General features: G+C 41.4%; 4 protein-coding genes and 1 long non-coding RNA gene across 8 annotated transcripts in view; 1 reads left to right on the forward strand and 4 right to left on the reverse strand.

Annotated features, from left to right (window-relative positions):
• The window catches only part of aspm (assembly factor for spindle microtubules), a 19,326-nt gene extending 3,867 nt beyond the window's left edge, over positions 1–15,459 (forward strand). For both annotated transcript variants that reach the window (XM_062555521.1, XM_062555522.1), the window contains exons 7-30: positions 365–601; positions 710–777; positions 913–1,054; positions 1,253–1,383; positions 1,578–1,753; positions 1,965–2,110; positions 2,470–2,555; positions 2,719–2,931; positions 3,043–3,247; positions 3,595–3,743; positions 4,951–5,079; positions 5,200–5,394; positions 5,491–9,339; positions 9,464–9,613; positions 9,709–9,875; positions 9,973–10,132; positions 10,695–10,904; positions 11,308–11,457; positions 11,940–12,131; positions 12,710–12,902; positions 13,028–13,182; positions 13,399–13,575; positions 14,737–14,909; positions 15,016–15,459. In XM_062555521.1, coding sequence (XP_062411505.1) covers positions 365–601; positions 710–777; positions 913–1,054; positions 1,253–1,383; positions 1,578–1,753; positions 1,965–2,110; positions 2,470–2,555; positions 2,719–2,931; positions 3,043–3,247; positions 3,595–3,743; positions 4,951–5,079; positions 5,200–5,394; positions 5,491–9,339; positions 9,464–9,613; positions 9,709–9,875; positions 9,973–10,132; positions 10,695–10,904; positions 11,308–11,457; positions 11,940–12,131; positions 12,710–12,902; positions 13,028–13,182; positions 13,399–13,575; positions 14,737–14,909; positions 15,016–15,112 — 7,550 coding nt within the window. In that variant the 3' untranslated portion in view covers positions 15,113–15,459. The remainder of the gene's footprint in view (positions 1–364; positions 602–709; positions 778–912; positions 1,055–1,252; positions 1,384–1,577; positions 1,754–1,964; positions 2,111–2,469; positions 2,556–2,718; positions 2,932–3,042; positions 3,248–3,594; positions 3,744–4,950; positions 5,080–5,199; positions 5,395–5,490; positions 9,340–9,463; positions 9,614–9,708; positions 9,876–9,972; positions 10,133–10,694; positions 10,905–11,307; positions 11,458–11,939; positions 12,132–12,709; positions 12,903–13,027; positions 13,183–13,398; positions 13,576–14,736; positions 14,910–15,015) is intronic.
• On the reverse strand, positions 11,198–13,470 carry LOC134101751 (uncharacterized). The gene is made up of 3 exons (XR_009941446.1): positions 13,391–13,470; positions 11,976–12,188; positions 11,198–11,412 (listed from the first exon to the last, which is right to left on the reverse strand). It is a non-coding gene; the product is annotated as an uncharacterized LOC134101751 (long non-coding RNA).
• A 760-nt stretch (positions 15,460–16,219) lies between the features above and the next one.
• On the reverse strand, positions 16,220–21,201 carry LOC134101750 (complement factor H-like). Of its 2 annotated transcripts, XM_062555526.1 has the most exons (9): positions 20,888–21,025; positions 20,570–20,752; positions 20,345–20,450; positions 20,024–20,100; positions 19,594–19,782; positions 17,519–17,710; positions 17,218–17,406; positions 16,669–16,878; positions 16,220–16,570 (listed from the first exon to the last, which is right to left on the reverse strand). In XM_062555526.1, exons 1-9 carry the CDS (start codon positions 20,976–20,978, stop codon positions 16,368–16,370), a joined length of 1,440 nt encoding a protein of 479 aa, XP_062411510.1. In that variant the 5' UTR covers positions 20,979–21,025; the 3' UTR covers positions 16,220–16,367. The 2 variants fall into 2 exon arrangements, with proteins under 2 accessions (XP_062411510.1, XP_062411511.1); XM_062555527.1 differs by lacking the exon at positions 17,218–17,406 and having other exon boundaries at positions 20,888–21,201.
• A 5,070-nt stretch (positions 21,202–26,271) lies between these two features.
• Positions 26,272–53,447, reverse strand: LOC134101749 (coagulation factor XIII B chain-like). Of its 2 annotated transcripts, XM_062555524.1 has the most exons (18): positions 53,356–53,447; positions 51,672–51,848; positions 51,299–51,475; positions 51,014–51,119; positions 50,392–50,468; positions 49,912–50,094; positions 48,590–48,760; positions 48,074–48,265; positions 47,744–47,938; positions 47,207–47,377; positions 43,919–44,092; positions 43,624–43,806; positions 40,037–40,204; positions 39,723–39,914; positions 38,818–38,985; positions 38,506–38,700; positions 29,614–29,811; positions 26,272–27,756 (listed from the first exon to the last, which is right to left on the reverse strand). In XM_062555524.1, exons 2-18 carry the CDS (start codon positions 51,736–51,738, stop codon positions 27,566–27,568), a joined length of 2,808 nt encoding a protein of 935 aa, XP_062411508.1. In that variant the 5' UTR covers positions 51,739–51,848; positions 53,356–53,447; the 3' UTR covers positions 26,272–27,565. The 2 variants fall into 2 exon arrangements, with proteins under 2 accessions (XP_062411508.1, XP_062411509.1); XM_062555525.1 differs by lacking the exons at positions 39,723–39,914; positions 40,037–40,204; positions 53,356–53,447 and having other exon boundaries at positions 51,672–51,892.
• Positions 53,448–62,716: 9,269 nt separating this feature from the next.
• Positions 62,717–71,595, reverse strand: part of LOC134101916 (carboxypeptidase N subunit 2-like) — a 9,938-nt gene continuing 1,059 nt past the window's right edge. The window contains exons 2-5 of the mRNA XM_062555809.1: positions 70,040–71,475; positions 67,457–67,576; positions 65,797–65,864; positions 62,717–62,780 (exon numbers count right to left, since the gene is read on the reverse strand). Of these exons, the coding sequence (XP_062411793.1) occupies positions 62,718–62,780; positions 65,797–65,864; positions 67,457–67,576; positions 70,040–71,471 (1,683 nt within the window). The 5' untranslated portion in view covers positions 71,472–71,475 and the 3' untranslated portion in view covers position 62,717. The remainder of the gene's footprint in view (positions 62,781–65,796; positions 65,865–67,456; positions 67,577–70,039; positions 71,476–71,595) is intronic.

Here is a 71,595-nt window from a genome sequence, read left to right on the forward strand (position 1 = left end):
TCCATTCAAACATAAGATGTGAAAAAATATGCACTGTTTTCCTGTACGCTACAGGTTTGGTGAGCTACAGTATAACCTTAAAGTGGTATGAAAGCTTTTTTTCAACAGAGGAACTTGACATACCTTAAAGTCAGCATGTGTGTACCTGTAATTTGTCTGGATTGATTTGCATGGATTTTTAGTCTGATAGCCTATACATAATAGTAATCTATATGTGGTTGTGACATTATGAGTCATGTCACATCAATGTGTGCCAGCGATCATGCAGTCACACGAGTACCAAACCCTACATACTCCAGACCCTAACTGATCTGTTTGGTGTGTTTGTGATGGTTCATTTTCCTGTATGGTTTTGTGTGTGTAGTGAATGCTCTGTCACTGGCAACGGGGGATAGCAAGTTTGCCGTTCCGAAAGCCCCAACTAAAGAGGAGATGTCGCTGAGGACCTACACAGCCCGTCGGCGTTTGAACCGCCTGCGTCGCTCCGCGTGCCAGCTGTTCTCCTCTGAGGCTGTGGTGAAGGCCATCCAGAGGCTGGAGATCGAGGTGGAAGCCAAACGACTGCTCATCCGCAAGGACCGACACCTGTGGAAGGACATTGGTGTGTGGGAAAATTCACACCTCATTGTACAAAGTCCTCTACAGTGCCTCAGTGTTGTTGGTGTATGAGCTTGTTAACTGTACATGTAATTTTTATTTTGTATTTCAGGAGAGCGGCAAAAAGTTCTGAACTGGCTTTTGTCCTATAATCCTCTCTGGCTGCGAATTGGACTGGAGGTACTGCGGATTTCTGGAATTCGGATGTTCCCATTTATTGATGATCTACAGAAAACATTATGTATTGTCTCTCAAAGCATCAAAGTCATTGGACAAGAGTAGTTGATCACCATGTACGTTTACCATTTTCCCCAGACCATTTATGGCGAGCTGATTTCATTGGAGAGTAACGATGACGTCATGGGGTTGGCCATGTTCATTCTTAGACGTTTGCTGTGGAACCCTGACATCGCTGCAGAATACAGACACCATAAAGTCCCACATCTGTACAGAGATGGTAATGTTTACCAGCACTTAGCACTACGTAATCAAAATGTAACCAATATCACAAGATTTCAACCACTGTAAAGAACCTGGAAGCCACATGTGGTTGTACCAAATGTGGATGATGCAAGTATCAAAAATACGCTGAATAGAACAACAGCTTTGTGCATCTTGCAGATTTAAGCAACAGGTCATGTGCTTCTTTCAATAGGTCACGAGGAGGCCTTGTCGCGCTTCACCTTGAAGAAACTCCTCTTGCTGGTCTGCTTCCTGGACAAGGCCAAAGAGTCGAGGCTGATCGAACATGACCCCTGTCTGTTTTGCATGGATGCTGAATTCAAGGTGAGGTTGTTTTTGTGTAACTGTGCTATTGATGGGTGCTGTGGTGCAAGCGGTCATTTTACGATCCCACCCCACCTCTCTCCCCCTCCTGCTGCTTGTCACTCTTCACAGTGCTATTTGAAAGGCAAAAGGTCCTGTTTTTTTTATGCTAATGGTGATGTTTTTCTGTGTCTGTGTGTGTCTGTTTCTTATAGACCAGTAAGGGTCTCTTGCTGGCTTTCTCTCGAGATTTCCTCAGTGGTGAAGGGATTTTGTCTCGACATCTCGGGCACTTGGGATTAGCAGTGTCCCATGCCCAGACCCCTCTGGATGAGTTTGACTTCGCTGTGAGAAACTTGGCCACAGACCTTCGATGTGGAATTCGTTTGGTGTAAGTTGTTTTGTTCTATGACTAGTCTCACTACCAAATGTCGAAGACTGCTTGTTTTAGGAGCTTTATGCCTTTTGAAATCTGTTTACTGAGAGGTGCATGCTTATATTGTTGTTAAATGTTGTTGGTTGGAATAGTTATAAGGACTGGTTTCAGAATAGAATTGTTGGCTTGCTGGTTCCGTAAATCAGTTTTCATCTCTCCACATCAGCCGCGTCATGGAGCTCTTCATCCAGGACTGGAGTTTGTCCAAGAGGCTTAGGATGCCAGCCATCTGCCGCCTCCAGAAAGTCCACAATGTAGACCTGGCCTTTCAGGTGCTGAGAGAGAAAGGGGTGGACTTGAAAGATGAGCGAGGTAAGTGACCACATTATAGATGTGTTTTGTAGTTGTTGTTGTTGTTGTTGTTCTTCTTTTTTAACATAAGGTTCTTTTTTAACATAAGGTTTCCAAAATCACATAACCACATAACCTCATGACATGAGCAAATGCAATTTTATTATTATTATATTGTCAACACATAGGGATTGCATGCACGCACACACACAGGCATGCACATACAAGCATACACAAAAGTTGCCAAAGGAGGAGATGGAGACAAATTGACCAACATGATTTATTTTCGTGGAGAGGATAATACAGGACTGAGCAGTGGTACCTCTAGTTTTATGCTTGTTTGTGTTTGGGGTTTAATGTGGTGGTGTATTGTCATGCAGGCACAGCTATTGAGTCCAGAGACATTGTGGATGGACACAGAGAGAAGACTCTGAATCTTTTGTGGAAAATCATCTTTGCATTCCAGGTATGCTTTGCTTTCATGTGTCTAGCGTCTGTTTCATTGAGTTATGTTGCATTGAAGAAGCAGTTCTCTGCACAAGACACCATAAAGCTATGGGCATGTCAATCAATTAAATTTGCCATGTCAATCAATTAAATCTTGTGCATTTTTACACTCTTCTGTTAAGGTGGAGGTATTGCTAGATGAAGAACAGCTGAAGGAGGAAATCAGTTTCCTCAGGAGGACATGGCGAACGAAACGGAAGCTGAATTCCCTTCGAACAGACAAAAGCGTCCCACTGAAGGCCATGAGGTCCCAGCCCGAGATGAAACAAAGCAGTGTGAAAATCACACTGCTCATGGACTGGGTGAATGCTGTCTGTGAGTTCTACAATTTAAAGGTAAGCCATCTTACTTTCTTCTTTCCCAAGGCATTAGTGTGTGATCTTTAATCCATATTTCTCAGTGACTTGCGTTGCCCTCTTATTATTTTTTATTTTTCCATTCTCAAGGCTGAGAACTTCACAGTAGCCTTCTCAGATGGCCGGATTCTCTGCCATCTGGTCCACCACTACCACCCCGGCCAGCTGCCCTTGGAGAAGGTTCGGCAGGAGACCACTCAGACCATAGAGTGTGGCCACCGCGGCAGAGTGGAGCTCAATAACTCCAGCAGTGACTCGGACACCTCAATCAATGCTGACCCTGTGGCACCAAATGGTAAGAGTGAATGAGAAAGTGTACGGTAGTTCTGCAGGTGCGGTCCAGTGTTTCTGCACAATGCGGATTAAGCAACTTTTGTAATGTACACATTATGCGCGGACAGTCCATGCAGCATTTACATGGCATACAATCTATTAGTGTGTTGGTGGTGGTTCATCAGTAACAGTAGATTTACATGTATTAGTTGTATGTTTACTGTCTACTGTTTGGCACCTGCAAACCAAATAAGTGTATTTACTTCTTTACAAATCTTGGATGATTGCATCAGCAGCATCAGTATATTTTATAGTATACTTGTATTGTGGTAATTTGTTCATAATGTTTTACCTTTGTTCTTTTCTTAGGCCTAGAATCTTTTTCTGTTGACTTCAAAGAGCTGCTTGAGAATGAGAAGAGTAATTTCATGTTGGTGAACTTTGCTGTGTCATACCTTGGAGGAGTTCCAGCCATGATCAACCCCACTGACATGTCAAACACCATCCCGAATGAGAAGGTAAAACGGCAACAATGTTACCATAACAACAGTCTAGGCGTGAGAACAAGATAGACGTTTTTAGCCAACGTCACAACGGCTCTGCGCAAAAGTGTTCTAAAACTCTGCAACTAAGATTTGACATGTTGAATGTTTAGCGACGGCTTGAAACTGCTTGCAACTTTTGATTCACACCGCCGCAACTGCTCTCTGCAACCGTCTCAGACCGTTGCGAATCTTCGGTTTGAACTGGCCTTTAGAAAGTCGAATAGTTGAATTTATAGACGGGCATAACACCTTTCCTGTACATGTGCAGCCTATTTGTTGTAATGTAGCATATTATATTGACACATTTCATGGCTTTGGATAGCCATATAGGAGATGATAACTTTCTCTTTAGCAAACGCAACCTTCATGAATTATATATTTTAAATAATTTTCAAAGGGCAAATTTCAGTGTCGTACGGTTTTGTAATGAATGTATTTATAGTATGATGCGTTCTCTCTACGAAAATAAAGTCTGTTGCGCTTAAAGCGCTCTAGTTTCCCGCCTTCCTTGATGACAGCTTCTAGCTGTCAAAATTAACAAGGTTCAGCTGGACGTCACTGTGGCTCGAGATCACTAATGATCTCTTTTGGACGTATGATGCACCTTCATGTCGTAAATTCTAGGGGCGAGGCCATTAAAACGAGCATAATATAGGGGCGTGATATTTAAATCACGCTTGTTTCCAGCCGCCACATTTATCAACACACGTTTATTCTTACGCTGGAATTGGAGTGATACGAAAGTTTGATGAATCACAAGTGAACCCCCGTCGTAAGATGATTTCTGCGCTCAGATATACACTGGTTTCTACGCTCTGTTGATAAATGAGGGCCAATATGGGTACACAGGGAATTTTTCTGCAAAGCTCTTGGAGTCTGCTGGAAAAATTGGGAGATAAGAATCAAAATTGTTAAACAAATTAAATGATGAAGAAGCACAATAAAATGTCATACAAATACATACAATACAATTCACTCCAGGTAATAAGACATGGAGTTGCATACTATAAAACCACCGTCATCAAACATTGACTGTGACATCCAGGAGCTAGTTTGACCAATTATGACACAGGCCTGACAGTCCCTTATTGTCTGAGTCATGAATGTACCTGTACATATTTTCTGGTGAAAGTTTTATTTTTTATTCATCACATCAAATTGATTTGTTTCCTTATTTCAGGTCGTTACATGCTTCCTGTCGTTCCTTTGCACTCGTCTCTTGGACCTAAGAAATGAGACCAGAGCGGCCAGGGTCATCCAGGGAGCATGGAGGAAGTACAGACTGAAGAAAGATCTTGAGCTGTACCAGGTAAGCTCTTTCCCTCCAACAAAAGTTGCTAGCTAATGTTTAGGTTATCTTTCTGTGTTGCTTATGGTAATCATGGAAGTATTCATTTAGTCCCCCCACTAATTTTTGTTCTTTGCTTAGTCGAGGAACGTGGCAGCCGCTAAGATCCAGGCTGTGGTGAGGAGGTTCCTTCTGAGGCGGCACGCAGAGAAGCATGCTGTGGCAGCCTTAGCTATCCAGAGTGCCTGGAGGCGCTATGCTGCACGCCAGGCTTTAAAACGCATGAGGTCGGCTCATCTTCTTGCCTGCCATAACCATGCGGCAACCATCATACAAGTGAGTTGTCTTCTGTGGCATTATCAATGTTTGTTGATGTGGTTCAAAATGTTGTTGAAAATGAAAAGTAAGACATTTTTGTTATTTTTGTCATAGAAAATCTATAAAGGCTGGCGAACCCGAGAATTCCTGAGGAGGACTCGCGCTGCCAATGTGATCCAAGCCTGGTACCGCATGCATATATGTAGAAAAGAATACCACAAGCTCAAATGTGCAACAGTAAGCATTCAGTCATGGTTCAGAGGTTGCTCCCAGAGGTGTCGATTCCTGACCTTGAAGCTACAGCAGTCCTCTGCCATTAGCATTCAGAGTGCCTATCGAGGATACCTCATCCGGAGGCAGGTTGCAAAGATGAGGGGAGCGGCTCTCTTGATCCAGAGATGGTTCCGGGCCAGCCGTCAACGTGACCAAGAGAGGCTCCGTTACCTGAAGATGAAGCAGGCAGCTGTAACCTTGCAAGCATCTTACAGAGGTTTACAGACTCGCAAAGAGCTGGAAAGAAGACACCAGGCAGCACTGACGATCCAAACAGCCTTCCGGATGGCTGTGGCCCAGAGAGCTTTTCAGACCTTGAAGAGAGCCGCTGTGGTTGTGCAGTGCAGGTACCGGGCCAAAGTTCTGGGTGAGCAGGTCAGGAGGAAGCACTTGGAACTCAAACACGCTGCTGTGACACTTCAGGCCATCTGGCGTGGACGAGCACACAGGAAGAGGATGGAAGACCTTCACAGGTGCGCCACACTGATTCAAGCGCAGTATCGTTGCCACAGGGCTCAGTCTCGTTTTAGGGCCCAAAAAACAGCAGCTCTTGTCATCCAACGACAGTATAGAGCAATGCTTTCTGCCAGGCAGGTGAGGACCGAATATCTCCAGTTGAGACGAGCTGCAGTTGTGTTGCAGGCTGTGTATCGTGGCATGCAGGTCAGGCAAGAGTTGAGATCAAAGAACCATGCAGCCACAGTGATCCAAGCTTATGTGCGAGCTTTTGCATGCCGCCAGCGATATCTGGCACTGCGAATGGCAACAAGCGTAATTCAGCAACACTATCGCGCACAATTACTGGGTCGAGCTGAACGGGAGCGTTACCAGCAGGTTCAGAGAGCAACTGTGAAGCTCCAAGCAAACTTCCGAGGACTCGTGGTTAGACGGCGTCTGCAAAAGGAACGCCAGGCAGCTATGCTCATTCAAGCATGTTTCAGAGCTCATAAGGCGCGAGTAGCTTACCTCGCAGCAAAATGTGCAGCCACCATTATCCAGCAGCGCTACCGGGCAGTTGTCGTTGCCCGACGAGCACGGAAAGACTTTTTGGAGGGCAGAGCAGCAGCCTTGACACTGCAGTCAGCATTCAGGGGCATGCAGGCCCGTAGTAGTGTCAGGAAAATGCGCAAAGCTGCAACAGTCATTCAAGCCCACCTCAGAGGGCATTTTGAGTTTGTCAGATATCAGAGATCCCGTTGGGCAGCACAGTTAATTCAGCAGAGATTCAGAGCACACCTGGCCAGGAAAACTGCCATGCTTGAGTACTCTACCCTGAAATCTGCAGCTGTATGCATTCAAGCCCATTACCGTGGCGCAATAGTGAGGAAACATCTAGGAAAAATGCTAAATGCTGCCACAGTCATTCAAAGGACATTCAGAACATACAAACAGCGGAAGGAGTACCTTGTTCTCAGAGAGACCGCCATCAAAATCCAGAGACTGTTCAGGGCCACGCTGATGGCACGGCAAGAGCAGAGGCAGTTTTATTTGTTGCGAGATGCAGCCATCACCGTCCAGTCCACGTACCGAGGTATGAAGGTGAGGAAAGAGATGCAAAAGCAACAAAGGGCTGTTACAGTGATCCAGGCGTTCTACAGAATGTACAGGACAAGAGTGCGATTCCAAGCCATGAGACTGGCTTCAGTTGTCATACAGAGGCAATACAGGCACCATCTGAGAGGAAAACAAGTCAGGGAAGACTATCTGAAGCTTCGTCAGAGTGCTACCACTGTTCAAGCTATTTTTAGAGGCAATCGGACAAGGCGCGAGATCCAAAGGATGCATTCAGCAGCTCGCATTATCCAGTCCCAGTTCAGGATGCATTGTTGCCGAACATGCTATGTGAAGCTCTTGTGGGCCACCAGGGTTTTACAAGAGAAATTCAAGGCCAACAGATTACGGAACTCTTACACCCAGCAGTACAAGGCCAAGAAAAAGGCTGCTCTGACAATCCAGTCTGCTTTCCGTGGACACCAATCCAGGCAGGAGATGAAGAAAAGGCACAAAATGGCTACTCTAATTCAGAGGAAGTACTTAACTTTTAGGGAGAAGAAACACTTCCTTGCACTTAAGGCTGCTGCAGTGTTCTGTCAAAGACTCTATCGATCTCAGCATATGGCAGTGCAGTGTCGGCAAGAGTACCTCGACAAGAGAAATGCCTGTGTCACTATTCAGGCATGTTACAGAGGCATGAAGGTTCGACAGCACTTGCAGCAAGAACAAAGAGCAGCAGTGGTCATACAGGCCCACATTAGAAAACACCTCTGCAGATCATACTACATGCGTCTGTTGAGGGCAGTGCAGGTTATTCAGGACCAATATAGGGCCAAGCTAGAGATGAGGAGAGATTTAGAGGACTATGGAAAAAAGAAACGGGCTGCCGTAATGCTCCAGGCAGCCTTCCGCGGCATGAAAGCCAGGCAGCGTTTGCAGCAGATGCACCAGGCTGCGAGGATTCTGCAGAGCCATTTGCGAGGCTGCCGTGAGCGCAGACATTACTTGGCCCTCCAGGCTTCCGTCCTCACGGTCCAGCGGCGATATCGTGCCATGAAAGCAGGCAGAGAGGAAAGGCAGCGCTACCTGGGCCTGCAGCATGCAGTGGTCACTCTACAGGCGGCTTTCAGAGGGCACAAGGCTAGGTTGGAGATTCTTCGATACCACCAGGCAGCCATGGTCATCCAGGCAAGTTTCAGGAGACACCGGGAGCAAGTGAAGTTCCAGGCCATGAGGTTATCCGCCATAATCATCCAGAGGCATTACAGGGCCTACACCATGGGTCGAGGCATTCGAAGAGAGTACATTAAGTTGAAGGAGTCTGCCATAATCATCCAGTCAGCTTTCCGAGGTTATTGTGCCAGGCGACGGGCTGCAGAAATGCACCGGGCGGCCATAGTTATCCAGTCTCACTTCAGGAGGCACAGGCAGTGGTTGTCCTTCAGGAAACAGTGCTGGGCTGCCGTTGTGCTTCAACAAAGATTCAGGGCTCTGCAGCTCAGAAATGAGCAGTTGCACAATTACCAACATCTGAGATCAACAGCCATTTGCCTTCAAGCAGCATATAGAGGTAAGAAGGCAAGGGAGCAGGCAAAGCGCATGAAGGCAGCCAGGACCATCCAGTCCTTCCTCAAGATGAGCGTGAAGAGACGCCATTACATTAAGGTGAAGGCTGCCTCCGTGACTATTCAGTCTGCCTTCAGGGCTCGACTCGCTCAACGTCGGTACTCAGAAATGCGTGCCGCGGCCACAGTGATCCAGGCGTGGTACCGGTCGTGCCGGCAGGTCCAGAAGGAGCGAGCCAGCTTCAAAACCGTACGGCAAGCGGCGCTGACTCTGCAGTCCGCCTTCCGCAGCATGCAGGCGAGGAGGAGCGCCAAGCGGGAACGCGCTGCCGTCAAGATCCAAGCAGTGGTGCGCATGGCCGTGCAGCGCAGGAGGCTCCTGCTGATGCGAGGCAGCGCCGTCAGGCTGCAGGCGGGCGTCCGGATGTACCTGGCCAGACGGAGTTACCTCAGGCAGCGCAGCGCAGCCCTCGTCCTGCAGCAGCGCTACAGAGCTCAGAAAGCCCAGAGGGAGCAGAGGCAGCGTTACCTGCATGCTCTCAGAAGTCTGACCATCCTGCAGGCACACCTGCGTAGGGCTGTAGAACAGAGGAGGTTCCAGAGACTCAAGAAGAGCGCCCTCACAATCCAGGTAAGGGCACTGTATTTTTGTTCAATGATTACAGGATTGTGCTAAAGTGATTTGGAAATGGGAACACAGTCTGAAATACTTAATATGTGTATTTATGTATGTGTGACCCACCCCATCTCACTAGGCTGCTTTCCGAGGAACGATTGTGAGACGACAGTTGAAACATCAGAAGGCTGCAGCTGCAGTTATCCAGAAACATTACAGAGCTCATCTCCACTCTCAGAGAGAGAGGGCTGGCTTCCTGAAAAAGAGGACATCTGCTCTTTTAATTCAGGTATTTTCACAGAAAGATGTTGGCTAAAGTTGCTGTCTTTAGCCTCTTGCAAACATTGTGTGACTTGGTTTCTTTTTCCGAATGTTTATCTGCAGAGAGCATTCCGACAATACCAGCTCAGAAAGTATGCCGAACAGGAGCAGGCCGCAGTCAAGATTCAGGCATGGTTTAGAGGAAGCCTGGCCAGACAACATGTCATCGCCCGACGAGCTGCTGTTGCAACCATCCACAGGTGTCTGCAGGCCAGGCTACAGCGTAGAAGGTAATGCAGATTCCAGTTCCCTCAGACCATTTGCCTACATCTTCAGAATCTTCAGCAGGACTTATACAGTTTTTCCATCTTTGATGGGTTGGTCCAGGTTCCTGATGTTGCAGCAGAGCACTCGCCTCATTCAACAGATATGGAGAGAAACACTGGCTACAAGGCTGCAGCACCAAAACTATTTGAACATGAAAGCTTCGGCGATTGCCATCCAAGCCTTGTGGAGAGGCCACAGAGCCAGACAATATATTCACAAGGTACCTAGTGTTTTCTCAGAGAACTAGTCATTTGTTATTTACATGGAAGAGCATATATCAGAAATCTATAAATTAGGATTAATGAAGATTACATAATAAACTGGTTCAAAGAGGAGAATGTGTACCCTAAATCAAACCAAATACAAATGACTCTTGGATGCAGTGGTTTATAACTAATTTGGCATGTTGCTAGGCATAAATTAAGAGTTATTTTCCAAAATGCTCTATTCTTCATTTTAAGGTATTTGCATTAAGCGGAAAGACCAGTGTGAGGTTTAATGTATGTGGTCACTGTCATAACAGCATACATACAGAATGTTATGTTTTAGTTTAATGTTCGCAAGCACAACAAATGCTTATTTAATGGAACTAGTTATTTTAATTAAAAACCTTCTCATTACCACAGTGTGATCGCTGACAAACAAAATGTTTGGGCTATATCCTGAATATTGTTATTATTAATGTTATTAATAATTATTATTATGTTGTTATTAGAAAGAAACAAATAAGATCTTGACCATGTGGGTATTTATTGTGTTACTAACTATGCAATGGTCTGCAGGAGCGGAGGGCAGCCACATTGATCCAAGCCCGCTTCAGAGGCCATGCCCAGAGGCAGGACTTCAGGCGTCTCAAAGAGGCAGCCCTGAGGGTCCAGAGGCGCTTCCGAGCAGCGCGCCAGGAGCGACTGGAGAAAGAGAACGAAAGGCGCAGGAACGCAGCCACCACCACTCTGCAGGCTTACTGCCGTGGCTGGCTCACCAGGAGAAGGGTACAGTTAGAACTTCTTTATTTAAGTCATTCTAATCTATCCAATGACCCACCATAATTTACCGACTACCGCGGTAAAACTAATTTCTTCAGCTGTGAGGTTAATACATGGGGACAGTTAATATGGTGTTAATTTTATTCATTTATTTATTTATTTATTTATTTATTTATTGTATTTAACAATGTGGCTAATACACAGGAAATTGCTGTAGTTGCATTACCTTACTGATGATTGGAGAGACATAGTTGGGTGTGAAGTCTAACTGATGACTGTAAACAAATGCCAGTGAATAAATACACTTCATCCTGTGTCAGAACTACTGTATGTTCTTTAGTAGGTTGTTAGTGATTTGACAGATTCATGTTTCATTTTTCATGGTTTAATTGACTGATTGCTTCCCTAGATGATGGAAGCAGAGAATGCCCAAAGAAGACTACGCTTTTCTGCTGCAGTTTACCACCATCTCTGTGCCGTGAAGATTCAGAGGGCATTCCGTGTCCATCAGGCTCTGAAAGCAGCGAGAAAACAGATGCATTCAGTTATCTGCATCCAGGTGTGTACACTAGACTGTTTGCACTCTAGCAGCAGTTTTTGCCAAGTAGTGAGTGTTTGGTGCAAATAGTGGAATAAGGGAGAGTCAGAAGGCTGATTAGAGGAGTGTGAAAGAGGTGTAGGAAAGTTGGTGAGTAATGTGCGACAAGGAATGTGAATGAGATTTGATAGATTAGCCCCACTCTGAGATGAGCGGTGAGCAAGGAGGTAAGAACATAGGTTATGAATTAAAACCTCAATAGTAGATATATGACTATGGTCACATTCATTCACATCTTTTAACTGGTAGTGATAAGGGGGCACAAGTGGAGTGAGTCATAAGCCAAAGGCTATACAATTGATCAAATTTGACAGTAATTCTTATCATTAACTGTCTTGTCTGATGGTTGATTCCATCAGTGCTCAAGTCTCTCTGTCTCTCCCTCTATCTCGCTCTCTCGCTCGCTCGCGCTTTATCATTCAATCCCTCTCTTGTGTTTCCAGCGGTGGATGAAGACCAAGCTGCAGCGGAAGCGATACCTGGAGGAGCGTCTGCAGGTAGTCGTAGCCCAGAGGGCGGCCAGGGCGTGGTTGGCCAGACGCCATCGGGCAGCCACGGTCATCCAGCGCTCTGTGCGCAACATGCTGCTTAGCCGTCGACAGGAGAAGCTGCAGCGCGGCATCATCAGGGCTCAGGTAAGCCAGCGGCAGCACTCCTTGCACAGGAAGCCAATGAGCTCGTTTAATGGTCGCCTTGATGGATGGATAGACAGTTTTTGGTTATCAACTTTTTATTCTAAAATTTGTATAGGGAGAGTAGGGTTGGGGATCATTTCAAATTGTATCGATTCCAGTTCTGATTTCGCTTATTGATTATAGTTCCTTATTTGATTCTAGAATGTCAAAGAATAAAATCTATTTTATCAGTTTATTTATATCAATGAGTGGTCTATACTGTTAACCATAACGGAACATTCAAAATTGGTCCTCAGACACAGGTGTTGAAATACTAAAGCCTTAATAATTCATCATATAATTCATTTAAATGACTGCGAGGCCTTGATGTTTCAGTCTCAAAGACAAACTTGTGTGTCTTGCCCTTGTTCGCAACATTAGTGGCTATTGTGTTCTACGTGTTCTACTTCAGTTCCGGTACCTCCTGATCCATTCTACTCGATTCTAACACTTACCAATCCTAGGGGAGAGGGGACCTAGTATTATGTTGTTGCACACCCAATCTGCAAATTGATTGTCTGTTTGCCATTTCCCTACAGGCTTTATGGAGAGGTCATTGCTCCCGAAAGCTGAATGACACCCGCAAAATTGTTGCCATACGCCATCGCCTTCGGAAAATCAACCAAGAAGCAAAGGAGGAGGATTGCCTCCGCAATAAGACCACAATGGCCATTGGTTATCTCCTGGGTTGCCACAACTTTGGCTACATTATTTTAGCCTTGAAGTATTTGGGTGAGACTTTCTGTTGAACTTCAAGGTTCCCAGCATTTCTATTAAGTGGTGTCATTGTAAGCTAGGAATACCCTCCCGTTTTAAGGACTAACAGTAACCATTTGTGTTTCCTAATTTGTCTGCAGAGACCGCGACCAGACTTTCGCCCGAGTGTTGTGAACACCTGGTGAAGAGCGGAGCGACAGAGAAAATTGTCACCCTCATTAGGAGCTGCAACAGGAGCCTCCCCTCCATGGAGACCATCAGTTTGTCTATCCAAGTGCTCCTCAACCTCTCCAAGGTAGGCCAGTTTTAATCCGCCTCCCTGAACACGGCCTCTTGTGATAATAGCTCTTCGTCCTCCTACAGAACAGTTTGGTGCTTGATGATGATCATCATTACAACAAGAACAACAAAACAAATGCATTTGTTTTACTGCTCTAATTAGTTTGTAATGCTCTTGAGGTGTGATTGTGTGAAGGATGATTATGTGTGTTCAAAAACATTACCCCAACAGTACAACCGGACGATAGAGGCAGTGTTTGCAGTCGAGCATGCTGTGGACATGCTCCTGGATCTCCTCCAGATCTACCGGGAAAAGGCAGGGGATAAAATGGGTGACAAAGGAGGGAGCATCTTCACCAAGGCCTGTTTCCTGCTGATTCTACTTGTACAAGACCGCCACAGGGCAGCGGTAAGAGGAGCCAGTACAGAGACAAAGATATTAAAGTTGTTTAGTTTGTTGTTTCATTTCGATGGTATTATGACTAGTTGCTTAGTATAAACCAGTGTTGTAGTACTCGAGTCCAGGACTCGGACTCGAGTCCGAGTCTTTAGCTAAATTTAGAGACTCGTGACTTGACTTGGACTTGAGCACTGAATGACCCGGACTTGGACTCGGACTCGTACATTTAGACTATCCGGACTCGGAAATTGAGACATAGACTCAACTTTTTTTTTTAATGTCATTAGGTTATAATTGTAATGTCATCAGCAGCCACATAGTCTGTCCTGAGACATTGCGGTGCGCAAATAATTATTACCTCCGCCAAGGAGGTTACATTTGCATCAGGGTTTGTTTGTCTGTTTGCCTGTTTGTCTGAAATGACCCAAGGCATTACGATTCCATTTAGTGTACAGTGGTTGCACAATACCAATACGCTTTTAGACAACTCTTAGCCATAACTCGGACTCGACTTGACCAATAAGGACTCGACTTCAATCAATAGTGACTCGACTCGGACTTGACTCGGATGAGTAGTGGACTCGACTCGGACTTGACTCTGATTTTTTTTTTAAATGACTTGGACTCGGACTTAAACACTGGAGACTCAAACCTGGACTTGGACTCGATTCATAGTGACTTGAATACAACACTGGTATAAACTTGTACAAACGTTCATCTTTTTAAAAGAAGCCACGTTCTTCTACAACTGTGCTGCTCTGGCACCGCCTTAGTAGTTCTTCTTTTGTCTGGAGCATTCTGGGAAGGTTTGGAAAGACTTCTAATAAAATATAGAATTAGAATATGAGCTGTGTGCCCAGGTTATACCAAGTAATTTCACGAAAGCCTGTCTCCTTGGTGACCATACTTTGTGAGTCCTCAAGTTAATATCTGCCAGGAAAGATCAGGCAATTTTTAGGACAGAAACCTGTCCCCAACAAGGTTAACAGGGTGAGGTCACAGAGCTGTAGTTTTTGCACTCCTGGGCATTTTTTGCACTCTCCTACTGATTTTGCGGTTTTCTTTTTGAATACTTTGAATTAGTCCTCTAGCTGGTTTATCATAATGTGAACTAAAAGGCTGTTAGCAAGCATTATCACTAATTATATCACCTTTTCAACATTTTGTTAGGAGGTGAGAAACATCCCCAAGGCTATGGATCGCCTTCGCAGCATCTACCGTCTTACAATGCGTAAATGTAAGAAGGACACAGAGAGAATGGTGGTCAGACAAAAAATGAATGGGTCCCTCAATGGCAGTCTTCTTGTCCCAGCCACCCCTCGCAAGTCTAAGATGCCACCAAGGTACAGTACACACACACACACACACACACACACACACACACACACACACACACACACACATATTGAGAAATGGTGTGTATCTGACTCAAATTATTCGCATTTACAGGTTTGTCCCAGAGTGGGTACTCAGGAAAGACAAGCTGGGAGACATCATTGATCCTCTTTGTGCCATCCAAATGCTAGCCTCTGCATTAAGTTTGTAAATAATTTAGCCATGCAATGCTCAGTGCTAATTTTCACCAAATGGTCATATCTGTATGTTTGTGTGTATAGACAGCCCTTTTTATGTGCCTGTGCCTGACTTTTTAAAATTATTTTAAATGGTCATTGCTTTTATTATACAGACTGGCTTTTACTTTCCACTGTTACAATCTTAACCTTTGTTAAATGCAGTGAGAAAACATGGACTTGCTAAGCTGATTTTTCAGAAATGGGAGTTTCATCACTTGCAAAACATAAAACATCACTAGTTTCCTCACTTTACTTTGTAAATATTATCCATGTGCTTTGAACAAGAGTGAATAAATTCTTTTTTCCCTTTTCTAGTAAATTGTATGAATCTATTTATTCTTAAAATACAATTGGTTACACTAAATACTGTAGGGCACGGTTTTGGGGAAAATATCTAATTGTACATTTTCTGACACAGTATATAATGCGATTTGAATCCTTTTTTTTTTGTGAAGCTTCAGTTCTATATTCCAAACGTTCACTTCAAGCAGTGGAGATAAAACAACTTAAAATGCTGAGTAGCGGGGCGTTCCTGTACCTTTACCTGGGTAGTGGGCCTGTACCTGTAATGGAAACTAGCCTCATGTTTAAGGCAGTAACTTAAGTGAATGGACATGTCTCCAGTTTCAACACAGGAACAACCTGCATACTAGACTTACTGATGAGTGAATTATGTTATTGCTTTACTGACAGTCCATCCATGCCTTCATGCTAATAAAATGGTGTCTTCTGATCTACAACTATGATCTGTAACTATGATCTGTACAAAATGGGGGGCAGAAATAGTTTTTCAAGTGAAATACTGATTTAGTTGTATCCACACATACAGCACATTACAGTGCTTTTTGTTGTTGTTGTTGTTGTTGTTGTAAGTGTCACACTCACTGATCTATAAAGAATACCTTTATAGATCAGTGGTCACACTTCAAGACATTAGGATTACCTCGTAGAGTGCTCTAGGATCTTTGCCACTATGACAGAGCCACAGTCTCATCAGGCTTAAGGACCAAATGGGCGTAAATAGTGTTAAAAGTAAAGATTTACATCCAGATGTGTATAGACAGCTGCCCAACAAGATCTTGTTTGAAACCACTTTAATTCAATGACATCATAAGGAGTATACAATAGAATACAATGAAGTTAACAAAATAAGGTCAACTATATTATCAATATATTTTTACATTTGTCTACAGACCGTTTGACATAACCCACAATATTTATATTTGTTCAATAGTTGTATTTGTAACATATAGGAAGATCCATGTGACCGTTGTTACAGTATTGTCCAAATTGTGCTTTCCTGTTCATTGTGCCTGGTTTGCACATAAATGTTACATGGTCATCATGTTTAACATACCGTAGATCACCTCTAGGATATTGAAACTGAATGTTCCTCTTATCCATATCTTCTGATGTTACTGTGCAGGGTCCTAAAGGAAACGAAAAATGAAACACATCAACACACTTTCAAAGCAAATCCCTGGTGATTGGTGTAAAGCACAGGCAAAAGGCAAATCAATGTACTTACTTAGACATTTCATTGATTCATTCTCCCATTTCCCTTCATTACATCGCATCCACGAAGGATACCAGGTCCTACCCTTCAAAATGTAGTAATATGGGCACTGGAACTTCACCCAGTCATCATGACTGTACACTGTTTTCAATCCTTGAACTATAGATCCAAATGCGACTGGAGGTGGTGGACCACATGAACCATTAGGCAATGGTGGTTTTTCTACAGAGCAACACAAAGGTGGGACAGGTTGGAAGGCATACAGTAGGCTATCAAGTACAGCACATATAGCCTATATTTTAGCCATTTTGAATTTAATGTTTATTGAAATCTATGTTCACTCTTTAAAAATGTTATTGAATTACTGAATATTGCTTAACCAAACCAACCTTAACAGAAATAGATCTTAACAGAGTTGTACTTTGTTTCTAAGCATCTATAGTATTAGCCTATGAGAAACCATCCAACTATAATGTGACTATTTGTAAAGAATGCTCATTTTAACACTAATAAACCTGACACTGACAGTGAGGTAAAATGTGGAGAACAAATGACTCCTACCACATCTGGGAAACATGTTGCTCCACCGACCATTATCCAAACAGGTCACCTCTCTCGCCCCATGCAGGACCATGGCTGAATGGGTGCATCTGAAATCTAGTTTTGTTCCGTACACAACAGGACTGTTTCCTGTGGGTAGGCCTCTCACATGGACATTGGTATGGATTTCTTCACGTGCACAAGTAATCACTAAGATGTAGAGAATAAATTGGTTCACGGGAGTTTATTTTTTTTATTTCATTTTTTTTCCCTTTGATAGTTTTTTGATAGTTGTTTTCAATAAGACGGTTGTTGGCATTACCTTCACATTTGGGAAACGGGGCACTCCATTCCCCGGTGGATGTGCAAGTTACCTCCCTCGTTCCCTTTATGGTCATCCCATCTTGAGCACATGTGAAGTACAGGGTCGTCCCATATTTGACAGGTCCACCATTAGCTGGAAGTCCTCTTACGTTGACACTGGAGTATGTCCTCTCCAACTCACAGGTGACAACTGAGGGAAACAAACAGCATGAAGCAGGCATGCACTGTTCTGTTGTGGCTTGTCCAGTGTTCAGAGTTGCTTGATTATTATGACCATAGGGGGGACACATTTTCTGTGAATATCTCAAGAACCATAGGGCCTAGGAGAACCACATGTTCAACCCATCCCATAACCACTCATTTGATGTATGCGTAGTTAAAAATGAAAAAGCAAACATGAGGTTTTGAAATTGCAGGTATCTCTGGCTGACATGGTCAAAACTGCATGAAATTTGAAGTCACAAACACATACATAAACACATATGCACAGTCATACACACACAGTAGACATGTGCATATGCATGCATGCACACACACACACACACACACAGGTACATACGGAGCCCGGGAAGGGTCGGGTGTGTGAATATTTTTGAGTGCACTTTTGCGTTCCCTCGCAATACTTTTTGCGTTCCCTCGCAATAACTTGTATGTGTTCCTGTCAACTTGGGCTCCATACATTAGCCCACCATACAGGTTTACATGGACTGCAGTTCATCTCATGGATAATCTGGACATTATTAAGTTTTACTTTAACCTGGGGCTCACATACAGCAATATACTGGCGGATTTGTTTCGGCGCAGCATGACAGTTGACAGCGCATTAACCTGACATAGCCTTGGCTAGCCACTGTACGGAGCCCAATGTTAACTTTTTTTTACGTCTCAGAACATAGTTTGAGATTTCAGGGGAGACTTATATTTGGCTGCTCCAGGGCCGAGGTACTTGAATTGACTCGGGTTAACTACCTCTCTCCTTCACAACAGCAGCAGGTTAATAACTTGCACAGTGGTTTGGATCAGAGGATTTATTTCGTGATCTTCATAATATAGCCTACATTCGCATCGCTCAGGTCCCTGTAACATGCCTCTCTCTCCCACTCCAATCTCATACACACACACCCTCGCTCCCTCTCTACCCCACCCACTCCGCAAACAGAACCTGCAGCTTAAAGGGCATACATACAAGTTATTGCGAGGGAACGCAAAAAGTATTGCGAGGGAACGCAAAAAGTATTGCGAGGGAACGCAAAAGTGCACTCAAAAATATTCACACACCTGACCCTTCCCGGGCTCCCTAGGCACACGCACAGATGCTTGATTTGCTGCCACTTGCTCTGCCATCCCCCCTCAGACCACGATGGAAATAGGACATAAGCCCCTGGGATTCATTGTGTTATCCTGATCGTATTCGTTTTTCTTAATGTATGGTGCAAAAGCTGTATCATATTCTATAACAAAAAGAGGGTCAAATAGAGTCAGTCAATCAATCAATCAATCAATCAATCAATCAATCAGACTCGCGTGCACAGACCCACTCGCACGCATGCACAGGCACGTGCAGACACACATATACACATACACACATACACATACACATACACATACACATACACATACACATACACGCACACACACAAGCACACGCACACATACACCATTATCCCCACCCACACACTCACACGTGAATACACACACAAACACATAAAACACACACACACATTCACACACACACACACACACACACACACACACTATTACCCCGACACACTCACTAGCGAACACACACACACACACACACAGAAGTTCACATACATAAAAGCAAACGCACACATGTGCACACTCATTTACACCTATACACCTGTTTCAGTACAGCATGCACACAACCACCTGTGGCAAGTGACAATCTAAAACATTTGCATCTAATCTAATACGAGCAAGGAAATACTGGAACAATTACAGGTTCAAAATCCCAATGCAAAGTTGACACTCCTTGTAAAATGAATCAGTTATTGTACATAGACATTGACTAAACAGGGTGATCATAAGCCATCTAACACCTCCATTCCATACCTTCACATCGAGGAAAGGGATGATTCCACTGTCCAGCTGATGTGCAGGTGACCTCTTGTTCTCCTCTTATGACCATTCCTGAATCCGCACACTCAAACTGTAACTTATGGCCATATGTGATGGGGGTGTCATCCTCGGGAAGTCCTCTTACAATCAAACTTGGGTTGTCCTCAGACAAACAGGCAACCGCTACAAATAATTCAAATGGAAATAAACAACATAGAGATTTGCGTAGCCTAATTATAGACACAAATTGTGAATTTCACTTTATCCTCAATAAAGGATATCAAAGGTGCACTCAAACTTTGTTTGATTGGCTGTTAAACTCAACTACTGTTCAACTACTGGTTATGCTTTTACTTTTTGTATTCAGTTTGTGGTCAAGTAAATCAAGCATCCGTCTAATGGTTAAATCTAATCTTCAATTTACCTTCGCAAACGGGCAAACTGTTGCTCCATCCATCAACCATACACACTCTTGTGTGAAATCTGCTCATCATTTGGTAGCTAAAACAAAAACAGTAGCTAGTTAAAAATTCTATTCACTGATTATACTATACTTTATAGTTTACTGATATATATTCAGAGCGTTAATAAATTAATCGGATTTACAGTATTTGGTTCATTTAATGAGAGCACATATATTTAGGTTAGTTAAGCTTTACATCCTAGGCCTACCTGTGTGTAAGCTGAGGACACATTTGGCCAATTGTCCCAGACACATGTAAAAAAAAAAAAGAACTAGACTCACCCCTCATCACAGGTGTACTTGATTGTTGCTCCAAACACTAGATCAGTTCCATCAACAAGGTCATATTTCCCATTTGGAATGTCCTCTGGGAGTTCACATGGTCTGGCTATGAACAATTATCCATAAAACACACAAAAACAGCGGATATGTGATGTTGATGTTGCCTATAGATGTCAGCAGACACATTTTGGGATAGTTGCTAGAGAAGCAATAATATTTACTCACGAACGCACTTCCCCTTGCGGACTCTAACCCACTTGGCGTTGGAGCAAGAGTACATGGTCCGTCCTGCCGACACATAGCCTAATCTACATGTGAAGGGAAGGACACTGCCATGGGTGTAGTTGTCCCCCCTGTACTCCTCCAACACCTCTGCATTGTCCACCGCTGGGAGTGGCTCAGTGCACACTGCCAAAACCACAAAGTAGGGTGGCTCAGTATCAATCAATGGCTGACATGGTCATGATCTGCCTCACAGCACTGACTTACAGACATTAGGCTATGTAGCAACTGACAGAGAGAGTTACAAAAAAATCTCCTTACCTTTATCAAGGTCTGTCTCTGAGGCATTGGTGGCAACACACACCAGACTGCAGAACAGCAATAGAGTTGTTTTCATTGTGGCATGTAGCATGTCCAGTGAGGACTGGCATGGATGTGTGTTTGTGGGCAGGTTAATATATCGCCTCTGCTGGCCCACCTCTTTCATGACTCAGTGGTTCATCATCCAGTGTTTGTCAGGTCAGCAGTGTGGAGGACTTCCCAATAATGACACATCACATCACATGAGAGTATTTCACAAATTTAAACTCAGATTGCAAATGTTCTGTAGGACGTCACATTATTTGGGACATTTCGGAAATTCACCACGAATTCTTTAAAGAACATGTCTAGTCAAATTATTATTAGTTTCAAGTAGAGCCCTGAAAAAATGCTAGTAAAATATAAAACAATATGTTTGACATGAAACGTAGCATTTGCCTCCATAGGTTTTTTTTTTTTTTTTTTTCGGTTATGGTTAAAGATATATTTTCACATAGCAAAAATAACAATGACATTATATTTTATTAATTAAGTTAAGTATGACTCATATAAATTAATTGTGATTATATGTAAGAAGTGAGTTTTAAGCAGTTTTTGAATATACTGCTGCTTGGAGAGTATCTTGAAAAAATCTCATGTTGGAAAGGACAGCAGCAGGTCATTCCAGCACTGAAGGTACCATGGATAGAAAAGGTCTCTTGATGCTGAAGGAAGGCAAAGACAACCGATACTCCTCGGAAGTGATCGAGAGGAATATAGCTGAAGATGGTGCTGAGTTTGTGGCTGTATATGTTTGGGATTTAAAATTGAAAAGCAGTGATAAAGAACCAATGAAGAGTCACAAAGGAGTTACAAAAGTCTAGTCTGGCTATCACCACTAAGCTCAATCTTTTAAGATTGAACATCAGTATGGGGAGTCTGCGCTTTATTTCTACTGCACAAGAGGCGTAATCGCTAACAAGCGTTTGTCCATTCATTTGACACATTTTCAAAACTCTAAACACAGTTAGCACAGCATCTGTCTTTTATGACCATACCATTCACACATTTCATGTTGTTTTCACACAGTATGCAGTCAGTGAATACATTTCCACAATGCTTGCATTTTCTTAACAGACAATCTATACCTCTTACAGTTTTTTACGATTGTTTACACACGAAAATATTTTTTTTTCACACAATTAGCAACATTTTACTCCAAGGAGCAAAACACCTCCACAGATTTGCACAACATTACACACAATGTCTGCTTCACCCTTTTTGCAAAACATTACACACAGTGATTTGTAAAACTCTACACACATTTCCACACCTTAGACACAAATAAGGATTGTGAGGTTACTTCCTTGTCATTACAAAGCCCCGGATTGCCAATGACTACACTAATGAACGAATTGGATAATCACATCCACCAGGTGTGTAAGCACACATGTGCAAAATTGAAAACGCAGCACTCAGGTGTGCTTTACAGTCTTGTTGCTTTTGCAGTAGTTGCTCTTCAGAGTCAAAGTGTATGTACTTTATGCAGTAGTTTTTGTTTGTCTACAGATTTGATTTGTTCAATTGATTTCATTGTTGGTTGATTACTGTAACTGATTATGGTTAGAAATACTGTAAGTATTGAAATATTCAGTCTACAGCAGTCTTCAGTGTTGTACAGTGCAAGTGCAAGTTTATAGACCTATTTATGTACACTTTCCCTAAGTCGAACTAATCAGGAAGAATGTTGTGGGTTTGTCACTATTTTTTGGACATCTAAATGATCCAATGTCTGGGCAAAAATCTAGCACATGCTATTTCCTAATTTTTCTTTTTACAAATGTGTTTTGCATTTATCACTGCAGTGTGAAACTGGCTGCAATAGTGTCTGATCATTGAGGACTGTGTTTGTTAAATGACAACTAATGGCATTTTTACAAATATGTGTATACGTTTTGACTGAAGTGTGTATGTTTTGACTGAAGTGTGTATGTTTTGACTTAAGTGTTTCATTTTGCAAATAATCTAGGAATTATGCAAACTGAGTGTGGCGTTTGGATAGCTGTGCTTAAATTTTGTTAAAAAGAACTCGGTTTTAAAAATTGTGTGTAAGCAATTGAAAAAAACTGTAACAAAATTATGGATTGTTTTTCTATTATTTACGAATGTTAACACACAACATCCCACAATAGCAAACACAATATTCCAAACCTGAGATACATTATAAAAACCTCTGCTTCTGCAATGATATCAGTTCAAAAGCAATATATCAGCTGATAATACAGTAAACAAACAATTGAATAAATGACACACATGATGTTGGGTAAATTGGGCCAACCACAGCCAATTTCAGTCTGGCTTACAGTAGACTCAGTGGCAGGGGTTATTTTTTCATATGACATTGACACAGTAAAAGGAGGACTTTGAGGAGTGATGTTTTTGGAAACAAAAACAGAAAAAGACAAACACTGTGATGTCTGTACGAGGAAGAGGAAGAGCAAGGGGCCCAGGAAGAAGGGCAGGCCAGTGAGAGGAGCAGTGAGAGGAGCAGGGCCATGGAGAAGAGTAGGCCCAAGGAGAGGGCAAGGTAGATGTGTAAGAATGTGTGGTGCTGGCATTCCAAGGGCTGCAAGAACAGTAATCAGTGATGAAATTTGTGCCACTATCATTGCCCATGTAATCAACCTAGGCCTTTCACTAAGAAAGGCTGGTGAGAATATGTAAATATGTAAATATCAGATGCAATGTTGATGACACATTCATTTTGTGGGGTTTTTTGTTCCCCCCTTTTTATGGGCTTTTTGCTGTTGTTTTTTCTGTTCTATCATACTGTAAACAGTATTTCTACTGTACCGTCTGTATAAACAGTAAAATAAAATTTGTATTTGCTTTTTATTGGAATGATTTTGAATGTGAACATTACATGTGGATATACAGTTCCCAACCAAGAAATTTAGTGTAAAAATGGTGGATTGCATGTTTTGCATGCAAATACCTGTAAAACTGAAACATGGAAGTCTATGCAGTTTTTGTAATGTCAACAATAGCCAGTATTTTGAAACCTAGTGTACTCTGACTGACTGCATGTATCTTGTGAAGTGAAAACAAGTTTTATTCTTTGACAGAATGATTTCATTTTGAGTCAGATTTCCAGTGTTTTGGTAAAGTTAGTGTGTGCAGAGAAATGACGAGTTAGTGTATTATGTAACAAAATGTGGTGTAGAAACATGGAATGTGTTTTTGAGAGGAAAATGATCCATTTGGCCAATTGTGTTTTGTAGGTGTGAGTCTGTGTTTAGAGTTTTGAAAATGTGTCAAATGAATGGACAAACGCTTGTTAGCAATTGAAAAAAAATGTATTCAATATAAAGGAATTCATATTTCGTTAATCAATGTAGAGGAATACATATTTCATCAAATCATCAATCATTATTGTTTTTGGGACGCACTTAGACTCTCATATATAATATCTTCACTCTTGCACTTTCAGTTTCACTTTGGAGTGAGGATATTACTGCGCCGAGTCTAAGTGCTCCCAATTGTTATTCTGCCACACAATATAGTTATCCCTCTTACCTGCTTAGAAATGCACCACGTTTTATTTTGTCTCACCACTTGGTTGTGTGACTACTTGTGTAACTGCTTTACAGTTTTTGCCTATTGCTTACACACTATAATCAAATGCTTACACCAAAGCCTCAATACCTAAAGTTCTTGTATTATACTTTACACACAGTGTAACCATAGCTTAAACACATTCTCTGCTTTGCACATTGTTTGCAATTCTGCAAAACACTTTTTGCGAAACACTACACACATTTTCTTTCTGCAAAACCCTTTTTGCAAAACACTACACACTTTTTCTTACATTAAACACTTTGTGCAAAAACAAAATCCCCTGATATCATTTGGAAAACACTTTGTTCAAAATGCTAAACTCATCTGGCAATAGCAAGCACTTACTTATACACCTGAAAACACGTGCACAGAAAACATAACACCAATCGGTCTGAACCTTAGCACTACAAATAGGCCTCAGGTAAGCCATTTTGAGAACTATGGGTGCCTCTCAACATCTCTCCTCGATCCTCGATGCTTGATCCTCGAGGGGCGTTCCCACTGATCTATAACTAGCACTGGATAGACTATCCCATTGTTGTCACCCCATCATTCTTTATCTAGATCAGTGAGGACGAGGATCGAGGAAGGAAGGGAGGGTGTATAAAAGACCAAATGAGAGGCACCCAATGAGAGTAAGAAGTATAGGAGGACAAGGAGAGAGAGCTGTCGGACGTGGAAGAGGACAAGGACAAAGACAAGGACCAGTGCAGAGATGTGTCTCGGATGACATCAGGGCTGCTCTGGTCTGAGATTGGTGCAACAACCATATCAATTTCATATATCAAAAGTTGTATACCTGCCCCCTTACAGCCCATTTCTAAATGCAATCGAGGAATTACAGTATTTTCTGCATGGCGGTGGAAAGTTCATGTGAAGACATTGGGGATCAATCCCCCAGCCCCCACCACATACACACTAACTTGCACATACTGTATACACACTCACAGACACACACACACACACACACTCACATGCACATACACACTCACAGACATACACACACACACACACACACACACACACACACAAAACAAATATGGATGTTATTTTTCAATCGCAAATTATCCAGGAATTGTTTTTTTCTTTTGTTTTGTTGCTATATTTGACGTTTCTATTTCTCTTTATTTCTGTAAGAATGTTTGTTTTTTTGTAAAAACTCTTGATTGATTACAACTTTTGAGTTTTACAGAAGACGAGGTCTGAGAAAATGACCAAAAAAGATAATAAAAAAAGAAATACAAAGACGGCAGTGTTTCATGTAAAGCACATCAGTGTGTTACTGGTGATATGTAGGATAATTCAAATGGTGCTTGTGTGTTTAGTTTTGTTGCAAGAATTTAGTTTTTAGAAAGGAGTGTTATGTTTTGATTGCAGTGTTTCATTTTGGCATTGATGTGAGTTGTTTATCCCCAAGTGCTATGTCGTATATAGCTGTGTGTAGAGTTTTGACATAATGAGCCAAATGCTGCAAAACGTGTGTAAGCAATAGGCAAAAACTGTAATGGAGAAAACATGGAGGTGTTTGGTCACTTCTAACTTCATCTCTGCTTGGATCCTAATGAATGAACTGGGCTAGCTAAGTGCTATCAAAGCAGCGCCGCGCGCCAGAGCCAGTGAGTGCACGCATTGAAACGTGAGAGGTATGTATCAACTCGTCTTAGTTAAGGGAGCAGTAGTAGTAGTTTAATACTGTATGAAAAAACGGTGAAGTGTTTCTTTAAGGCACTGCCCTTCAAATGTAACATTGGAGAACTCCATGTGTCAAGCGTCAAGAACCATGTGAATTTACCGTTTATTGATATTTTATTTATTGATATTTGAACGCAGTGATTAATTATGCAGGTGATTTGTGGATTCGTGTGTGTGTGTGTGTGTGTGTGTGTGTGTGTGTGTGTGTGTGCGCGCATGCGCGCACCTGTATCTGTATGTGTGTGTGTGATCTTCAGGGATTTCTTTTATTACTACAGTAAGACGGATTTAGTACAACAAATGAAGATGCCATCAATTCACCCTCTCAGGACCATACAATAAGAGAATGTTGCATCCTGCCACACAGTGATAACAATTAGGAGTCCTACATAAGCATACACAAAAAACAAATTACAGTAAGAGTCAAACATTTCTTTTGTTTTTCCTGTAGGTAAAATCCAAATAGAAAGACATTTTACTGAACTAAACACATATCTGAGGAGAAGTGTAACCAACATCTCAAAGAAGTCCCTAAAACAATTACAGTTGCAGTTACAGTTATGGTGCTTAGCTGACACTTTTGTCCAATTAGGAATAGGATGTGGTTACATCAATGCAATCTTTAACTGATACGAGATGTATCAGTTACTGTAATTAGGAATAGGATGTGGTTACATCAATGCAATCTTTAACTGATACGAGATGTATCAGTTACTGTAATTAGGAATAGGATGTGGTTACATCAATGCAATCTTTAACTGATACGAGATGTATCAGTTACTGTAATTAGGAATAGGATGTGGTTACATCAATGCAATCTTTAACTGATACGAGATGTATCAGTTACTGTAATTAGGAATAGGATGTGGTTACATCAATGCAATCTTTAACTGATACGAGATGTATCAGTTACTGTAATTAGGAATAGGATGTGGTTACATCAATGCAATCTTTAACTGATACGAGATGTATCAGTTACTGTAATTAGGAATAGGATGTGGTTACATCAATGCAATCTTTAACTGATACGAGATGTATCAGTTAATTAGGAATAGGGTGTGGTTACATCAATGCAATCTTTAACTGATACGAGATGTATCAGTTACTGTAATTAGGAATAGGATGTGGTTACATCAATGCAATCTTTAACTGATACGAGATGTATCAGTTAATTAGGAATAGGATGTGGTTACATCAATGCAATCTTTAACTGATACGAGATGTATCAGTTACTGTAATTAGGAATAGGATGTGGTTACATCAATGCAATCTTTAACTGATACGAGATGTATCAGTTAATTAGGAATAGGATGTGGTTACATCAATGCAATCTTTAACTGATACAAGATGTGTTTGCAGTCAGTAGTCAAAAAGCAATGGAATAGTGTATTAGTGACATTCAGGAAGTTTGATATTGCCGTCATAACACATCTGTCTCATGTCCTTTTCATTTTTTGGTATCCCCGATTGGCACACAAATGTGACATGGTCCTTATGTCCAACATACCTTAGACCTTCTATGATTATTTTAAAATTGATGTTTTTGTTAACCATGTCCTCTGGTCTCACTATGCAGGGTTCTGAAATAAATCACACAAGACATACACGAATGAACAAATCTGGTTTTAAGTAGCCTACATAAGTAATTTTTCACTTCAACCTGTCATCCTGTTACACACTCAATATTGAGAAGCCCCTTAATGCAGGGAAAGAAAATGTGCACTCCCAGAGGAAAGGAACATTCCAAACTAGATCTCCTCTTTGTCTTGTTTCTCCTTGACAGAATACTGTAGAGTTTCTAAAGGGGGTTTCAGGAAAATACCTCAGACGACCTGATTTATTTCTGATGAGACATAAACAAACTTAAGAGATATGGCACAAGTGTGAGTGGGGTTGGGCACGGCTTTGTTTTGGCCGTTGGTAATCACAGCCTAGGGTAGCCTATACCCTTTGCTAATGCCATAATCACATATAAGTGCCATATTGTTTTATACATCAGTTGTACCACCAACTAATCAACCTTAATGAATTAAATTGTGTTTTCGATCATCTATTTTTCTTCACTCAGTTGTCAAGTGATATTTTGCATGGCTTAGTAACAGGAGATGCCAAGCTCAGTGAGAGAGGCTACTATATGTACACAATCATTTGTACAATTGCTTGCCTAGCCTACATTGCATGTAATATTGCACACTCACTCTGCTCCATTTATTCCATTTTCTCACTCAATAATGTCAAATATCACGTTCTGTAATTGCTACTGAATGAGTGAAAGGTTCACCTTGAATAATTCAAAGCAAAGTGCGAAGTGATTACTGGCAGTGAAAAGTCTAATAGAAGATGTCCTGGGATATCCTCACTTGTGGACACTTGTCTAATCACATTATTAAGAAAATAGTGTGGCCGGATGTGACTGTTGTAGACTGAGGAGCTAAGCAGCTGTGGTTCTATCTATTATGACGATTCTAAATACTGTATTGTGTTCTGTTCAGGGTTCCCACTCTACTGTAAGTCAGACTTAAAATTCCCTGACTTTCCCTGACCATAAAACAGAATTTCCATGACCTCGAAACCAGTATTTCCCCGGCATGTTTGCCTGAAGTGATGCCACCAAGATATTGCATTCTAGAATGATGCACATTTTTAGAGCGGGAAATGTTTCAGGCAAAACAAAAACATTAAAAGGTGCATCCACACATGAAACGAGAATACACAGCAGGTTTTGGCTATTACATAATTTACTGTTAATAAAATTCCCTGATATTCCCTGTGAGCATGCAAATTGACCAGATTCCCTGACTTTCCCTGACTTCTTCCATGATATTCCAGGAATTCCCTAACCCGTGGGAACCCTGTCTGTTAAGCCCAATTCACACCAAAGATTCCCGGTGCGACAAGACCGAGTTGCAGCAGTGTCAATTAGAAGCTGCACGTAGTTGCAAGCCATTGCAAGCCATCGCAGAGCATTACATGTAAACATGTTGAGTCGCAGTTGCAAGGTTTTACTGTAGAATGTCACGTCGCGGCTCGTCTCGTCGGGAATCTTTGGTCTGAACCCGAGCTAATTGTTGTGTTCTATCAAAGATAATTTGTTTCAGTAGGACAAAAAAAGACAGCAATATTTTCTTTTGAATGTTGATGTGAGGTTTAGATTATGTTCTCATACTTCTTCCTGCCCTTTTTTGGTATTATATTAATTAAAATGCAAAATCACTCATGCAACTTGTGAAGCTTGGATGCTGATGCTCTCCACTAAATAAGACAGAATGTTGAGCACATTGTCATTTGTGAGATGATTAATAATGATCAGATGATCCAAAGGCACTAGCAGCCACTAACTTTTAGCAACAGTTTATAAGGCTCAATTTACCATTTATCACTTCTATGGCAACAACTTCAATCCAGACAAAGGCATTGAGACAAATCAGTGTACTTACTCCAACATCTCATTGGATGGCGCCAATTTCCATTTTCGCATACATTTTTCAATTCTTTTTTTAAATCCTTACTGTCTGCAAAATTATAGAAGGGTGGACACTGGAAAGTCACCCATGTTCCATGAAAAATGACCTGGTGGTCTTGGTGGTCAGTTGTTGCTATGAAACTCTCCGCTGGAGGTAGATCACATCGAGACGCTATTAAAAAAAAAACAAACAAAGGAACAAAGGGTCAAAGGGTTATTTTCAGAACTAGATGCACCACATAGCGGTACACAATATGACCGCCGCTCAGTTCTGCACAAAAAAAATGACGCTTGTCACCTTTCCTGCATCTCCTTTTTCTGACATTGATATGCATATATCTCCTACTCTTGCAGCTCATGTGTATAAATGAGTGTGTGCATGTGTGAGTTTACTTTTGTTTATAAAAAATGTTTGCGTGTGTGTATGTGTGCATGTGTGCTTACCTGTGCATGTGAATCTGTTGATGTGTGTGTGCATACGTGTGTGTGTGAGAGAGAAGCCACTTTCCCACATGAGCTAGACATCCGGATGTCAAACGGAGGTCAAACAAGTGGCTGTATGTGGGAACGCCAAACTTGAGTATTTTCTCACCTGGAACTCGCCCTACTAGCCCCCTAGTACTACTTCTAGATGTCTAACGCAGTGGTTCTCAAACTTTTTCTTTCATTCCCCACTTTGATCAAGGGGGCTTTCTCGAGCCCCACCTGTCCATCATCGCTCAAAGAAAGCAATAGGTCAAGCTCAAAATTGTCAAATTTATTGACATAACGTCACTTGCTAAATATACTTCATAACAAATAACAGTTAGGCTACCACGGCGGCATACACAAATCGCTACTAGAATCGGTGTATATTGTGTGGCGCAGTAATATCCTCACTCTTGCACTTTCAGTTTCAGAGGATATTACTCCGCAGAGTCTAAGTGCTCCCAATATTATTCCGCCACACAATATAGTTATCCCTTTTTCCTGCTTAGAAATGCACCACGTTTTATTTTGTCTCACCATACTTGGTCGTATGACTACTCGTGTAACTGTATTTTAATAGGGAAAACATGGCGGTGTTCGGCCACTTCTAAGTTCATCTCTGTTTGGATCCTAATGAATGCATTGGGCTAGTTAAGTGCTATCAAAGTTGCGCTGCGCACCAGAGCCAGTGAGTGCACGCATTGAAACGAGAGAGGTATGTAATAGTTCACATATTCATATATTCACATAGCAGATATTCAAGTCCATGAGAGTGAATGATCTCACCTAAAGAAGTGGTGTGAATAGAGAGAGGGAGGGGCCCTAATACTGATCCTTGAGGGACTCTTGTAGTGAGGTCATGAGACTTTGATATCTGTCCCTGCCAAGACACGTTAAAAGAACACCCTTTAAGGTAAGATTTAAAACCAATCAAGAGCTTTCACAGAAATTCCCAGTCCATAGTGTAGAAAGGATAATATATAGATATTGACTATGACCAATGGAGGCTTCATTTCCGTATGACTCGGGCTACGTTTGAGTTCATTTGTTTCGTTACCATGGCAATTTGTACTTTCAAGGGCACATTTCTATTACGTCATCGGTATGCCCCCCTCACTCTGATCTGTGCCAGCCCGTTCCCACCTACTGTAAGCGCACCCGTTAGACCAGCGTTTCTCAAACTGTGGGGCGCAGAGACATGCCAGGTGGGGTGCGAACTGACGTGAAAAAACTGAGATTTCTTTTTAATCTGTAGCCTGTGCCTTCCTTTATTGATAATTATGAGCATGCACCTCCATCTCATGAAACAAACACAAACAAGGTAATCTAGTCTCTTGTATCATTGACCAGATGAAAATGTTAGTGTGTCCTGGAACCATAGTCCGAAAAAAATGATTGACGTCGGAATTTTAATTGCAGCAGAAACAAACCAAAAAAAAACGTTCATGTTCGAGACGAACGCAGTGAAATTGAAGGATATCCCAGCAATTTCTGGTTAGGAGAACGTTTTTTTCTTGGGTAGGGGAACGTTGCCTGAAAGTTGCGAATGTTGCCCCATTGTCCCCCAGGAAAGTTTTCCTAACGGAAATACTATGTTTTTTTCTGGTTATTTATTTTGGTTAGCAGAACGTTCTCCCAACCTTTAGGGAACGTTACAATATACAACAGCCATCTAGTTGTTTGAATGATAAGCTCCATTTATTTACACTTGCCGTCTGAGATGACATGTGGGCACTGAGGGAGAGAACGAATGTCTATGATGATTAAGGCAATGATCATTCACAACACATATGTTTTCTCACTTAGGCTACTGTTAGCTGCTTGCTGAACTGCGACGAGTGCGGCCGGATACTTCTTGATTGTGTCAGCTAAGCTTTAATAGCGGGTTAGGTCTATACTTTCGGGTCTACGGTGTCTTTTCCCCCATAATAAACGATTAAGTCAGATCCGGCAATTTTATTGTTCAAAACATCAGCAGAGCAGGCTAACCTAAGCTGAAATGTCCCAACCACATTGTTACAAAATTCAAAACTGGCTGCTTTTATTCCATTAAAAGTCCTCGGTTCAGAACTATGATGGATTTTGGTTTAATTTGTTTTAAACTGGGACTGGGAATTGTGGGATAGGCTAAGTGAAAACAGTAAACAACAAAACAGTAAACTCGTAGGCTATAACTTGGACAGCCAGAGCCACTTGCACTGCGACAGACAATTGTTTTTGTAAGCAAACTGGCTGGTGGAGATTTACGATGGCGTATTGCTGTCACACTAGAAATAAAAAAAGGCTCAGGGGCAGATGTACTAACGCTTTTGCGCCCACTTCAGGCGTATTTGTTTCGCAACGTGCGCATAGAAAGATGGCGAGGTATGTATCATGCCGCAATGAGGTGAAGGCGCAGACTGCCTGTCGCGGGAGCTGAAAATGGCAAATTGCGCTTTTCCGTCTCATGCATATGGATTTATGGGAGTGTCAGCTGATAGTAGGAGGTTCGTGTAAAAAGATGGGAGGAGAAGCTTTAAATGCACCTAATTATGTATTCCCCTGTATGTACTAAAACTGCCCATGAAAGCGCACGTCTATTTTGCGCCTAAATATTTCCGCCTTGTAAAAGCAGGTGTTAAATGCGATTTGCTGTTAAATGCATCTATAAGAGAATCATTCAAATACAACAAAATCGCTAAGTAGACCACCAGTTTTGCGTCTTTGTACTACATCAAAAGCAACCTTAACTTTCTGTGGCTTTTCGAATGTTTACTTTCACTTTCACGCCATCCGCTTAAACTTTCCTAGGCCTACTTGATAGATTTGATAAATCTTCCATAGCCTACGTGCACAAGTAAGCCTAGTTTGAACTACTACTCTAAATTATCTTCCTGCTTGTTGACATTATGCATTATATTATTTCATGATCGCTAAACGTCGGATTCCTTTTAATGTAGTCATCAGTTAACTTCATTCAACTGCGCTTCTGATTGACGTGTCGTTCAGTTGTTGTCCTTCGCAAACTGCTTAGGGGGCGGAGAACGGCGCAGATTACCCAACGAATTTCAGGATTGGTAAATAGGACGTAAACTGAAGTATGATAGCGTGTGCTTTCTGCGTGTTGGCCTTGGCGCAAAAAACGTTACGATCGCTATTCTTAGTACATCAGGGCCTCAGTATTAAGTAATTACGTGAAAGTTTCAAGTAATTACGTGAAAGTTTCATGTTATAACAAGATCTTTTTCATGTTTTAACAAGATAAGTTTCATGTTATTACATGAAAATATCATGTTATTTCAAGATGATATTTTCACGTTTTTACAAGATATTTATCACGTTATTACTTGAAATTATCACATTATTTCATGATAATGAAACTAAACAGAAGGAGGGGCAAGAAAGGTTGGTTACTATGGCTCACGAGTCAATCAAATTCTATTAAAGGAACACTTCACTGTTTTTTCATATTACGTTATTCGCTTAATTAAGATGAGTTGATACTTGAATATATGCTATGTGGACGACACTCAACTTTAGCTATCCTTCCCACCAGAGGACTCTAGTGTTTCCCATCGGACCTCTGCATGCCTAAAGGATATTTCAATCTGGATGAATGATCAGCACCTTCAGCTTAGCAAGGAAGTGAAACCACCCTCCAGAGTGGAAATCTTAAAAACGCCCCACTCTCGCATCACCGTGTAAAGAATGAAAAACACGAAACTGCATTTCTCGTCACATAGAAATGACGTGACAAGCATGAGACAACAGTGGAAAACATCAACATGTCAATCCCTGCGGAGCTTCAAGTTGCCCTTGGCACTGTAATTCACATTCAAAAGTCCTTTCATGAATTAGCTGTTTTGTTTAGACCTACTGTATTTTGCGGGCTAGGAGTGAACAGGTAGAAGAGAAGAAAGATTATATGCAGGCACTTGGTCTTGATAGTGTTGCCATCTGGCCATCTGGCGTGTATACTGCATCGATAAATACGAAATGTCACCCACTTTTGTGTTTCCGTTTGTACGCAGATTTCACCCAAAAACACTCGCCTAAATGCGGAATTAAAAGTGAAAACGAAACGCCACTCTTGCTTTTTTTGGTTCAGATCGTTTCCGTGTAAAGGTAGCCTTAATTTCTCTGAGCATGTAGGCTACTCACTTGTCAAATTATGTCGGTATACCCTTTACAACATTAGGAAGATCAAACCTTATCTGACACAGGATTCCACAGCTTCCTGTACAGGCCATGGTTATCTCCAAGCTGGACTAATTCCCTGTGTATTAAGACCATTACAATTGATTCAGAACGCTGTGGCACAACTAGTCTTCAATCAGATGAAACATTGTTAAAGAAAGCTTTAATTAACTAGAAAAGCACTCAGAGAGTGCAGACCTCCGCATGCATTGTCGTTTTTGGTTGTCAAACATTTGAACCTAAACTATTCAGGACCCGCACGGACCCTTGTGGATATGAGGAGGCATCTAAACACCTGCACATACAGTACGTCAGGGATGTAAAAGCCAATTAGGGCAAAGACCTGACGTCATGAAGGCAGGGTCTAGGCTCCGCAGCGCTCCGCAGTACCTCTCAAGCTGCTGCTCCGCTGCGAAGCAGCTGCCTGGCCACGCCTTGCTCCCGCGATAAGTTGAGGCCATGTGATACCGACTGCCGAGTCGAAAACACACCCATCTAGACCATCGTGGACAGATTTTTAACCACGTGCATCTTGTGCTGGGCAGTTTTTGTGCTGCGCAGCCATCTTGAACACGCCTATTACATCGCAAACAGACAAACAAACAAACAAACCCAGATGAAAACATAACCCCCACGCTGCCCCCCATGTGGAGCCCAAATTAACATGACTATTTACCTCCGCCAAGGAGGTTATATTTTCATCGGGGTTTGTTTGTTTGTCTGTCTGTCTGTTTGCTATGTAATGACGATCTGAATATGGTTTATTAAACTGAACAAAGCACCATGCCAATCTCTCAGTATGGTAAAGGGTGTGTGTGGGGCTATTTTAGTTCCAAAGGTCAAGGGAACTTTATCAGGATGCATATTATCCTGGATCCATGAAATAAGTGGCCTTTAAAAATAAAAACCTGCCTGCCCCTATGTTAATCCTATACGTTAAATTCCCATAGGGCTACATAGGGGTGCCAATACTTATGACCCCAGTATTTTAGGAAGAACATTTATTAGAGTGCATGAAAATGCACTCTACTGTTATCCGGTTTCTTCTTATTATTATTATAGGCGATTATTCTTCTTCTAACGTTTTTGTGCGTGCAATTCAGCTTCAACCGTTTAACGTAGAAACTTCATTCAAACTGCGCTGCGTAGGTCTTACTTAGGTGACTTCAGCTATGTATTTTTCAACTTTGTAACTTTTATACTTTTTGAACTATTAAATAAAAACTATTAAAATTTCCCCATAGACTTAACATTACATTATGACATCATAATAGGGCAATTAGAATCTTATGCCAGGTGGCCAGTCCAGCTGCAGCAGCTCTCTCTCTCTCAGGCTTAAAGCATACAATCTCTCTGTGAAGACTACATATCCTGTTAACCGTTTACTCTTTCCACAACTGTTTCAAAATAAAAGTCCTCACTGCAATAATACACTATTGAATCATTTAACCATTGAAACCACTCAACTATTTAACTGTTCAACCATTCCAACTGTCAGTAATCATCAACTATGCCTCCAGTCAACTATATGAAACCTCCACGTACCTAGCAACCAACATAGCAACCATTAAAATTAAGCTTTTGTGACAGTTTCCATAGCAACCAACATGATTATACTACAGTAACTTCTTTATTTCTGATAGTGGCCATCATGGATACCCCAGCAACAAATGTTTCAAAATAAAAGTCCTCACTAGCAAGTTAGCTAGTTAGCATGGCTAGCATAGTTAGCATTGTTAGCATTTTTAGCATAACTGCTAGAAATCACTAGCTAAGTTAGCTAATCAACCTGGTTAGCATTGTTAGCATAGTTAGCATTGTTAGCATGTTTAGCATAACTGCTAGAAATCATCAACTAAGTTAGCTAATCAACCTCGTTAGCATAGTTAACATGGTTAGCATTGTTAGCATTTTTACGTAACTGCTAAAAATCATTAGCCAGGTTAGCTAATCTGGTAATCAGGTTAGCTAATTCAATTTCAAACTGTCTATCTTCGCACAATCAACTTTCAAAAACTATGAAACCACCATGTCTACCCTAGCAACACCTTAGTAACCATATCTACATGATTTATCTGTACATTTTTGCATTTTCATGCACTCGTAATTTCCTTGGAATTACATTCTCTAGTTTATTTATGATACATTATTCATTCACAAAGAAAATTGATGTCCTTAAAGATTGGATATTTCTTCATTACTTAAGGCAATACGATTTCCAAAAGATGATTTAATATTCCTCTTTTTAGTCAACTTTAGCATGGGTGCCAACACTTTCAGTCATGACTGTATAAATAGATACATACTGTATACATAATGGTGATGGTGCATTTTGACATTGTAAATGTTCACATGTACAGTAAGCAAACTGCTACAAAAAGCAGAGAAGATGGCTGGGCTACTTCAAAGAGACTAAACTCAGAGATTACCGGAGCACTCAGACTACTTACAGTATGAATTTATTTTAGGAAGACGCAGTGTGTCAAAACGTTAGTCGATTGTGCACCACAATAAAATAAATTCTGTAATCTGAGTACTCCGGTCATCTCTGGGTTTTATTTACACACGTAGCCAGGTATTTTTAAAACCGAATATTTCCCCCCTCCATTTATAAAATAAATGTTATCCACATTACCTCGTTATCGAAAAAAAAAAAAAAAAACCCTTCCACACATAACCGAACATCTGCGTTTTCAAGGCACTCAGATCCATGCTTCTGCAGTGAACAAAGGTTGCACGTTTGACGTCAGAGCAGATTTGTTGTTGCTTTGGAGCATATTCTGACGTTCGAAAACGCGAATCTCTGGTTATCTCTGTCTACACGCAAATGCATAAACAGAGTTTTCACAAATCTTCAGTTTTGAAGAGTTTTTTTAAATATGCGTTTTCATGTGGATGACAGGTCCAAACATAGAAAAATATCTTTGTTTTAGCAGATACCCGGCTACGTGTGTGCGGGGCCTTAAGCCTACTTTACATTGACAGACTTTGCAAAGACTTTGCAAAGACTACAGTCTCAGACCCTCTCACATCTAAAGACAATTCATCGAGTTTCTAGTCAGTCTAGTCACAGGCCAGTCACAGATTAGGATTTTGCAAAGACTGTGGGTCACTATTTACAAGACTGCTACTAGATTCCTTCAAATCATTTCCACCGTGCACTAGCCTAGGCTACATATCAACAGGAACTCATATAGCCTACGATAGCCTAAGCCTACTCATATCAAGGTCATTTTTTCGCGTTTCTGCAGCATTGTTTCATGTGTGACATCCCTAACAGATATAGAGCTGTTTTGTCACATAGAATAATTAGACTAATAATTTCTAAGAAATGATATAACAAATAATCATATAGGCTACTACAGCTGTTGCCTATTTTGGCCCTTCCTGTTTGGTGTTGGAGCGAGGTCACTGTTGGTGTCTAATGTTCTATTTTTTGTCCACATTGTGCCTCCTCTGTCCCTTGGTGCATGTGTATGATGTGTGGGGTGGGAGTGACAGCAGCACTTAAATAAAGGATGCATCCGTAAATTGCCTGTCCGAGCACTCGCTGAAACGTTTTAACCCTGTTTCACAAGTTCTGTGTGATGTCCATCCATAATGTAAACTACACTGACCCCAAATAACCGTTCGTAAGTTCACAGGGAGTTAGAAGGTTCATCTTTTAAAAATTTCAGAGCATTTTTCTGTTATCAGAATTTACGCACCCAAAGTCATTTAGGCTACCTCTCGCGGCCCACCTACATTGGCGGCCCACACTTTGGAAAACACTGGAATAGGCTATAAAATAAAGAATTCTATATTCACTGATATAGGCTTGTAAATCTGTGGGAAGCATCTGTACCACCATGGCGACATTTTGTTTGGCATATGCACTACAGCGTTTTCACCTCTTTATGTGGACGCAAGATTTTCTTCTCCAGTGCCGTTAAAGGTGTGAAAACGTTAAGAAAAAAATATGTTTTCGTTTAGATATGGCTTTAGAGCAAACACCAATGTTCTTTCATTGGCACATCCGTAGTGTTTGATGGAAGTGGGGGGCATGCCGAAAAATGCATCACACTGACTGCTTGTACGATATGAATAAAACTTGCGTCTCACTTTGCACCATGGTGCACCAGGTGCATGAAGGCCCTTAGATTGAGATGTTATTTAGGGAATTATGAAGGAAAGACATTAGAATTGTGTTTGTAACACAAAAACAACAAGCTGAGGTACTTACATTTGATGCATGATGGTGGATAAGTCCAGCTTCCCTGGTTGCATGTAATTGTGTGATGGCCACGCATTTGATGATTATCATCATTACATGCATATTCCACTGTCACAAAAGTATTTGGATATTTTGGGTGTGGTTCTTGGTTGACAATTTTTCCATTTTCAATTGCAGGTGGAGTTGTACACAACTCATAATCTCCTGTTTGAGAACAGAAAACAGTTTGCGATATTGAGGTCCAACTGGCCATTGAAATGTAAACCATCATGAAGCCAGTTTTGAAAAAAAACCCACAAGTTTCTGAAAAATAAAGCTTACGTTTACAGTTTGGGTCTCCCCATGCTGTGTTCTGACACTTAATTTGTTGCAAGTCTGATCTGTAACCAGGTTTACACTCAAATTCCAGAAAGTCCTCATCCCTATAAAATGTCTTGTTATTGGCCATGTAACGCACATTGTCAGCATCAGTTGGGGCAGCACATGCAGCTAGAATAAAAACAAAAAAGATAAGACAAATGTTATTATTTATTATTTATTTATTTTACCCCATGATCTATACATTCCTTCTTGACCATGGACCTTGCATCTTTTTTGTGACATTGTAAAGGGGAGCAAAACAGGTCCCAAACGCGCCACTAAGGTTAGCTTTACACGACAACGATCTGAACACAATCCGCAAAAGTGGCGTTGCGTTCCCACTTTTTATTTCGCGTTTAGACGAGCGTCTTTGGGTGGAAATCTGCATGCACACGGTGACGCAAAAGTGTGTGAAATTTGATGTAGTATGCATGCCAGGTGGCTAGATGATAGGCTACTGTGGAGCACTGCCATACAACAACACCAAGAGCGCGCGCATGCGTTGAAACTTCCTTCTACTTTTCTCCGTAGTAGCGCGAAATAGCCATAAGACTTACAAGAAAATAGTCAAAAAAACCAAAACATGGCGAAGAAGCGAGGCAAGACAGACAACTTTGTCTGGACAGACGAGGAGGTCGATCTATTGTTGCAAACGACGTTGGATCACTTAAGCAATAAGCCCCGAGAGGCTGTGGGTTATACTGTATAATGGAACAGCTAAGGGGCGTTGTTAGGCCCACCACTCTGACCATAATCTCATGCTGCTGCTCCCAAAATACAGACAAAGGCTGAAAACGAACAAAACGCCAACACAAACCATCAAGGTCTGGAACAGTGAGTCAAAAACAACAAGGTGAGGTACTTACATGTGATGCATCGTGGTGGATAAGTCCAGCTTCCCTGGTTGCATGTAATTGTGTGATGGCCACGCATTTTATGAAACTCATTACATGCATATTCCACTTTCACAAAACTATTTGGATATTTTGGGTGTGGTTCTTGGTTGACAATTTTTCCATTTTCAATTGCAGGTGGAGTTGTACACAACTCATAATCTCCTGTTTGAGAACGGAAAACAGTTTGCGATATTGAGGGCCAACTGGCCATTAAAATGTAAATCATCATAAAGCCATTTTGAAAAAGAAAAAACCCACAAAAGTTTCTGAAAAATAAAGCTTACGTTTACAGTTTGGGTCTCCCCATCTTGTGTTCTGACACTTAATTTGTTGCAAGTCTGATCTGTAACCAGGTTTACACTCAAATTCCAGAACGTCCTCATCTTTATAAAATGTCTTGTTATTGGCAATGTAACGCACATTGTCAGCATCAGTTGGGGCAGCACATGCAGCTAGAATGATAAAAAAAGATAAGACAAATGTTGTTATTTATTTATTTATTTATTTATTTTACCCCATGATCTATACATTCCTTCTTGACCATGGACCTTGCATCTTTTTCGTTACATGTATTGTCCCATATTTGAAATAATATGCTTTAAATGCAGTTAACAATTGTTATGATGCAACATATAAACAACAATTCATTCATGTACCTTGTTTCTCAAGCCATAGTGTTCATTTGTTACAGAAAAAAAATAAAACAGCTGAATGAACATCTCTCAAGAGTGAGGATTCCATCATTTTTGAGTAAACATGCAGGAGGAATGCACACTGAAATAGAGGTGTTGGCCAAGAAGTTATCAATTTAAAAACACAGAAGTCAATCGGAGGAGGGCTCTGCATGGCTGTAAATAACAGGTGGGCTACAAAGGCTGCATTCAGACTGCAGACGAATCTGATTCAAATCTGATTCCTTCTCATATCCGATTTTGAGGGCTGACTGTTCACACTGCCATTAGCAAGTTCCCAAATCGGATATGGCTCTGTTCAGACTGGGTCACATTAGTAACTGATCTGACAGGTTGCTGTAGCAACGAAAACAAACATTTCTGCCATCAGGAGGAAATACTTGCTAATTTGGTGTGATTAAACATAGAACAATACAACTAGGTGAGTGTTCATTGAATGCATGCATACGTGTGCGCATTTGCGCGACAGAAACCGAAATTAATCAGTGGCAAGCTCCGCTTTAAACTGTTGGAAGGCTATTTAATTATTTAACGGCATTTAATAGAACAACGTGGATTCTTGCAACTTCCATAGAAACAGAGCAGAGACTGTGAATGCAACTTTTTCATAGTCATAAAATCGCTTAGAAATCATTGTTTTGCTTGACTGACCAGTTTTATCGAAAACAGTCATATTTCCTCCCGCCCCTAGTGTCCCTATCCGCTATTGCAACCTTGCAGTTTGTGGATTTCATGTGACCTGGCACTGTTAAGACTTCAAAAGTGACATCCGATACAAATCTGAATGGGCTAAAAATCGGATTTTGGCTGGCAGTCTGAACGTAGCCTAAGTCACGCTCTCCAGTTACCAGAGACCTGGGTGGGAGCGCTTTTATATGCCTTAGGTTGCCGGCAGTAGAGAAGGGAGAGCCGGGGGAGCGAACACAGCGAACTCGCACAGGAATCCCACCCAGGAACCTCACACAGGAAACTCACACAGGATAATCCAACAGGCACGTTTGTGGAAAGCAGCCGCCTACCTACCAGCTAGCCTAATGCAGCAACTAACTAACCCAGCCCAGCTTTAAGGAGACTGATGCCTGGATACTGTTTGTTTCTTTGGTCACTGTGAGTTTGATTGCCGAAGGGCCTTGTTGATTGGAGTGTCCACATTGTGAAGTGTCTGAAGTGCATACCCGAGTGCTGAGACTATTTTTTTGCAGTGTTTGCCCTGCACCTATTACAGTACCAGCTAAAGTCACCTGTAACCTGGGTGGAGCATCAGTAACATGTATTTACCCCGCCCCCCCGCGCGATGCCCCCGCCCGAAGCCTAAAAATTACAGTTTTTCCTACATAACTACCTGAACCGTGGTACCGAGGATGACGAAATGTTTATGGTATGCTGGTCTCAAGAGCTTGGATCAGCTTAGCTTATAACCAGTAATTTGTGATTTGCACCCTGGTAAAAATTGAAAATGCAATAAGGTAATATTGAAGAGATGTTATGAACTGCACCAAATTTCATGTGTATGATTAACCTGACACCCTCTGGGAGTATGCCAAGGTTTGTGGAATTTCATCCATGGGGGGCTATAAAATAAATGGATTTATGTGTACATTCAGGACTATATGCCCATCGGCCAGTAGATGGTGGTATTAACCTCTGGAGTCTAAATCCCCCCCTGGGGATTCGAAAAACTGTTCCAAACATCTCAATCTCTGCTAGTTTTTACTTTAGAAACATATAAGTGACACCATTAGAAACCTTTAATCAACTAGTTTCCAAATAAATATGTTTTAGAAGAGAATGGTTGCTCTGGGTGCCACAAACACACACACACACACACACACACACACACACACACACACACACACATAAATACACACACGGACACATACCTACACACACACGCACCAGCACATACACACATGTACATAAAGAACACATACACCCTTACACACACACACACACCTACACACACCTCACACACACACACACACACACACACACACACACAGTGCACACACACACACACAGATGCACAGTGCACACACACACACACACACCTCACACACACACACACACACACACACACAGATGCACAGTGCACACACACACACACACACACACACAGATGCACAGTGCGCACACACACACACACACACACACACACACACACACACATCTTTGAGTACGTTTTCTGAGATGCAGCACTGTGTGAGACCACCAGAGCTGAGAAATGAGTGTGTGTATGTGATGTACTATAGTCTGTGTGCGTGTGTGTGTGTGTGTGTGTGTGTGTGTGTGTGTGTGGAGGGGGGGGGGGGGGACCGCAGTTTTCCAATGCCAGTTTCAGACACTTTGCTCCAACTTCACGTACTGCGCATGCGCATTCTAATTCATAGTCATTGGCTTAAACAATTACAGTATAAACAAACTACTATACAGTAGTTTATACAGAACATGGTGTCCATATATGTAGAGTTTTTATCATGGGTATTTTCTCCAAACCTCATTGGGGTATCAGCAGATTACTGTAATAGCAATATTTTAACTGGTTTAAATATTGCATTCCAAAGTTAAATGCTTGATGACATCATCAATGCATGGGGTCCGATGAGGAAAGCTACGTGCAAAACTCTTCAGCTACAGTATATGTATGAAAAACTATTAGCATGTCCAGGAACTGCCATGAACATGCCTGTGTGTGTGTATGTGTTAAAGTGTAGTGTAAAATGCAGTTTTTACACAAGCAAAAACAATGGCCTCCATACAGTATGTGGAGGCCATGTAACAGAAGTCTCAGTCTGGTTTGTGTAACCTGCAATTTTTCTGTTATATTTGTTCAAAGATGATGTGAATCCATACAGTATTATGATTAAAAATACATGAAATAAACATCACCGTAAATGATCATAAAAAATGACCCTTCAAGCCATTGAATGACAACATAACACATATGTTCAGAGCCTAATATGCACAAATGTCCTTGCTTACCCCTATTATTTTAAAATTATGAAATTTGTTCTTTTTAATCTAATAACTGGGCATCAGTATATCATGTATAAAAAGACATATGCCACTTTACTTTGGTTCATCTTAATACTTTAGGTCAGTTTTATATAAGAAAACCAGTAACAATTTATTTCATAATTCATGCACTAAAAGGTTAATTTTACCAAAGGTCATGTACTTACGAATGCATATTGGGCGATCTGTCCAGTTTCCTGACTTGCATGTGATTGTATCTTCACCATCAATTTTGTAAGGCTGACGACATGTATATTTCACCTTAAACTCATTTATGTACCATTCTTGATACGAAGAGTCAATGATTGCATTTTCCAAATCTGGTGGAGCTGTACACCAATTACCATTGCCTGGTTGAGGAAACAGTGGTTGATATCAGTTCCAAATGGACAGTTAACAGACATCAAAATTAAATTATAACTTTACAATTATAACTTTACTGGAAGAAAAAAAAACCCTTACGTCTGCAGTTTGGTTTCTCCCACTCTCCATCTACACACTTAATCTCTTGTACTTCTGACATGTAACCAGGGTCACATCGAAATAGACGAGAATCTCCATTTGAATAAATGTCCTTGATATATCCATGGTATTCTGCATTTTCAGCATCAGGTGGGGAAGTGCACTCATTTTGATCTGGAAAGGAGAATGAAAAACATGAATAGAAGATAATATATTTCTATTTTATTCTTGCCTGGGTGTTCCCATCCTGCCTTGCGCAGTGATTTCTTTCACGCTGCTAAGCCAATCTGGAAACTAACACCCACATTTTCGCCTGATGTTGGTGGCCAATCACAGAACAGGGGAGAAAGCAAGACCATGATGAGTTATGCACAGACGCATTTGATAGACATCTGTGGCGCCCAATGAACGGATCTGGGCATTTTTTCAACTACGAGAAAATTAACGTCTGGTTGCCAGACTACGTCTCATTTGAGAAGTGGTAGGCGCTGGCCAGGCTAATTTTATTCATCACTGGTTTCCCTTGAGGAATTCTTTATATGGGAATATTTACTCAATATTCTACTGTACATACACAACAACTCTTTCAAATGCTTCAAATGAAAGTATATCATAACGAAACAGAGTGTATTTATCAGGTGCAAGTCTACCTGTAAAAGTCCACTTGAATGAGATTTACCCTGTAAGGCCACGGAGTAAGTCAAACCTCTCCTATTTTATATAGTCCTAGTTCCCTCCCACTACTCTAAACGATGTGTTGCTGTCCTATTCTTGTTATCACCGGTTCACTTTGAAGTAAAGGTTTTGATACAGTATGCCACAAGGCTTTGTAACCTGGCTAACCTCCAGTCACTAAAGCAAACCTCATCCACAGAAACCTTCTCCATTTGGTGGAGCTGCCAATTTGCTGTGAATAAAGCTGATTTAATTGCTGCCTAACCACCTATCACTGCAGGTCTTGGCTATCACTAAGACCTGGATCAAAACCGAAAAAAAAAAAAAAAACAGTTAGCCCAGCTGCACTTTCTGTCTACAACACATTTTCCTACCTCCTGTCCATTTGGATGAAGGGAGATGGGCCCGTGCTGGGGAAATCATTTTTAGCAATTTATAATTTCTCTTATGTAATCTAAGGCTTTATGTTAGAGACCTTTTCTATGAGTGTTCTTCACTCTTCACTGTACTCACTGTGACTTATCAAAGAGTATAAAGTATGTGCCCAATGCTGTAAGGAAAGGAATAGGCTATGTTATGTAGACCACAGCTATCTGAGGCCTCTAAGAGTAGTTGGGAGTCAGACGGGAAATGGCAGTGTTGCAGGGTGACACAAACTCTTTTTTACTGGTTTTGATGTGAATGATATAGACCTGTGTATTCTCTGATTCACACTTGCACCGCTGAAGATTCTGGATGACATTTTGAGTCTGTTAAGAGGCAAGAAGGCATGTTTAGATGATGCCCCGAGACCTACAGTACTGTAGCATTGTAGCTCACTGGGAGCACTGGCCATTAGCTGCAGCTACTCCTACTAGTTTGGTAGCACTGATTTTGGTCATTTTTCCTTAACGACAGTACTTGGCGACGTGTAGCGATCAAAATCCATGTAAGATGGTTTAAAGAGTGGTTTAAAGAGTCTGAGTTTCTTTTGCCTTCATATCTCGAGTGTGTGACAGCCCGATGAGTACTGGTAACGTAATAGAACTCACTGTTGAATTTCAGCATCACTAATCAACTCTGTCGGGCCTGGTCCCTCAAAGTATTTTTTTATATGACACCTGTTGATTTCCAACAATTGGAAATACACCACTGCAATGCTTTTGAACAATGCGCCCAGCATTTGATCACAAAATCACAATATTAAGGGCGCTATCTTCGTGATCATCAGTCTACATTCACACATTTCATGGTGTGATTTTCTGATTATATACAGGGCGCAAAAGGGTTGTTCTTAAGTTTCTTAATCAGTCCTGGGTGTGTTTTAGGCATACCATCCTTTAAATCAATGAGAATAAGATCTGCTATTCCTTTAACAGCAAGCAGCGCAACTTCAAACAGTGCATCAGTATTTTATAATGAGCCGAGCATTTGAGGGAGTCTGCTTGCACACGAGACTGAATGGAACGCAGGGATTCCACTAAACTTTGCTTTACTAAAACCAGGTTGTAACTAGCAGAGAATAGCCTGCATTTGCACTTGCCTATTCTTTGAACTCATAGGCAAAGTAACTAGAACAAATCAGTTCTACACATTCAATTACTTTCACTTTGGACTGACAAGGGGTTATCATTGAAAACATAGTCTGAAAAAAGCAAAACGTACCCCTATAAGATTTGGATGACTGAATAAAGATCATAGGGATATTTATCCTGCAGAGGAGGTGTTTGAGACTGGTTGCTAAGAGCTGCTTACATCTGACAGTGCATTGGGAGCATGCCTATGTTCCCACAGTCCTATGTTCCCACAGCCCTATGTTCCCACAGCCCTATGTTCCATCATTTCCAAGGGCTTTATCATCAATTTTATCAGATTTTATCCCCATTTCTCCCAATTTGGTAGTCACTTACACCAACCCAAAACCTAACCCTAACCCTAACCCTATCTTTGAAATTAGAAAAATCTTGAGAGAACTTAGGACTGTGGGAACATACTGTAGGGCTGTGGGAATAGCCTATATGGCTGTGGGAAAATAGAGCCTAATTTTCACTATTTTCAGTAAAATAAATCTTAGAAATGTGGGAACATAGGGCCTTGGGAACATTGGGCTGACCCCGCATCTTCAGCTGTGCTTTACATGCACCTTTCCCTAACGATCAGATTTTTCACCACAGTGGCAAAATTATTAGAGGGTGTAAGATAGTGATTTTTGGATCATGCACCAGACCACACCTTATGTCGTTAATTGCCACACCCCTCTAGGCTCAAGGTTTAATAAAGGTGGAGCGCAAGGCGAAAGATTCGGCAGTTAATGAGAGTAAGATATGAATAACACTTAAGCTGCGCCGGGTGTGTACGATAGGGTCCTAAATTAGCAAATATGGACTGGACACGCCTTAAACTTTGAATCTCTGACCATACATTTCAGATCACCGAGATAGGGCCCTTGGTATGGGTAAACTACCTCCAGATGGGTTAAAGGCAGACAACACATTTCCTTTAAGGAAAAATAAATTAAGTTACTCAACTTAAATCATTTGTAGATCTATACTATTTATTGCTATACATTTTACAATCTATCATTTGATTCATTTTATTTCAATGCCATAAATATAATCTTATGAATACACTTACCAATACACTTGGGTATGGGAGACCATGAGCCTGTAGAGCATTGGATTTTCTTCCACCACCCCCCAGTATTTTGTTTGAAACCATTGTTGCATGAAAACACCACAGTGTTCTTTGTAAGATGCACTATGAACCCATTTTCTATTGTGGGTGAGGTACATGCATCTTTGTCGACTGAAATATAAGTTATATTTTGTATCACACAATGGGTTTTTGAAATGGACACACATACAGTACATTCAGAGTCTTCATTGGGCATATTTAGGTAGCACTAAATCACATAAACACAATTTATTTCAATAGGAGGGATATCTGATGCATGTGATTTCCGAAGTGGAGGCAAGGTAAATGTAAGCTTGGATCAAATTATGTATTTGTTGTATAAACATGGATTCCACTGGCCTATGTGTATGTTATGGTTATACCTGATCATGAACATAAAGAGCCACGTTTTGAATGACCTATTGACATCACTGTCATTATCAGAGATTTGAGCATTGAGTTTCTTTACAAAATACAAAGAAAGGCGATTTTACCTACCACATAGAGGTTTGGGAGTCCAGCCTTCAAGTCCACATGTAGCAACACCTGTATTCTCTGTCTGTGTTGCCTTATAACGCCAAGTACAAGTGTACCTTGCAGTTTCCTTATAGTCATATGAGTCGTATGGATACTTCCGACTGCTATCAAAATCTCGCACCACATTCCATTCCCGAGGTCTAGCGCAATATATTTCTGTAGTAAAATGAACCATTTGTGTTGGTGGTTACTTGCAAAATGTTACATTGAATGAGATATTCTAAAAATAGTTTTGCAGCAGTGAAGTTGGAATATGTTAGCAGCATGGCTATTACTGGACACATTTCTTACTTTCACAATCAGGTGTCTTCCTAATCGGCCACTTGCCATCTTCTCCACAGAGAAAAGAATCTCTCTGTTTAAACGTAGGAGTCCGATATCCATCTAGACAAACTATTTCAACATTGTCTCCAGGTCGGAAAAAACTTTGGTCTGGGATTCTCGTTGTTCCAGGGGAGGCGTTTTCTAAACTGCATCTAATCTCTATAAGCATACAATAAAAGCAACAGCAGAGAGAACAGAACAGAACAGAACAGAACAGTCACACTTTGTTTGGATGTAGACTGTCTACAGATATTCTGATTATAAAACATGTTGACACTCTGTTAACAAATGTGGTTAAGGTTCGGTTTTGGGGTTGGGTTTGATTAAGGTGATATAAAGTAATTGACAATGACTTAGAAAGCACAACAAACCATCTGTAATGTCTCCATAGGTGGAATATCCAAGTAAAATGTCAAGGATTAGAGGCCACTGTCAGATTAAGGTAAAACGATACCACTCCACACTTTTTTAAGAACTCATCACCTTTGCATTCCGGTGTTGAGGTCCAACCAAATTTGGTGCATTTTGGGTTTGGTCCATCAGAGGCTTGGTATCGTTCGTCACAAGTGTATCTCAGGATATCATCCTTCTTGAACACTGGCTGGGTGTTTGTAACTCTCCCATTTGAGATGGGAGGTTCTTCACATTCTATCTCTGAGAGTACATAAAATCTTTTGTGACACATTTGGTATGACAGTTTTGCAGTCATGCAAGTTTCCATCATATGCAGTTTGATTAGAATAAGAATTCAAATAGCACGCTATAATATATTTCTAAAAAACAATACACACTTTTTCCCACCTATTCTTATAGACCCATATGTGTGAAAGCCTACAGTATGCACACTCTGCCCTACTGTACATATGCCAGTCACACCGTGAAAGCACAGTTACGCACTTCTTAACTGTCCAATGTTATCTTATGCAAAATGATGTATTCCAATTGATTTTGAATTGGGAACTTCCTTGTCCCACCTTGTCCTGGTTTGGAAATTAGTTGCTGATGTCACAGTCCTGCCAGTCAGGCATTCTTATACAGTATGTCTATGGACATACTGGAAGTGACATTTCAACAGCTCTGTGATATCATCTCTCTGTGATTGGATAGTCAACTTAAATTCCTGATTGACCTGAGAATGACCATTTGCTATTCAACAAGGAAAACATCAAATGTGACTTAAAACATATTTGTACCTCTGTAGGAAAGATTTGCATGCATAGCTCAGATCTGTAATTGCAGAAAGATTCATAATAGTGTATGTTTGAGTTTAGGTGACAAAAAAATCAGACAACCTGATGTGGAAAGGCACTTGAAACAGCATAAAGATCTGGAGTAGGCTGAGCATGAAGTCTCAACTCAATTTAGCTACATTCTGAGTTTGGGATTTGAATTTACATTGAATTCTCCAAACCTGACCCACTGTTTTCATTGCTCAACCTGCTCGTGATGCACATCTGAATACACATGACTGTCTTTCAGTACATCATGTCAACAATCTGGGAAATGAGCTTATTGAAAGGAGAATGCATGCAACTCAAAATGTGTCTGGAGGAAGCGTATACAATAGGTCTTATGCATGAATGGGAGAATATGGCCCTTAAAGCTAAACAGCATCTATTAAGCTATTTTCTTATTACGCAATGTGATATCATTGACAATTTTCTATTACAAACAATGAGTATTTTGGTTAGATAGCAGGATCCTTATTGGGTCCAGGACAAATACTGCACTCATCCAACTTTTGCTTGCTGTCCTGTCATGAATTTCCTGACATATTTAATTTACAATGTCCAAAGTAAATGTACCTTTACATGTTGGAATATCACCACTCCATTTTCCTTCATCAGTGCAATGTATTTCTCCAAGTCCATTTAACTGCAGGTCTGGCGACTGGCACTCAAAATGAATGACATCTCCATAGCCTCCGTCTTCAACATTGCCTGATGCCTGGACATTACCAGCCACTTGAATTATTGGACATTTTACCTCTGAAAGGTAAAAAAATATATTTGCATGTTTTTACCGGCTTTTACCAATAGTGAATCCACATTAGTTTCAGTTACTCATGTTCTTCTCAATTGTAAGGCAGGCTTTGGTCTTTTAGTCAGGCAGGATTTGTGAAATTTAACACACCATAACAATGCTGTAGAAATCTGATACATTATGATAAACAGGCATTTGTTGTTGTGGATAGCAAGTGGAGACAACGGCTGTGGTCGAACAAGTGCACAGACCCTTCCAAAATGTAGGAATTGAATTTATAGTTCAGAGATACTGCACCACACCTTGACAGACAGGAATATCGTTGTCCCAACCACTGGCCACGCAGCTCCGCTGACTGTTTCTGCTCATCATGCGATAGCTATAAAGGACATTTTGGACAAGACCCCCACACATTCAAACACACAAAAATGAAAGCACTTTTGATTAAATTGTAACTAGTGATAATGTCTATTCTTGCTTTCAGAAATTATATTTTACTTGTTAAAGCATAACTCCGGTGAAAATTGACCCCAGGGTCTTTTTCTGCAGTAAAACATATCAAATAAGCCGTGGAGACAGTCGTTTTCTTTGATCAACCACGACTGAGCTTGCTCTGCTGTACGTTATAGCCCCACATTGCAAACAGTGCTATGGGCGGTGAGCTAAACCAGTAATATTGTTCAAAACAGCACCAAACTTCGGCAGTATAGCTTGCTCAGGGTAGGCCTACAGTACCTAAACATAACACATAAAAGCGAACCCAAAATGTATTGCAGACTGTAAAGAACACTTACAAACTGTCCCCCTACCAGCTTCTCCGACCCAGTATTGCAAGGATTCGTTGTACTGTGACGTGGTTAATCTATTATTCACGCTAAAATAAATAAAGAACTAATCGTGCATGATGAACCCTGCAAGCATTACCCGGTTTTGCATATGTACTGAACTACAGCTCCAAATACAAAGTCATCTCCGCCGGCCAATTCAAAATCTCCATTTGGTGTATCACCTGGGTGACCACAAGGTTTTTCTGAAAAAGAAGAGGAAAAAAAGATCATGCCTATTATAATGGCTTTGACCAAATAAGTATGGTCATACACTATAACTTGCTGCTTTGTCTATTGTCTATATTTGATATTGGCTGATTGCTTATCCAATATCAACCTCAAACTTCTACTTATGAATAAGATAAATACAGCATATACTCACTCTGACAGCGTCTTCCTGTAACAGTCCATTTACCATCTCTGCAACTGGCCCGTTGTAATCCAGTGTAACCAGGCTCACAACGTAACCGCACTGCCTTGCCATCTTCGTAGCTGGGGTCAAGACTTGATAAATCCACATTAGCTGGTCTTTCACGTTCAATTGAGCTTTTTTCACAGTCTATACAAAGTGCAAAGATTTGACCTCCACATTGTTAAAATAAGAGAGTAGTGTCTCTGCTTTTCAGCAGAGCTTTCAAAAGCATTACATTTTAGAAAAATAAAATAAGCATTATAATGTTGTGCATTATGTATTTATTCATTATTCATATTATAAGTGTATAAAACAATACCAAAACATCTGGTCAATTACTTACCTCTTTCACATTTTCCTAAAGAGCATAGGCACATGAACAGGACAAAGGGTAGAAACACAGCTTGCATTTTAGATGCCGGTCAGTCCAGTGAAATGATCTTCCTCCCTCTCTCCCAGTCAGAAAGCAAGATTTAGCAGTGGATTCTGTGTTAATAATTGACTGCTTGTCCTGATGTGTCTGTAAAGAGCAAAATTAGCTGGGATGTGTCATACAACCAATACAGCTCTGCAGTTGCCCGAAAGCAACAAATGTGGATGGGAAATGCTTTTCAACGCTTGGACTCCAGATGAAGCATAATCTTGGCAGTTCCAATTATATTGCTAAATGACACCACATAACATACCAGATTTGATCTGTGCCAGTTGTGTTGTTTCTGGTTTTGGTGTTTGCATGTCATAGTTAGTTAACATGATTTAGATCAGGACTACCACTGTATCAATATATAAAAATACACTTTAAGGTTAGGTGGTTCTTGTGGGGCTTTGTATTTTAGGGAGGTGAGTTAGACATGTTGGGATAAGGCTCTTGCCTTGAACACTGTTGATAGATTTTTTTGCAACATCTTGGGCAACATTTAAAGACAAGTGATCTTGGACATCGAATGGGAACAGTGGTGAATGAGGCAATGGCAACAGCTTTGAGGAACAAATAACTATTGTGCAAGATGTATTCAGACTTTGTGCTGCAATATTTAACTGCTTACTTTCTATCAACACTTCTTCTGAAACCTTTATAAGATTGCCACTGGATGACAATATCAATGATTTTGTGTAATATTACTAATGACATGACACAGTTGATGTTCATGTTACCATTTTTGGTAACCATATTGATTGCATGATCGTTCTCAAAATGTTTTATACCAAAACAGTCAAATGTTTAGGAGTGTTCATAATATCAAGAATGTTGAATACAAGAACCCTAACCCTAACCCTAACCTCAACCCTAACCCTAACTGTTATAATGATAATGTTACTATGATATCAATAGTAATCATGCAAACCTATTACATTGCATTTGCCATATTCATGAAAGGGATAGTTTGCCTTCCAGTGATCAGTTCAAACAAAGTATTCCTGACATTGTTTACTTTATCTTGGTCACTGTTGATCATTGACCGGCAATCAATAGCATTCATGCCTGTAATTCCAGTTAACCACATGACCCAAACTGTTTCGTAATAGTGTAGACAATTACACTACTCAAGAAAAAAAAAAAAAACACACACACACCACTGTCACCCTGCATGGAGAGGCTCACGCAACTCCCATCCTGCAAAGAAACCAGTGACTGATGTTCACAAATTAATACCGCTACACAAAATCGAGGTGCACTGAGATAGGCATTCAGATATACTGCAACATCAATGTTAAAGGAAGATACAGCATTTTTTTTTTAGATTAAAGACTTATTAAATTTGAAAGAAAAACAAGTTTGTTTAAGTTCATGTTTTGTGGTTAAATAACTGAGACAACCCTTCCTTTTTTTCCACAGTATATGCTTATTCAGTGGAATGACCATTTGAACACAATTGGTTGTCTTTCATTCAAAAGACTGTTTTATGTAATTGTAACATAATATGGTTTCATACATTGAACTGTCCTGGCTTTTCTTTTTTTACAGTGTACACATTCTGTCAAGCACAATCACTCCCGCTGTATGACAAACAGAATCCTGTACTCACCGATTCATCCAATGGACCACTTACAGTAGCAAAGTCATTCATACAGCTCAATTTCAAACCTGTAACTCTGGTCTTATCTGTTGAGATCCGCTGTGTGGGCTCTAAGTAGTCTGAGCAGCCTCTTCCTGTTTGCTTTCCCCCCCTCTTTTAGCACATCTAGGTTCTTGTGTTTAGTTTGAAACATACAAAATAGCCTAACATCAGGATAACAGTTTAGAGTGAAAATGCCTTGTGTTGTAGAGATATCCACTGAAGTGAGCATGCAGACCCACTGTAGTGTTGGTATGGCTCTCTTGTACCATGTCACTGATGTATTATATACTGTAACAGTGCAAGTCAATGCAAGAGTGCCATGTGGATGTGTTCAAGATGACTCGAAGCTTACAGAATTCCACATACAGTAGCACCTTTTGCCCTGCATTATGCTCCCTCTTGGCTCCATCTTTAACAAGCACAACATTCAATATCACTGTTATGCAGATGACTCTCAGTTTTACCTACCAGCATTAACAACCGAAAGTTCCTGCACTATGGAACGCCTGTTTAACTGCCTCAATGGTATAAAGAGTTGGATGGCAACAATTTTTTCTTACGATGAAATGACAAGAAAACAGATGTTTTTGGTCCACTCAGCTCTGTTGCTAAAATAAGAAACGCACTTGGGCAACTGGCTGTAGCCTAAATTGCCACCGTGAGGTCAGAAATCTTAGACTGGGTAAACCCAGCTCAATCTGCCGGCAATTGGATTTCGCCCTGCAGCTCAGACTGGAAACCTGCATATTTATGTCTCTTGTTTCCTGTCCACATTTGCTGGAACCAATCACAAACTGGCTTATCCACCAGGATCGCTGGTCTGATTGGTTGAAGGACAACGCAGATACACTAATGTTCAATCTTAAAAGAATGATCTTAGTCTGGTGATAGCCAGGTTATGTACATCTAGGTGTTAACCTAGATTCTGCTTTAAATTTCAATAAGGAAATCAGTGTGGTTAAGGGAAGCTTTTTTCAACTAAGAACAATATCTAAATTCCTGCATGGCTCTCATATACTGACTTAGAAACTATAATCCATGCTTTTGTTACATCTAGGTTGGACTATTAACTGTAACTGTAACTGGACTGTAACTCTCTGTATTTAGGTCTGAACCAATCTACCCTTGCTAGACTTCAATTAGTCTAAAATGCACACATTTAATGCATGCTAAATGAATTGCTGTTATTTCATTATATGCAGGGCCGGAGTGGGGCCACTTTTCAGCTCGGGAGTTTCAAGCCCAAGACCGACCCACTTTCTAACCTCTCCGGGGCCGAACCATTGGTCCGACATCCCATTAGTCCGACATCCCATTCGTCCGAAAATGAACCATTCAATAGGGATACCATTAGTCCGACATCTCATTACTCCGAAAAAAAGAGAACCATTGGTCCGACGTCCCATTAGTCCGACCATACACAGTAGAGATGCATGGATGACTTGAAACTGAAAGATGCAAAATTCGCGGAAAAGAGGAGACAGCATTGTGTGTCTAACAACAGGTGGAAATGTATAGCCTGTTGTAACAATCAACCGTTTACCTTCGGCTGTGTTAATTAAACGCAGAAGGGTTTTTTTGAATGACTAAATATGAATGGCAATAAACAGATAATTCTGAGAATGAAGTAGGCTACTACGTAGACTACACATCTGAGTGCGTCTCTTAATTATAACAATGAAACAATGTCGCTTTCTTCGGTTTAACAGTAAAGGAAGACACACACCAAACAATAACCCAGGTCGTGCACAGTGGCGTTTTATTCACACACAATTAAATGTCCCAAACAATCCCAAGCGTTGCAATTCCCCCTTTCATTCAGTCCCGAAAATAAACCTAAAAGTCCAAACTAAACGAAAGATGTCCTGTATTTTGCCAGGACCGCGCACAAGAGTCAATAATCCAATCCAGGAAAACTAAAGGGCCGCAGCAATCAAAAAATATAATGCTCAGAAAAAAGGGAAAATGCGATTGCTGTCTCTCTGCTAGACCAAGCAATATGAAAACACAGAAAAGCAATCGATCTCACCAAATCTGGTGAATGCACCAGCAGTCCCCGAAGGCTTTTTCTCTTCGTGCGTCCTCTGTTTGGCAACGCAACGGTCCAAACTGCGCACAGCGTTTAACTAATGTGAAAGTACGTTTCATCGGTATTGTTGTTAGTTTCAAACTCAAAGGAAAACATTTACAAACACTCGTTGCCGCAGCACTGAGTAGGCTAGGCCTACTGGCGCCACAGATTCAAAATCTCACACGCACTTGCTACCCTCTTCAGACCGCCCCCATCATAGCGCATTCGGGTAAGGTGCGCGGGTGCGCGTGCATATAAAAAATACATAGAAATAAGTAGGCTACATACACATACAATGATATTACATGAGAACAGAGTTATTATATGCAATTAAACAATGTAATATTTAAGAAATGGCACCTAAACCAATGTGGCAGTGTGTTGTGCGACATTTTGGGAAGCCAGGACTATGCACAAATTAAAACGAGTTTCTGGAGTGAAACTTTGAATTTAGTCAGACCTGTGTGATAGAAGAATATGGCAAGGCTCTATTTCTAGCTCATATCGAGAAGAACGCACGATGGAAATAACTGTGGACTAACTGTGGATAACTTGTAGCCTAGAACATAAAGGTAGGAGTTCATTGTCCTATCGCCTTAGCTATGTTGGAATGTAGGCTAATTTGTGGTTTTGTCGTATGAAAGTTTATACGACTGAAACACGTTTGCTTCGATGTTCGTTTGCAAAAATATAAAACACATCTCATGCTACAGTAGATGAAGTTCATCGCGGGATGTGAGCCTGGGTCACCTGCATGACAGTCACGCACCCATCCACTAGCCTATGTCCCTGCTATTGAAATCAAACTACAAATAGCGTCACATCACTCTAACTGTAAACAGTGGTAGACGGAGTTTTTAGGAAATAGACCAAAGTCTGGATTTGTTTATGTATTGTATGGTCGGACTAATGAGATGTCGGACCAATGGGATGTCGGACTAATGGGATCTCTGGTCAATGGTTCATTTTCGGACTAATGAGATGTCGGACTTATGGGATGTCGGACCAATGATACGGAACCACTTTCGGTTCTCCATGGTGGTGGAAATTGGATAAATGAAGCAACAGATCAACTCTTACTATCCTGTAGGTTTTATTACCCTTGTTCAAGAAACTATGTAAAGGTGAAATAACAATTCCCTTAAGCTAAGAAGTTAACAAAATATTCCACTATTCCACAAGGACAGGTTGATAAATGAACAAAAGCAGAATTAAAGAAACAAAGCATTTGAAATGTATCCCTCTCTTCCACAAAGAGGCATGTTGAAATAATGTTCATAGTTCAATTCACAATATAGTTTACAGTTACATACAGTACATTGCAAATAGAACCAACCATTCAAGGTACTTTTGAAATGTAAAAATATTACAATTTGAATTACATCTCAATATTGTCAGCAAAACCTTGCAAAGAATATTGTGTGTAAAAAGAACTGTTTCCCTCCACAGCCAGTTTGATACGGGACCTTCTGATAGGCTCTATCATATCTACAGCGCCATCAGCGTAGGCCTACATGCCTGCCTAAGGGAAAAAAGGCTGAGACCTATCTGTATGTCTATCTGGAAACGTACTGGCTTGATAGAATTCATTCTGGACTCTATCCGACCACATGAAGACCTCGAGATACTTCGGTTTGGCTTTAGGGACCCTCTACTCACTACCACGTAAGTGTAATGTTGTTTGGAACAGTAGAAGAGGTATAAAAATAGTGTTTTGTAGCGGCGAAAGGACATGCCCTGGTCACTTCCAAGCTAACGAATTTTGGCTAAAACGGTAAAATCGAACTCTCTCAAAACACATCCAAATGACATGATTTGATGTCAACTCAAAGTACTCCCAATCATCCGTAAATTGATCTAAAGTGCATTTTACTCCGGATAATTCATTTAATTACTCTCCCTTTATGCAGGCAAACCATTTTACAATGTTTCAGATAGGGTTGCTGCCTCGAACTGATTCTAAGTGTATACAAACTATTCCAAAGTTTACAGACTGATTGGTGCTTAGTTTTATGTGTAGACACCTAGAGCAAGCTGCTGACAAGGTTTGGCGCTGTTTTGAGCAATGTGGTTTAAAAATGTGAGTTTGAAAGCGTGAGGCTGCAAGCCCTATGCTAACCCAATGTTTGCTATTTTCGGCTGTAGCTCTTGCCCGTGCTGGCTCTGTACTGCGTGATCAACGAAAAATACTTCTACCGTGGCTTAGTTGATGTATTTTCATTCAGGAAAACACTTTTTTTTCTTTTCAATTTTCGCCGGACTTACACTTTAACGTTAGCATGTTGGTTGAGTGATCGAGGCTACAGTAGTTAACGCAGTGTAACTTTAACACTATTTTTACCTATGGATGTATCATTAAACTGGTGTACCTCCAGCAAGAACCAAGCTTGTCAGATAAACATTCTCAAGTTTATTTTGGCTTCGAGAAGAAATGGGAATTACATTTCAGGTGAAAATCATCCTACCATGAATCCATACTGTAAGTCACAAAGCTGGAGTAAGGAATGTGTATCTTGCAGAAGACGCTGTGCCATAATAGACAAACTACTTAACGCCAATATGAAGGATCAATATTCGGTTATCCTTTACCGAATTAAAAATAATTTATCGGCCGTTATAATGGCCAATATCGATAGGTGTGCGTGCCTGTGTGTGTGTGTTTGTGTATGCATATCTGTGTGCCTATGCCTGTGCCTGTATGTGTGCATGTGCGTTTATGTGTCTGTGTGTGTTTGTGAGGCAGTTTGTGTAAAACAGTTCTGCCTCGTATAGCGCCTCTCCTCATTATCCTCTACCAGCAACCTTTCGCTCAACACCACCATCTATAGGCCGATGGGTGTAGGCTACGGTCACTAAATGTACACGTGAATTATTTATTTTATACCGTTCGTTGGGGATCTGGGGACCAAACGAACATTTTCCGTACAAGTCTAGTAGAGCTACATGTGGCATGTTTCATGTGCCTGTTACAGCCAGCCACGCTGAATGCAACACAATGACCAAAAGTCAAGGAGCTCGTCAGTCTAGGGGTTATTTATTACAGAAGAAAAGGATAAATGATACAAATATATGTTATAAGGCTTAACGGGGATAAACAACAATAAACATAATAGCAACGACGGCGAAGCCTATGGCGCGGAGAACACCCGGTCTGGTCAATGGCCAACACAAAGTGAAGAACAAAGGAAGGCCTCGAGCAGAGGCGCCAGGCGCAGGTATAAAGGCCGAAACTCCGCCCACAGGTCACACCTGAACAAAGGTGAACAAAACACAGGCAGAGCAGCCAAAAGGACAGGGAGGAAACTGTGACACCTAGAGGTGGCAGAGGACGTAACACCTCCACACCAAAATGGTGACTATAGTCTCCATAAAATAATTATGAACTATATACAACACAACACCATAATGCTTTGCATCACATCCATGGCATAGGATGCGTGCAACGCAATTTCAGAAAATACAGTAATACTGTAATATTAAAGTAAACAAACAACCAGACACACCAACAGTCACATGCACGCACATACAACAAAAACAAACAAACACACACACAACAGCAACACACACACAAAAAAAAAATAACCATGACTTACGGTTACTGAGTAACCGTAGACATGAAGACAGACTATGGCACTCTTGACAAAGCGTCAGCTAACACATTGTCAGTACCACGAACGTGCTTGATCTCGAGGTTAAATGGCTGTAAGATCAAGCTCCAACGCATGAGGCGCTGGTTAGCGTTCCTCATACGCCAGAGAAACTTCAAGGGGTCGTGATCGCTAAACACGACAATTTTCTCTGAAGCGCCGATGTACACTTCGAAGTGCTGGACTGCAAGTACAAGGGCCAGGGCTTCCTTCTCAATGGTCGAATACCGCTGTTGCTGATGGTTAAACTTCTTTGAGAAGTAGCAGACAGGGTGATGGACAGATTCAGCACCACTCTGAAGAAGGACAGCACCCGCACCTAAATCACTCGCATCGACAGCCAACAGAAAAGGCTTCGAGAAGTCAGGGGCAGCCAACACGGGAGCAGATATTAACAATGCCTTAACATTCTCAAATGCTTTCTGACATTGTTCGGACCAGGCATAACACACTTTCGGGCTAAGCAAGTCGGTAAGTGGAGCAACCACCGCGGAAAAGTTCTTACAAAACGCACGGTAATAGCCCACCATGCCAAGGAATCTGCGCAACGCACGGCGATCAACAGGGGCAGGAAAGTCACAGATCGCAGAGACCTTTGCATCCACAGGACGCACCTGACCCCCTCCCACCACTCTACCAAGATACGTGACTGTCGCCCTTCCAAACTCACACTTAGCTAGATTGATGGTAAGTCTAGCAGCGGAGAGACGACGAAACAGCTCACGAATCTGGTCGAGATGCGCAGGCCACGAAGCACTGTGAAGAACCACATCGTCCAAATAGGCCTCACAGTCAGGCAAACCAGACAAGACAGTATTAATCAACCTCTGAAAAGAGCTAGGAGCGTTACGCATTCCGAATGCCATAACTCTGTAAGACAAAAAATCATCAGGCGTAACGAAAGCGGATATTTCCATAGCCCTCCTCGTAAGCGGAATTTGCCAATACCCCTTAAGCAAATCAAACTTGCTGACAAACACAGCAGATCCAACGCGGTCAACGCAGTCATCAAGCCTGGGGAGTGGATAACAATCAGGCTTAGTGACTGCATTAACACGCCTGTAGTCCGTGCAAAAACGGAACGTGCCATCCGGCTTTCCCACTAAAATACACGGAGAACTCCACGCACTCATGCTGGGCTCAGCAATGTCGTTAACCAGCATGTATTCAACCTCTTTCTTTAGAATAGCTCGCTTCAACGGATTTACCCTGTATGGGTGCTGCTTAATAGGGCTAGCAGAGCCGACATCAATGTCATGTTCCATGACATGAGTCTGATTGGGAACATCGCTAAAAAGCTCTGGGAACTGATGGACAATGTTCAAGAGATCAGCCTTTTCAGTGTCTGTAAGGTGAGGAAGATGGTCGGCTAAAACAGAGAGCATCTCAGTGTTATTTAAACGGCCAACAACGACAGCACGAGACGGGCTACTCTCTACCTCTTCACTACCCTCAACCAAAGCAGACATCAGCACCACACCATCCGTGGACAGCGGAGAATCACACACGGGGCCAGCGGAAAGCGGCTCCGAACAAGAAGCTGAACTGCGCTCATAGAATGGTTTCAGCATGTTCACGTGACACAAGCGCTTCTTCTGGCGCCGATCTGGAGTGGAAACAACATAGTCACGGTCGGACACTTTCTGCTCTACCACATACGGACCGCTAAAACGAGCTTGCAACGCAGATCCGAGAATGGGTAGCAACACTAGAACCTTATCGCCCACTTTAAAGTGGCGATCAACAGCCTTACGGTCATACCACAGCTTCATTTTACCCTGAGCTCGCTCGAGAACGCTGCCTGTAGGCTTCGGGGACAAGCTGATAACACCGCAAAATAGATGCTTTAACCTCATCATAATCAGAGCTACTTTCCAGGGAGAGAGACGCATAAACTTCCTGAGCACGGCCAGTGAGAACGGACTGAAGTAAAAGAGGCCAAACCGCTTTGGGCCACTTGAGGGTTGATGCAACCTTCTCAAAATGTGGAAAATACTTTTCGACATCTTTCTCCAAAAACGGTGGAACAAGTCTGATGTTTTTACTGATATCGAACCTCGCACTAGACAAATCTAAATTTCCTTCCAATGCAGTTATTTCGATCCGTCTCAACTCCAACTCATTAATGGAAGCTTTGAGTCTCAACTCTTCTCGCTCTTTGTCTAACTCCATCTCACGGACCGACAATTCTTTCAAACGAATTGCGTCTTTCATGTCGAAAGCAGGCAACATTTGTTTCTCAACTAAATATGGTAGCAAAACAGACTTAATAGTATGTTTCAAGCGCTTCTCAGCACTCGACAATTGTATCTCAAGAATGTTCGCTACCTCCAAGAGTTGATCCTTGGTGAGGCCATGAAAGGCCACCTCCGATGGATCATCTACAAACCCCTGTGCCACAGAAGTCATGGTTTACACGAAATGTATTAAGACAAACAAACAAAAATCGAATGGCTGCAATTACAAAATTCAAAACTATGTGGTCGCAAACTTCCCCTACAAAAGCGACCACAAACTATTCGGGTGTGCCGAAATCACGCCAAAACACTAAACTAACAGGACAATAGGAGATTTAGACAACGAAAGGGTCAAAAACCCGGAAACCACAGCAGCCCAAAGTCTAATCCCCGACTATACTGACCTGTAAAGCACCACAATTGCAGTGCGCAAAACTTACCAAATCACAAAGCGACGCAAAAGAGTATACAAACTGGATGTTTCGCTGCTGCACCCCAACCCCTACTTACCTATCCCAAAAAATCTAACTGAAACCTTGCTAATCTTCAGTGGGTTCCCTACCCGGCATACGTTATCCGTCAAACCCGTGAGGATGCAGCAGCCCGATGGTGCAGTCTACTGCAAGCCTCCGAAACGGACCGAATAAGGACTACCACCAAAAACAAATAACTAAAATAATAAAGTGGTAGACTCTGTGTCTACCCGGCGGCTACCTGATTGGGATACACGCTAATACATCCAGAAAAATGTTATACTCACCAAAAGTCGCATTCACAAAAACTTGCCGCGTTCTATCAAAAAGGTTCTAACAAAGGACGTAGACCCCATTATGTTACAGCCAGCCACGCTGAATGCAACACAATGACCAAAAGTCAAGGAGCTCGTCAGTCTAGGGGTTATTTATTACAGAAGAAAAGGATAAATGATACAAATATATGTTATAAGGCTTAACGGGGATAAACAACAATAAACATAATAGCAACGACGGCGAAGCCTATGGCGCGGAGAACACCCGGTCTGGTCAATGGCCAACACAAAGTGAAGAACAAAGGAAGGCCTCGAGCAGAGGCGCCAGGCGCAGGTATAAAGGCCGAAACTCCGCCCACAGGTCACACCTGAACAAAGGTGAACAAAACACAGGCAGAGCAGCCAAAAGGACAGGGAGGAAACTGTGACACCTAGAGGTGGCAGAGGACGTAACAGTGCCTCGGTGTTTCAGTGTTCTGGGTGTCGGAAGTATGAACTTCATAATAACAAGAACTTCACAATACCTACAGTATATGACCACTACGCTAGCTATGCTAGCAGCAATCGTAATAAAATATAAAATGTCATTTTAAAATCTTATCCGATCACCTGCCTCTTCTATTATGTTATGGCACTGCTGACCGCTCTGGAGGAGAAATCGTCTCTGGAAGTTCGTGGACAAACAATAACTGAAACACAAACATGTTAATGTAACAAGGTTAATAAGTTGTTTAATGCATTGTATGTTAAATCCTGCATAAATGGGTCAGGACTTGTACTAAGTGATACTTCTGCATAGTAATTGCATTGTGGGAGTTATATCTACTGTGGGTAGGTTTGGCAAATAGAGGGTCCACAATTAAAGTAATTAAAAGTCATGTTAGTCAGGGTCAGGGATCACATTGGAAATAATAAAGAGACAGTGGTAAAACGTAACTCAACGCTCAGATGTTCCCACTCCTCTTAGGGTCGGAGGATGCAGAGCATAGAATACCGTAATTTATCGACTATTAGCCACGGTTTATACATTGATTTTGCTAAATGTCTTCAGCTATGATAATGCAGGGGGCCAGTTAATACGGCGTTGATATGGTTTTGTTTCTTTTAACTTGCATAAAACACTGTCCTGCGGCTTATACATAATTCAGCTTAGATTCGGGAAATTACTGTAGAATAGACTTGCTTGTCATGTGAAGCACAAATAGCAGACTTGACTTGGCCCTGTGCCTCTCGAAGCTGACGAAACATACACAAGGGATGATTGACTCATAGCATTGCAACGGCATTCGTGGTTAATCGGCTCCTCGACCAGCTTATTCAAAGTTGAAGTCGGAGTCATGTAAGAGAAATGAGTCAGCTCAAAAGGACTCATTGGCACACCACAGACCCCCTCCCTTGTAGGCAGAGAATTCAACAGTGCATCGATTGGTCACCCTCTGGCGCCTCAGCAGCCACAGAAATAGCCAACGTTAGTGTTCTACACAGTGCCGAGCCCTGTCCTGCATCCCGTAACGGGACAGCGTTGTTGTAGGTAGAGGCTGGTCCATGCCCAGGTGAAGAGCCTGCTCTTGCTTTGCAGGCTAGTTCACAATACGCCCCTAAGCTGCTCTCGATTCAGTGTGCCACCCACCACAAAAGTTGGTGACGTCCACCAAGGGACTGGGCACTCCATGCTCCCTCTGTGTTCTACCCATGACTACCAAGTCCCACCGTATTATAATGCAAGCACCAAAAACTTGCGTGGCCAATTCAAAATTGGGGCACGTGTGCAATAGCCACACCGCTGGGGCTACTATGCGTCAACCCCAAATGGGCAAGCCTTCTCACAGTGGAGAAACTCCTAGGGTAGTGACGACAGACACCTCGTTTATGGGGAGCCATATGTGACCGTGTTGGCGAGTCAATTAGCGGGCTGTGGTCGAAATTACAAGCCCGACACATAAATGCTCTAGAGCTACAGTACTCACAGTTTACCTTGCAATGAAAAATGTTTCACTGTGTCTGATGGGCTGTCACGTTCTGATCAGAATGGACAAAACAGCCACAGTAGCCCACATAAATTGCCAGGGTGGTCTCTGGTCTGTACAGATGCACCATCTGGCACCGAAATGCCTTATTTGGGCGCAGGGTCAGTTGTTGTCATTTCAGCACACCTGCCCGGCATTAAGTATTACGGCAGAGACCTCTTCAGGAGGGGGTCCGATCAACAGAGAGCGGAGAATTCTCTATGGGATAAATTTGGGGAAGCCCTGGTGGATCTGTTCATGCCATGAGTTCATTGCCAGCGGTGGTTCTCGACAGGGAGGGCCCCAGTCGCTGCTCTACACTTAGCGCTCTTCTCCATCATGTGCTGAACAGGATTCAGATGGAGAAGCACTCAGTAATCCTGGTAGCCCCCCCAGTAGCCAAGCTCAATTGTGGTTTGCAGACTCCTTTTCCCTATTACATGGTGAACCGTGGACTCTCCGGGACAGTATGGCACCCACACCCATTTGGCATTGGCAGCCTGACCACTGAACAGAAACAATTTTGACTGGAGGCTCCCCAACCTCACTCGTTGAAACAATACAGAGTTCCAGAGCACACTCCACTAGCTCTCTCTATGCTCTAAAGTGATGTGTGTTTGCCTGGTGTGGAGAGCACAACCACGATCCATCAACATGTTTGATAGAGGTGATACTGACCTTCCTACAGTATATTTGAGTAGGGCCATCCGTCTTTCTAAAACGAATAGTTCCGGTCCTTGATTATGATTGGCTGAATCGCGTTCGATGCCGTTGTAAATTCCAGCGTAACCACTCATATGGAGGGAATATATTTCTTGGTGGACGAATGATTATCTATTAATACATCGTTACATTTTTCGTTGATGTGCCTTTGTTTCATGAAATCTTGCTAGATCGACATAGTAGACGTTTTAGAAGAGCAATAAGCCACTCGAGTCCGTGGTTTATGCTGAATTTAGAACAGCTAAAGGGGGTTTTACTTCGCTTCGCAGCGTGCCAACGCCCCCCTTAACTGTTCTACATTAAACCATGGCTTTCGGGGCTTATTGCTTAACTACGTCCCTCTCTCCCTCTTGGCGGCTACAGTATATCCACCTGTCATTTAGGCTAGTCTGGTGTGACACGTGGTGCTCACCCACTGGCAGTCCACTTTGTCAAGGGTGCTAGGTGCTTAAGCCTACCGCACTCTGTAACAGTCCCACAAAGGGACTTTTCTCTTGTTCTGCAAGCCATTGTCCACTGAGCCATTCGAACCTATGGCCAGCATTGACCTGAAAATGTTGTCGCTCTAGAATCAGTCGAACGTGAGGGCAATCTACAGCCCTATCAGTTAACCCATCATGTTCACAATTCGCCAGAGGTGACCCTAAAGTGATATAGCACCCTAATACATTCTATCAGCACAAAGTTTTTCCTTTAGCAGCTTTTGAATCTCAGATTATTGAACTGCCTGCCCTGAAGACCCTTTTGCTTATATTTTGCATAAGCCTGGTTAGCATGAAGGGAAAGAATGCTTGCCGGATTAGCGATTGTATTGCGTGTTGTAGGGACATTGGAAATGGACTTTGATGGTCTCTTGGCCAGACGGACTTGCAGGACAAATCCCAAATTTGCCAAAGGGCCGTATGTATTCCCTAACTAATTTTATAAAGCAAATGGGTTTGTACACATAGGAAACAAAGACGAAGAAAAATACTACCTTGCAGTTGTCTTCATCTACTAGTTTTATGGGTCTGAGTCTGGGATCCACATGACGTACACTATAACCTAAAATAGTGAAAAAATGTTACATCCAGAAAGCACATTCCGCACAGTGGCCCTCATTTATCAACCGAGCGTAGAAACCAGCGTACATCTGAGCGCAGAAATCATATTACGACGGGGCTCATGTGTGATTCATCAAACTTTCGTATCAGTCCAATTTCAGTGTAAGAATAAACGTGTGTTGATAAATGTGGCGGCTGGAAACAACAACGTGATTTAAATATCACGCCCCTATATATGCTCGTTTTAATGGCCTCGCCCCTTGAATTTACGACATGAAGGTGCATTATACGTCCAAAAGAGATCATTAGTGATCTCGAGCCACAGTGACGTCCAGCTGAACGCATCATACTATACATAATTGAAATATCTAATTCATGAATGTTTGCAAAGAGAAAGTAATCATCTCCTATGGCTATCCTAAGCCATCAAATGTGTCAATATAATATGCTACATTACAGCAAATAGGCTGCACATATACAGGAAAGGTGTTATGTCCGATAGTCCATGAAATCAACTCTTCAACTTTCTAATCCACCGCCGATTTACTGCTGCACGGTGCTATGCAGCCTGAAAAACTTGCGTACGCGAGTTCAGACTAGATGTGAGATTTGAGCGTATATAGCACCAATCACGTTCACATTGATAAATGCCATACTTTGCATATAAACAAGCCGGTTGTACGCCTGTTTTTGGTCATACACACATTTCATAAATGAGGGCCAATGTGTACAGTTAGTATATTGATTTAATGTTGATGTTAATGTTGATTTTCTCAATATGTTTCTTCTTTAGCTGAAAATGACACTGCCTCATGGCTAAAGGTTGCAAGACAATGTGGTAGAAACATGGAATAAAAAAAGAAGCTTGTTCATCTCTCATCCAACATTTTTAAGAAATATTGCACGTCAAAATGCCAAAATGATTGACCTTTTTAATGGAATCAATGGAAACATTTATTTGCATTCACAGCTCTCAAAAGGGTTCTTATATATATATATATATATATATATATATACACATACATATATATATATATATAAACCATATAAGAACCATTTTGAGAGCTGTGAATGCAAATAAATCTGTATTGTGTGTGTGGATGATGGGTGTCCCACTATTCTATACCCATTATAATGGACAAGGAAGGGCAGGCTATATGTATCACAAATGTGGTCATGTAAGATTACATAAATTGTCTGTCGCCTGATAGCTAGCTGACTGTTCAGAGGAAGGAATCAATATTTGCCTTGAATTACAACTCAATTTACATTTGTACTTTGTACAACTAATTTACATCACAATACATTTCTGACACCTGTCACTCAAAAAGCATAGTTCAAATTGAAGACTGTGATGAAACCTTGAATGAATACTTGTTTGTTCTTAAAAAATAAATAAATAAATAAATACATTTAAAAAGTCAAACCATATTGTCTAGTTGTGCTTACTGTTTGACATGAAATTAAAAGAAATGATTGACATGTGTGTATGGGGTGGGGTGTGTGTGTGTGTGTTTGCTTGCTTTTGTGTGTGTGTGTGTGTGTGTGTGGTGTGTGTGGCTTCCATGCAAAGTGACCTTTAACAGGACTCACCCCTGGTGCGTGTGTACAGTCGTACAATAATGAACAGAATCAGCAGTATGAGAAGAGGAGCGATGGTGGCCAAAATGATCCTACTAACATTGGGCCAGTTGTGTATCATTGTTCCATCAGCTGAGAGATCACAGGGGAGAGAGAGGGTGAAGGGAGAGGAGGGAGAGGAAGGACAAAATATCACTTACCCATGTTTTAACTTGAGTGTTTTTTCAAAAAAGCAGCACTGGTACATAAAGACATCCCTACATGTTCAGGCAGAAGGTATAGGCTACCATGCAAGCTAAATGGATAGAAATGTACATTAGTACCACTATCTATTAAGCTACACAACAAAAGATGAGACGGTAGGGTATGGGCATTATTACACGGCTCTTCATAATGCTGCAGGATGCTCCATTCACTTGAATGTGGCTTCCCAACGTTCGGAGATCTGATATGTACGGGATAATGGACGACACGCCGTGCGGTTATTCAAAGTTAATGCACGTTCTAGACGGTGATACGGCCCGACGCGAAGCGGAGGGACGTTCCGTCTAGAAAAGTGCATTAACTTTGAATAACCGCACGGCGTGAAGTCCATTATCCCGCTTATTCCACTGTTGCCATTGCGTTGTGTTAGTTTCCGGTGCTAATTTAGTACGGGATAATGGACGACACGCCGTGCGGTTATTCAAAGTTAATGCACGTTCTAGACGGTGATACGGCCCGACGCGAAGCGGAGGGACGTTCCGTCTAGAAAAGTGCATTAACTTTGAATAACCGCACGGCGTGAAGTCCATTATCCCGCTTATTCCACTGTTGCCACTGCGTTGTGTTCGTTTCCGGTGCTAATGTAAATGTTTTAATCGCTAGAACTGTTTTGTTTGTAGAACTAGAACTACTTTCCCCAGAAACATTTCAACTAATTTCTCAAACTGTGGTTACTAGTTCTAAATGGATGGTTGCTATGGCCAAAAGCCAGTCGTTAGTTCTAATCTCCCGTTGTCAAGCTGGCATATCCCAAGATTCTGATGAACGTTAACTTTGAAAGATTGCTATTTTTCTTAGCCTACTGCCACCTAACTAGCTAAATGGCACCTCTGTCATATGCTAAACGTTACTATGATCTGAATGTCTGTATTTTACAGCTTCTGTGTAACGTGACAGTGCATTTAAACTTCACAACAAGTTTGGCGAATTAATATTCAAGTGTGATACGGCCAACAAATTGGAACTACTTCATAGCCGTGCGTATATCTAAAGTTAATGCACACCCTTATAGAACGCAGGACAATGGGAAACTCAACCGAGCAGTGGAATAAAATGTTTTAATCGCTAGAACTGTATTGTTTGTAGAACTACTTTTCCCAGACACATTTCAACTCATTTCTCAAACTGCGGTTACTAGTTCTAAATGGATGGTTGCTATGGCCAAAAGCCAGTCGTTAGTTCTAATCTCCCGTTGTCAAGCTGGCATATCCCAGGATTCTGATGAACGTTAACTTTGAAAGATTGCTATTTTTCTTAGCCTACTGCCACCTAACTAGCTAAATGACACCTCTGTCATATGCTAAACGTTACTATGATCTGAACGTCTGTATTTTACAGCTTGTATGTAACGTGACAGTGCATTTAAACTTCACAACGAGTTTGGCGAATTAATATTCAAGTGCGATAAGGCCAAAAACAATGGAACTACTTCATAGCCGTGCGTATATCTAAAGTTAATGCACACCCTTATAGAACGCAGGACAATGGGAAACTCAACCGAGCAGTGGAATAATTCTCGATAACAGACTGTTGCTAAGTAGGCCTACTGTATAACAGAGTGCTGTCAAGGAAAATGGGTTTTGTGCTTCTTATTCATTTCATATCACTCCCCAAGTAGTCTGATCTCTTCTTGCAATGAAACTTCATTCAGAAGTGAAAGCAGATGGTTGATGAGCTACATTCTAAAGAATGTTTGATTGTTTGTTGAAGTTCAGCTTGTGTTGCAAACTACTAGTTTCTTAGCAAAAGCCACGATGTAGCCGTGTAATAAGCGGGATAATGCAGGCCTATAGAATGCTAACAGGCCCCTGATGCGCCAGAGTATTCCTCAGGGCTCGACAATAATGGTTGCCCAGTTGCAACCAATTCCTCACTCCTGGTTGCCCCTGTGGCAACCACAAAATGTATGTTGCCCTACTTAGGTTACACTACCATAAAACTAGAATATTATGTAGGAATAATATTGAAACTCACCACTTCCCCTTATACTGTACTGTACCTCATATCTTCCTTGGTTAGGAATAGATACTTGACTCCTGCCTATGCTACTCCTGTCCTGGCTAATCCCTGTTTAGCACTTCATAACCCTGGCTAGAGGCTCACCAAATAGACTTTCTGCTCACTTCTGTTCAGCCAAATGTTGAATATGAATTTATAAAATATCAGTAAAGGCAGAGAACCACAAATGGCATGAGATGTATCCTTAAATCATTAGTTTAACAAAAAACAGGGAACATAAGCATACACTTTGCATATTCCAATTCTTATTAACATAATAATAGTCCTACACATCAAAAATGGATGAAAAAAGATCAAATAAAAAAGTATTACCATTAGAACTTGTAGGCTCCTTTGTAGGTCCAGTTTGATAATAGTCAGATGGGGGTTGTGAAACATTGGGTGATTTGGAAGCATCTGGCGTTTTTGAACCATCTGATGGTTTTGAAGCATCTGGCGTTTTTGAACCATCTGATGGTTTTGAAGCATCAGGCGGTTTTGAAGCATCAGGCGATTTTGCAGATTTTGCAGGTGATGTCGTGTCGGGGCATATTGAATGTTTGGTCAAATATCTAAGATTTTGTTTCTTTAGTGTCTCTGGACACATACAAAATATTTCGAAATTGTACGGTTTTTCCAAGTAATCACTCATTTTGCAGTCACAGTGCCAAGGATTATCATCTAGATTAACATTTTCAATTTTCCCAAACACCTCAAGAACACCAGTAAGTGACTTCAGGTTATTCTTGGATAGTTTTAGAGTCTGCAAAGATGGAAGAGAGAAGTCCTCAGCCTTTAAAGAGTGTATACGATTACCCTCCAGATTGAGTTCTTTTAAATTTCCAAGACCCTCAAAAACTCCTTGAGGCAGGTTTTCAATCTTATTATTGGAAATGTCCAGCAATTCAAGCTGTGCAAGGCTACTGAATACTCCTTGGGAAAAGGAGGTAATATTATTTTTCTGTAAACCCAATATTTTAAGAACTGGGAGGTGAGAAACTGCCTCTTTGGGCAGTTCATTCAGGTGATTATAGCCTAAAAATAGTCGTTCAAGCTTTTCATGGGGTTTTAAACTAGCATGTAGAGATCTGATTTTGTTTTCTTGTATATTAATTTCCTCCAGATTAGTAAGATCCCCCGACCAAATATCATCTGGAATTTTGGACATGTTGTTTTTAAACAGATTGAGTAATTTAAGGTTTCTAAGCTGCAAGAAAAGTTTTTTTGGGAAGTTGCTAAGGTTGTTCTTAGACAGATCAAGTGTCTGAAGTTGCTCCAGATCATCAAAAGCCCTCATGGAAATTGAGGCAATATTATTAGAATTCAGTCTAAGATCTCTAAGTTTTGTAAGACCACTGAACAACTTTTCCGTAATATTCTCAATTTTATTTTGTGTCAAGTACATTGTGTCAAGTTGTTTGAGATTGTTAAAAGTTTCATTTGGAAGTGAGATGAGATTGGTGCCAGAAATCTCCAAAGTCTTGAGATCAGATAAACCCTGAAAGGCTCCTGCCTCTACAGAAGAAGTAGAGGTGCCCATAAATTCCACTCTCTCAAGCTGAGGGTTCTTTATGAAGGCCTTTTCCGGAATTACCTCAATCCTACCGAGAAACAACACTTTTATAGAGCTGATATTTAACAAATGCATTGAAGGCACTGGGTCTGAATAGATATCTATGCAAGAAGAGCATGTTGTTGATTTTCCACATAGCTGAGTTGAGCAAACTTGTGGCGAGGTCAAGAGCCAGATGATCCCCAAAAACATGTTCCTTAAAAAGATAAAATACTGAGTTAGTAGACATGAATATCTTAAGAGAGAGTGTTCACCATTTTATGAATTCTCTAAAATGGACTTATTGCAGAATACCATTTCGACTAATGTAAACAGT

Source organism: Sardina pilchardus, chromosome 15 (genome assembly GCF_963854185.1).
Source record: "Sardina pilchardus chromosome 15, fSarPil1.1, whole genome shotgun sequence".
NCBI lineage: Eukaryota > Metazoa > Chordata > Actinopteri > Clupeiformes > Clupeidae > Sardina > Sardina pilchardus.

Excerpts from the sequence above, each read along its gene's own strand:
- LOC134101749 (XM_062555524.1), bottom strand. The coding sequence starts at position 51,738 with ATGCAAGCTGTGTTTCTACCCTTTGTCCTGTTCATGTGCCTATGCTCT. Across the intron at positions 47,378-47,743 it reads GACTCCCAAACCTCTATGTG|TCGACAAAGATGCATGTACC; the intron begins GTAGGTAAAATC and ends CTTATATTTCAG. Across the intron at positions 27,757-29,613 it reads CCATCCAATGAGATGTTGGA|AACCCTGCATAGTGAGACCA; the intron begins GTAAGTACACTG and ends GATTTATTTCAG.
- LOC134101750 (XM_062555526.1), bottom strand. The coding sequence starts at position 20,978 with ATGCTACATGCCACAATGAAAACAACTCTATTGCTGTTCTGCAGTCTG. Across the intron at positions 20,753-20,887 it reads AGAGACAGACCTTGATAAAG|TGTGCACTGAGCCACTCCCA; the intron begins GTAAGGAGATTT and ends TGGTTTTGGCAG. Across the intron at positions 16,571-16,668 it reads TGAATCAATGAAATGTCTAA|GACCCTGCACAGTAACATCA; the intron begins GTAAGTACATTG and ends CGTTTCCTTTAG.